Source organism: Oryctolagus cuniculus, chromosome 13 (genome assembly GCF_051225735.1).
Source record: "Oryctolagus cuniculus isolate XC-2025 breed Fujian yellow rabbit chromosome 13, ASM5122573v1, whole genome shotgun sequence".
NCBI classification, from domain to species: domain Eukaryota; kingdom Metazoa; phylum Chordata; class Mammalia; order Lagomorpha; family Leporidae; genus Oryctolagus; species Oryctolagus cuniculus.
Genome location: NC_142879.1, coordinates 77,427,230 through 77,490,397, shown reverse-complemented (window position 1 = coordinate 77,490,397; position 63,168 = coordinate 77,427,230). Strand labels below are relative to the sequence as shown.

Here is a 63,168-nt window from a genome sequence, read left to right as displayed (position 1 = left end):
TGCCTTCGGATAGGCACAGTGTGCCGGCCGAAGCGCGCCGGCCGCGGCGGCCATTGGAGGGTGAACCAACGGCAAAAGGAAGACCTTTCTCTCTGTCTCTCTCTCTCACTGTCTACTCTGCCTGTCAAAAAAAAAAAATACTCAAATGTACCCTTGGTGATCATAACTCATTACATGGACCAGGGTATAGTCTCTTCCTGGTGAATGATCCAAGAGATCCTGAAGTAAAAATGCATTCGGTTGGGGTAGGCTCCAAGGCGCAGTAGGTTAATCCTCCGCCTGCGACACCAGCATCCCATATGGGTGCCGGTTCAAGTCCTGGCTGATCCTCTTCCAATCCAGCTTTCTGCTGTGGCCTGGGAAACCAGTAGAAGATGGCTCAAGTGCTTGGGCCCCTGCACCCACATGGGAGACCAGGAAGAAGCTCCTGGCTCTTGGCTTTGGATCTGCACAGCTCCGGCTGTTGTGGCCAATTGGGGAGTGAACCATCAGAAGGAAGACCTTTCTCCCTGTCTCTCCCCCTCACTGTAACTCTACCTCTCAAATAAATAAATATTTATTTGAGAGAGAGAGGGAGGTAGGGAGGGAGAGAGAGAGAGAGAGAGAGAGTGAGAGAGAGAGAGGTCATCCATTCCACTGCTTTCCGAGGTCATAACGAGAACTGGATCAGAAATGAAGCAGTCTGGACTTGAATTGGCACCTATATGGGATGTTGGCACTTCAGCTGGCAACAGTGCTGGCCCCTAATAGGAATCTTATCCATGATGATTTGCTCATCAGCCTAACAAAAATACCACAGAGGGAAAAATTGCCTATTTTACCTGTGTTCTTTCACCCAACACCACAGATTTGATTGCTGAATGAATAACAGAAAGTACCTCTTCTCCAAGATTTGATAGTTTTAATTTCCAAATAATGCTAATTTCCAAAAGTAGGAACAAATTTGTGCTTATTTTAAAAAAAGATACACTTCTTTGAAAGGCAGAGTAGCAGAAAAAGAGTGGAAGGTGCAGGGGGGAGTGAGGGATGGAAGGAGAAAGAGAGAGAGAGAGAGAGAAGAGAGAGAGAGAGAGAGAGTTTTTATTTGTGGGTTCATTCCCCCAAATGCCTGCAGTAGTTGCTCTGAGCCAGGCTGAAGTCAGAAGCCAGGAATTTTATCTTCGTCTCCCATGTGATTTGCAGACCCAAGCACCTATATCATTTTCTGCTGCTTTCTCAGGCAAAGTAACAGAGAGTTGAATAGGAAGTGAGGTAACTTGTTTTCCAACAGGTACACAGATGAGGGATGCTAGTGTCAAAAGCAGTTACTTCACCTGCTGTGCCATAAAATGGGCCTCAAACTCTTGCTGTTTGAACACTTCTCCTCTGCAACAAACACACACTTAGTTTGGAAGGTAGCAATCATGCCAGGTGCTGGATACACAGTGTGAACATGACATGTGTTTTCCCCTCCTCGGGACATACAACACAAGAGGGTAGCATCCTAAACAAGGCCGCATAGTGTTGTGCTGTGTGCTGACCCTAGAACCCAGAGCTGAGAACTGCTCCACAATTTCCCAGAGTGGAGTCTTGGGAAAGGTACCATCTTTTTCTCTGCCTCAGCTTCTCCATCATGGCCTATGATGAAGAAGAATGTCTATCTTATGCCAGGGATGTGATGCAGCAGATTAAGCCCCTGCTTGGAACCTGCCATACCACCGTCCTGGCTGCTCTGTTTCCAAATAAGCTCACTGCTAATGTGCCTTGGGAGTAGGTTTAGATGACCAAAATGCTTTGTCCCCTGATGTTCCTGGGTGACACAGATGGGATTCCTGGTTCCTGGCTTCAGCCTGGTTGTTATTACCATTTATCGCCATATTCTCTCTCTCTCTCTCTTTTAAAGATTTATTTTATTTATTTGAAAGACAGAGTTACAGAGAGAGGTAGAGACAGAGAGAGAGGTCTTCCATCCGCTGGTTCACTCCCCAGATGGCCACAACGGCTGGAGCTGCGCCAATCCAAAGCCAGGAGCCAGGAGCTTCGTCCAGGTCTCCCACATGGGTGCAGGGGCCCAAGGACTTGGGCCATCTTCTACTGTTTTCCCAGGCCATAGCAGGGAGCTGAATCAGAAGAGGATCAGCCAGGACTTGAACCGGCACCCATATGGGATGCCGGTGCTTCAGGCCAGGGCGTTAATCCACTGTGCCACAGTGCCGGCCCCTTTCTTTCTTTCTTTTTTCTCTCTGCAGACCAGATAGATAGATAGATAAAATTATAAAAAGGAATACCTATGTTCTGAGCTAGAAGTAAGAACTGGTTGAATTACTACTTAGAACAGTTGACTTCTAGATGGTTTACGTAGCTATTATTATTAACATAAAAAACACTTGCATGACTATTTAATAGATCTGCACACATACCCTGAAACTGGCTGCGTTGAGCTCTCCTATATGGAGTGAGCTGAAGTTCTTCTCCCTCCCAAGACTGGATCAGAAACAAAGTAGTGGCCCCTGTTATGGTCCCAGCTGCAGTTCTGGCGGCAGGAGGAGTGGCAGTGGCCAAGAAACTCAGCCTCGCGAGGCTCTGGGTGGCCTGCAGGCCCACCACAGACATGCTGGTTGAAATGCAGTGACTGAAGAGCCCCAGCCCAGGTCAGGGAGGCTGTGGGTGATACCTTCTCCTGCCAACGTGGGAAGGCAGGCAGCCAGGATGGAAAAGTCATCAGACAAAATAGTGCAAGCAAAGGGGGAGGGAGGAGCAAAGGGCAAACAGGTGCAGGTAGCTCACGAAGAAACTCAAGATCTGCCTGCAGGAAATGGAGACATTCCAATTGAGGAGAGTCCAGCTCTGATGAAACAGAAGCCAAAGAAGCCAAGTCTGACTCATCGAACATCGTGTCTCAGCAGAGCTCCCTGTCTCCCTTCTTGGACAATCCAGAGGAATATTTTTATCAACTCTTTTGTAAATGCAATTTCTTTTAGTAGTTCTTGAGACATTTTTAAGGAGGAAGGAAGCCCACCTCATCCCATTTTTTAAGTGTTCATGATTTTTTAAGAGATGAAATCATTTTCTGCTAGTTTATTTTTGGGGCAACCAGAAAATAGCAGGATATTGAATTATGGGAGGCTATGACTGTCTTGTGTATCAGCTTGGCATTCCATAGCTGGAGGTGCTTTTTTTTTTAAGATATATTTATTTTATTTGAAAGTCAGGATTACAGAGAGTGGGTTAGAGAGAGAGAGATGTTTCATCCACTGATTCACTCCCCAAATGGCCACAGCAGCCAGGGCTGTGCCAGGCTGAAGCCAGGAGCCAGGTGAGTCATCCAGGTCTCCCAGGTGAGTGCAGGGGCCCAAGGGCCTGGGCCAGTCTCCACTGCTTTCCCAGGTGCATGAGCAGGGAGTTGGATCTGACGTGGGGCAGCAGGGTCTCTAATCAATGCCATTTGGGATGCTGGCTTCACCTGCTGCTCCACAACGCAGGCCACAGGGGATGGTTTTTATATCCTACATCACATACTAAATGGCAATTTGGAGTCACAATTGGACATTTAATCTGTCTCAAGTATTTCTATGACTTCCTGCATGTTGTTTAGTGGAGCTGTTTCCTACAAAAAAAACCAGTGCTTGCTGATCGCTGTGTGCTCATAACATCTTTGGTTGTGGGAGTCCAGTCCTCCTAGTAATGTGGAAGATTGAAAAGTTGAGTATGTCATGTATATGATATGAAATGGTGAATTGGTGGGGTTTATTTAACAGCAACCTTTGCAGATACTGGTACTTATTAGTCTCTTCAGGAAGAGACACCTCCAAATTTGAAGCTGGAAAGTCACAGGAATAACTTTAAATAAAAGAAGGACAAGCCATGGTTTTCTAGATTTTAAGTACACATGTGAAGAGTTGTGTACCAACTAAAATGTCTGTGTACTGATTCTCAACGCTGATTAGTCATGGGGAAAGAAAAAAACACAGCAGCAGCACCAGAACCTGTGCCTATATGGGATTCAGCTGTGCTGAACTGGCTGGCCACATCCCTAGTCCACGATGCAAAATTAAATGAGGAAATCAAGTGAGGTGATTTCTCAGAACCTCAAACCTCTAAAATGGGGAAAGTGATTTGCTTCTTGGGTTGTACTCTGTACACTTTAATTGTCTTCATTCTCATACAGCTTTGTCTGTATTTTGAGAGATGGCCACGAGAGGGCAGAAAACTCACGTTTAAAGTTCCTCAATGCATTCAGCAAGATCCTAATCCTATGTTAGAACTGTTTTTCACTGAGATTCAATTTCCTAAATAAACCCTCATCTCAACAGTCATAATACTATCAAAGCTCAAGTAAAGCATGTTCTAAGTAATCTATAATAATCTAGAATAATAATATATAATATATATTATATATGTAATATATAATAATCTATAAAATCAGTGACAAAAACATTTATAAAACAGTGCTTGGGTACAGCACTGTGATATAGTGGGCTAAGCCTCCGCCTACAGAGCCAACATCCCATATAGGTGCCAGTCGTATCCCGGCTACTCCTATTCAGATCCAGCTCTCTGCTATGGCCTGGGAAAGCAGTAGAAGATGGCCCAAGTGCTTGGGCCCCTGCGCCTGCATGGGAGACCTGGAAGAAGCTCCTGGCTCCTGGCTTCAGATCAGCCCTGCTCTAGCCATTGCAACCATTTGGGGAGTAAACCAGTGTATGGAAGACCTTTCTCTCTGTCTCTCCCTCTTTCTGTCTGTAACTCTACCTCTCAAATAATAATTAAAATCTTTAGAAAGAAAAAAAATATCAACCATACATTTTAACATTATCAAGGAAATGTAAAAATTCCCTTTTCCACAACATTTCAATCAATGAACTATTTTAGGGAATTATAAAGTGAAAATGAGTATATGTAAAAGTGGAAGTAAAAGGTAATTTTATGGGGCCGGCACTGTGGCATAGTTGGTTGGGCATCCACCTGTGGAGCCACAATCTCATATGGCCACTGGTTCAAGTTCCAGCTGCTCCATTTCTTATCCAGCTCTCTGCTGATGGCCTGCAAAAGCAGTAGAAGATGGCCCAAGTGCTTAGGCCCCTGCACCCTTGTGGGAGACTGGAAGAAGCTCCTGGCTCCTGGCTTTCGATCAGTGCAGCCCCAGCTGTTGTGCCCATCTGGGGTGTGAACCAACAGATGGAGGACCTCTCTCTCTCTCTGTCTTTCCCTCTCTCTGTGACTATGCCTCTCAAGTAAATAAACAAATCTGTAACAAACAAGATCAGTTTATACTGGTGGAAATATTTTCTTAAACCATGAAAAGTTTGTTCCTACAATGCATTTTCTACAAACTTTTTGAACTCCCCTCATATGTGTGTGTATGTGTTAGACTGTAGGATTGTATAAGTGTGAGCATGTGTCTGCATATGTGTGTTCAGCCCAGTAAGGGCTTCAGCTGTAATAAGCGCCTGGTGTTTCTGTGGGTGTGGTCTTTCTTGTGGTAAATACCCCTGGGCAGAATCTGGAAGGACTTAGGTGCCAGATATATCTTGTTCAGCCAGGCAAATCATTTTTCACTTGATTACTGTAAGAGGGTGTTCAGAAGAGGCTGGCACTGAGGGTAAGGAGGGTCTATTTCTCTCTCCAAATGAAGAATGATTCCTCCTTGACCCTTCTTGTTTCTTCTATAGTTATTACTTCACAATAATCATTGGCAAAGTTGGAAGTAAATTATCCTCATGCCTCTTATGGTTATATGGTTATATATCCTACTAGTGGGTGTTCTTTGAGCTCAAGGAAGTGTGGATTTTTACACAAAATTCATGTTCTTAGAATAAGGAAGAATATTACATTGAAAATACCAGTTAATGTGCCAAAAATTTGTGTCACCCCTATTAGCAAGATCAACTCTGGAGAATATATTCTGTTTGGAAAAGAATGTGACAGACATACAACATAACAAAACAAGGAAAGAGTCCATTAGAGAGGGTTGGGAGAGAAGTATCACTATTCCTAAATCTGTATACATGAAATATATAAATTTGTATACCTTAAATAAAATTTAAAAAAAAATTAAAGTCAAGGTGAAATAAATTTTTTTTTTTTTTTTTTTTGACAGGCAGAGTGGACAGTGAGAGAGAGACAGAGAGAGAAAGGTCTTCCTTTTGCCGCTGGTTCACCCTCCAATGGCCGCCGCTGCAGCCGGCGCGCTGATCCTGGCAGGAGCCAGGAGCCAGGTGCTTTTTCCTGGTCTCCCATGGGGTGCAGGGCCCAAGCACCTGGGCCATCCTCCACTGCACTCCCTGGCCATAGCAGAGAGCTGGCCTGGAAGAGGGGCAACCGGGACAGAATCCGGCGCCCCAACCGGGACTAGAACCCGGTGTGCCGGCGCCGCAAGGTGGAGGATTAGCCTATTGAGCCACGGCGCCGGCTAAGGTGAAATAAATTTAAAGCACATTTGCAATGGTAACAAGCAAGAGAATTCAAATAATTTGGTCCTAAATACTAAAAATGCAAGCAACTATGAAACAAATAAAATACCAAACAGAATATAAAGTATTTTCACTAGTTTCTTTAAATTATAGTTTTAGATAAGAGTGCAGTAGTTTATTACAAATATTTGGTTCATTAGCAATTTCTTCCTCTGTAGTTCACCCTCACCCTTCTCTATGGATTGTATGCTTAATCTCATCCACTTTCTTTTTGTTGCATTTTTTTTATGTATTCCTAAGACAAGCATGCCTTTTTGGAATACATTTACAGGAACAAATTCTTAACCACATGCACTGAGGGCTGCTTGGTACCTGGTCCTTGATCACACGTCAAGAGAGAATTCAGGAGAGAGCTAGAGCATAGCAAATGGTGAGCACCAAGTGTTTTATTGCAAAAGCAGACAGGAACTCCAGAGGGTGGGCCTTCCGCCTTCCTCTCTGCATTTGTTTAACATTAAATGACCTGTTCAATAAAAGGGAAGATTATTCTAAAGAAGAGGAGATGCATTCTAATAAAGGGGAGGAAAAGTCAAGGTTTTTCTGGAAAGTAGGTGGGTGGAGATTTCCTAGAATGCAGTTCCTACCACTGTTGGCTCTTTCTGTGGTCCAGCATTTGCTGTCACGGGGAGCGGTGGGTGTTTCATTTACCATGCTCACTTACTACAGAGTGTTTAGTGAGCTACGCATCAACCTAGATCAGCCTTATCTCCCTAAACTTGTATGAGCTGAGTTCTAGCAGAGGGTCCATTTATCTTCAGATTGTGGGGTGTGGGGAGCAATCCGGACTAGACTAAGTTACTCGAATTAGGACTTATTCTATGCATCTGCTCTCCTCTGTGGGGAGCAGCTCGGACTAGACTAAGTTACTGGAATTAAGACTTATTCTATGCATCTGCTCTCCTACAATATGGCGCTGGGAGAGGAGAAAACAGCTTCTACCCAGCTGCCTCCAGTTCAACCAATAAACTGTAGGACTTGCTCCTGATTGGAGAGCAGCGTACTCGGCGTGTGGGCAGCCGAGTTGGGATTGGCGGAGGAGGACTATAAAGGAGGAGAGAGACGGCATGCACCAGGAACATCTAAGGGGAACATCTGTGCAGCCCCCGAGAAAGCCGGCCGGCGGTGTGCCGCTCCCCTGCGGAAGTGGGGAGTGTGGCCAGGGGGAACTGCCCTTCCACGGAGGTGGAAGGGATAGTAGCCAGCCCGGGAAGAACCAGCAGCAAACCCGGGGAGGGCCGAGCAGACGAAAGAACAGCGCAGGGTCCTGTGTCGTTCCTCCACGAAGAGGGGGAGCGACATAATGGTGCCGTGACTCGGATAGGAAACCTAGGACGGATAGGAAACTTAGGAGGGAAGAAACGGGAAGAAGCAGGAAAATACCGGAGAGAGAGACTAGCAAAGAGCCTAGGTGCCGGAAGAAGCTATTGAAAGCCTAGGCATAGACTCGGATATGGACTGTGGGAAAGAAGTTAGGATTGAAAGCGAAAGTGAAAGCTTTCATAGACTCGGATGCGGACTATGGCGGGGAAGCTAGGAGACTGAAAGCGAAAGTGAAACCTGGAGGAGGCTTGGACTCGGATACGGACTGTGGGGAGAAGCCAGGAGAAATGAGAGGAATATTGTTGGAAGAAAACTTAAGGAAACATACCGGGTAGAGAGAAATGTTAGGGAGGATGAAGCCGCGAGTGCAGGCCAAGCCATCTTGGAATTCTTCAAGTCACCCCGGGGAGCAAGAGGCGAAGATCTGGAACCAGAGGCAGAGACGTGGGCCGCCAGGATTCGCCAGGTTAGTCCGGGGAACTTGGACTGAATGCCGGTGGTGGCGGAAACATTCGCGGAAGCCGCCGCGTGCAGAGAGAGCACGGGGCGTTGGCGCGAGGCCGTGGTGCGGGCGCGAAGTGCGTGGAGACCGCGGAGCGTGCGCGCAGAGCCGGGAACCCGCCGGCGGGGCGAGGCGCCGGGAAGCCTCGCAGAGCCGTGAAGCTGCCGCGGGGCGAGGTGCCGAGAAGCAGCCTCGGGGCGAGCGCCGCCGGGAAGCCGCAGGGATAAGAGAAACAGAAGTTTAGAAGTAAAGTGAGAAAAATAGGAATGCTGGAAGATAGAAGTAAAATGGGAGAAATAGGAATGCCCGGAGATAGAGAAATAGAGAAATAAAAAGGCCTCCCTACAACACTGCAATGTGAGAGCTTGGATTCGGTCTGCCTAATCAAGTGAGGCGATGAGCACCTGCGGGCAGCTAGCAGCTTATGCGCCGCAGGTCACCGAAGACAGGCACGAATTAACATCAGTAAGGCTTCCCCACAATACAACAATATTAAGCTTGGATTCGGTCTGCCTGATTTAAGGCGGTAAGCGCCAGCAAGCAGCTCGACCAGAGTATGAGCTGCAGGTCACCGAAGATAGGCACGAACCAACACTAATAAGTCTCCCCCACAATAAGGCAATGAGAAGGCTTGGATTCGGTTTGCCTGATAGGTCTTGTAAGTCCCCTGCAGGCAGAGCAGAGCATGCGCTGCAGGGCACCGAACACAGGCACGCATCAGCGCCTAAAAACCTCCTCACAACACGGCGAAGAGAGGACCCGGATTCGGTTTTCCTGATTGATAGGACTTGTAAGAGCCTGTAGCAACTCTAGCAAGTAGAGCAGAGTGTGTGCCGCGGGACACCGAAGACAGGCGCGTATCAACGCTAAAAAATAAAAAGAAAGGGGGATCTGTGGGGAGCAATCCGGACTAGACTAAGTTACTCGAATTAGGACTTATTCTATGCATCTGCTCTCCTCTGTGGGGAGCAGCTCGGACTAGACTAAGTTACTGGAATTAAGACTTATTCTATGCATCTGCTCTCCTACAATATGGCGCTGGGAGAGGAGAAAACAGCTTCTACCCAGCTGCCTCCAGTTCAACCAATAAACTGTAGGACTTGCTCCTGATTGGAGAGCAGCGTACTCGGCGTGTGGGCAGCCGAGTTGGGATTGGCGGAGGAGGACTATAAAGGAGGAGAGAGACGGCATGCACCAGGAACATCTAAGGGGAACATCTGTGCAGCCCCCGAGAAAGCCGGCCGGCGGTGTGCCGCTCCCCTGCGGAAGTGGGGAGTGTGGCCAGGGGGAACTGCCCTTCCACGGAGGTGGAAGGGATAGTAGCCAGCCCGGGAAGAACCAGCAGCAAACCCGGGGAGGGCCGAGCAGACGAAAGAACAGCGCAGGGTCCTGTGTCGTTCCTCCACGAAGAGGGGGAGCGACAGTGGGGGAACCAAGCCCATATTCTGAATCTTGAGATAGTAGGAACTTTTATTCCCAGGTGCCTCAACTACTTTCTCTGCCTCCTTGTCTCAATATGTTAAAGCTAAAGGAAAAAAAGCAGCAAGATTATATACAATAATCACAAGATTGTATAAAGTAACAAATCACTTAATCATTATTTGACTCAATAGATGAAGTATTGGAGAGGAACCAGGTAAGTGAGGAACTTCAGAAAATTCATGGAAAATGTGTAGGAGAGCAAGAACCAGGATTAAAACTACCTCTAACTAAAACTTTCCACTACCTGACTCATTCATGTGATGCTAAATAAACTGCTTCTACTACTTGTAGAAGTAAACAAATCAAAAAATAAAAATGTTAAAAACCTGTGTATATGGATTTAATAATTTTTTCACCAAAACGAGCTTATCTTTGATTTCCATTTTCCATGAACTTTCTGAAATTCCCTCATAAGAAAGTACACATTAAAATTTGAGACAAAAAGCTAAAGGAATAGGAAATTAAAGTAGCAAATTGAGGAAAAATAGAATTAGGTGGGCTTTAAAGGGCAAATAGTAAAACAAAGCAACAACAAAAAACTCATACAGTGGGGTGCAAACTGCAGCATCCCCCAGAGTACCTGCCTTGCTAAGCTGATTGGCTCCTGGTACTGTTCACTTGCTCCCTGGGGCTTTTTCTGCTCTTCTCTACTTCATTTGTTTACAATAGATGATAGCTAAAATGGATAACTTCTGAGTAGCAACTATATATCAATATATCATGTAAATATTACTTTAAAGCTTTTATATGTATACTAGGTGTCTCAATATACCCTTAATGTATAACATTTCTTAAAGATTTATTTGTTTTAGAATGGGCTAAGCCTTTACCTTTGGCACCAGCATCCCATATGGTTGCCGGTTCAAGTTCCAGCTTCTCCTCTTCCAGTCCAACTCTCTGCTATGGCCTGGGAAAGCAGTAGAAGTTGGCCCAAGTGCTTGGGTCCCTGTAACCATGTGGAAGACCCAGAAGAAGCTCCTGGCTCCTGGCTTCCAATCTGCTCAGCTCCAGCCATTATGGCCATCTGGGGAGTTGACCAGCTGATGGAAAACCATTCTGTCTCTCTCTTTTTCTGTCTGTAATTATACATCTCAAACAAATAAATATGCTTTTAAAAAATTCATCAACATATATTCTGACACTGTGGTGTAGCTGGTAAAGCTACTGCCTGCAATGCTGTCATCCCCTATGGGTGCCGGTTCAAGTCTGAATGGCTCCATTTCCAATCCAGCTGCCTAATAGTGAGCCTGGAAAGCAGATGAGGATGGCCCAAGTCCTTGGGCCCTTGCACCCATGTGGGAGACCCAGGAGAAGCTCCTGGCTCCTGGATCTGGACCAGTCTGGCTTCTACTGGTGCAGCCATTGAAAATTGAAGCTATCAGAGGGCTTCTAATTTTCCCTAATCTGGAAAAAAGGAATTACTTTATAATATGGCTCTTAAAGGAATGAAAAAAATGTTAAAAAAAAAAAAAAACCAGTACACTGGGATAAACTCAGGACCTTAAGGAAAATCCAGCTCTCTTCTAAGGACAATGGATTGAAACCTTTAGAAAATAAGCCAAAATCAGGGCCAGCATTGTGATACAGTGAATTGTTGCTGCCTACAATTCTGGCATCCCATGTGAGCACTGATTCAAGTCCGGGCTGCCCATCGTATGGTCTGGCTCTCTGCTAGTTTGCCTAGGAAAGCAGCAGAAGATGACTCAAGTGCTTCGGCCCTTGCCATCCTTATGGGAGACCCAGATGGAGTTCCAGGCTCCTGCTTCAGTCTGGCCCAGCATTGGCTATTGCGGCCATTGAGGGTATAAACCAGCAAAAAAGATCTCTCCCTCTTTGTAACTTTCTCTTTCTCTGTGTCTTTTTCTTCCTTTAACTCTGCCTTCAAAATAATCAATCCTAAAAAAAAAAAAAAAAACAAAAAACAACAACAACAAAAAAAACCAAACAAAAAAAAAAAACACTTAGAAAAAAAAAACAACATAGACCCAAGTCTCAGGCTTGAAAAGTACTACGGGGCACTCACTCAAAGCCAGTCAGCTTCTGATATTAGGAGGAAACTATGAAAGCTGCCTGCTGGTCCCTAACTTGTAATTATAGCCTTTGGAGCCTTTAATAACAGAGACAAGACTGAGAAGAAAGGCTGGCGCCGCGGCTCACTAGGCTAATCCTCCGCCTTGCGGCGCCGGCACACCCACCGGGTTCTAGTCCTGGTCAGGGCACCGGATTCTGTCCCGGTTGCCCCTCTTCCAGGCCAGCTCTCTGCTGTGGCCAGGGAGTGCAGTGGAGGATGGCCCAAGTGCTTGGGCCCTGCACCCCATGGGAGACCAGGAGAAGCACCTGGCTCCTGCCATCGGATCAGCGCGGTGCAATGGCCGCAGTGCACTGGCCGCGGCGGCCATTGGAGGGTGAACCAACGGCAAAAGGAAGACCTTTCTCTCTGTCTCTCTCTCTCACTGTCCACTCTGCCTGTCCAAAAAAAAAAAAAAAAAAAAGACTGAGAAGAAAAATTGGACTCAGGGAGACACAAGTCCAGACTTCTTGCACTGGTCGTATCTTCACTGCTATCCTGGGGACACCTAGGCCAAGAAATGTTCAGAGGGACAGGACAAGTCAGGTAAGAGCCACCATCCTATGCAGTGTTCCCATTGTAAACCTCAAGGCTATTGGGAAAAGGACTGTTCTTACATGTGGGGAAGAAGGAAGCCCATTGGGTCTTGCCCCTTATGTGCCAGTGTAATGGCCACTGGAGGCAAAGCTACCCAGAGTCCCAAAGCAGGCCCTGAGTAACTGGAACCATGTGGTCAAGACTGCTTAGAACTAAAGAGGGCCGGCACCATGGCTGACTAGGCTAATCCTCCACCTGCGGCACCGGCACTCCAGGTTCTAGTCCCAGTTGGGGTGCTGGTTCTGTCCCGATTGCTCCTCTTCCAGTCCACCTCTCTGCTGTGGCCTGGGAAGGCAGTGGAGGATGGCCCAAGCACTTGGGCTCCTGCACCCACGTGGGAGACCAGGAGGAAGCACCTGGCTCCTGGCTTTGGATTGGTGCAGCGCGCCAGCCATGGCGGCCACTTGGGGAGTGAACCAACGGAAGGAAGACCTTTCTCACTGTCTAACTCTGCCTGTAAAAAAAAAAAAAAAAAAAAAAAAAAACCAACTAAAGGGGAATCAGACTCCACTGGTGCCCTACAGAATACCTGGTCAGCTTCATTTTCTGCCGTTTTCTTTTTTTCACTTCTAGGACTCTGATGACATGTATATTAGGAATTTTGTTGTAGTTCCACAGGTTTTCAAGGCTCTATTCTTTCTTTTTCCTTCTATGTATTTTCTTTCTGTTGTTCCACTGGGTAATTCATAATGTTTTGTTTTCCATTTTATTGATTGTGTACTCTTTCTTCCAATCTTTAATTGAGTCTATCAAATGGAAATTAAATTTTGATCATTGCATCTTTCAGTTTTAAAATTCCCATTTGTTATTCTTCATATCTTTTATTCCTCTGTTAAGGATTTCTCCCTCTTTTTAAAAACTTACTTCACCTGTTGAAAATGTATTTTTAATTTCTTGTTAAAATTTTTTGATGGTTGCCTTAAAATGTTGGGAAGATAATTATAACATTGGTTATCTGTATATGAATATCTGTTGCTTGTCTTTTCATCCAAGATTTTCTTTGCTCATGTTTATAAAAAATAATTTTAATTGACCTCTGGACATTTGGGGTACCATGTATTAATGAAATTTCAAATTCACTTAAAAAGTCTAATATATGTGTATTATGGAAAAAGCAATGGAAAAACAAAAATACAGAAGAAAAACAAAACTTACAGACAATATCTAGGCTTTGACAATTTGCTGCCAAACCAAAGATTAACAATTTTCAAGAAATTAGTATCTCCTGTTGTCATGTGCAGGTACCTCAGCATTACATTCTCAGTGAAACAGATGGGGAGGAGGAGAAGCAAACACCAAAGCTATAGCAGTTTAGGTTGTTTAGAATGTGTCTTTATTTTCTGAGTTGCAAGACTTTTATTCCCTGATGCAGAGATTTGGATCAACTTGTGACTGAGCATTCTAAGTGACATGCAATAAACCAGATATGTTTTTTTATTACTCAGGTCTTCCCTATTAGTCAATCAAATCAAAGAATCCTGGGACAACCACAGCATTTGCTCTCAATAGTCATCAAAATTTGGAGAATTTTAATGAGAAAAAATCTAAAAGACAAAGGATAAGTTTGGGTTAATGAATATTTTTTCTGATTGAAGTTTCTGTTAAACTGACACAGGCATGAAAATTAAGATAATTTTCTCTTAGAAATAGGCATAAACCCAAATAGTTTTATAATCATCCACTAATGCATCAGACTGTCATAAACACATTTGGAAAATAAATACATCTACATGAACATTGACACACACACACAAACTGCTGCACTCTATTTTTGTACGTAGTCATTTTACTAGCTGAAGTGACAAATATTTGTGTTAGTGTTTTGAACTCTTGGAGGGGCAGAGGAAAAATGAATTTTGTCTCATTACAGACAATGCCCAGTCTAGTTACTATTTAAAGTTAATAGATATGTTAAGGTAATTGTGACAAAAATAATAAAAATGATCATTTAATTTCTTTCATGTAGTCAGAAATCATATATATATATATATATGACTTTTTAAGGGAAAATCATAGATAAGGCCTAGAAATGGATATGGCAATTGTCAGATAAAGTCACCTCAATGAGGTCAGCAACTATTTTAGCAAAAGAGTTTAATTCTTTCCATATATAAAGTGATTATTTTCAGATATAAAATTCTAAGCCATTGAATATTTATCATTGACTAACATTACCAATATTTATTGTTAGAACTTACTGCCTATGTCTCCTACTTCACTTTTATCTCTTTACTTCTATTATATTATTCACTCAATCAATATTTACTGAGTCACCAGTGAAATATCAGTTTATAAACAAAAACTATGCTTTCAAAATCCAACACTCAGGGCCAGCGCTGTGGCATAATGGGTAAAGCTGCCACCTGCAGTGCCAGGACCCTGGCTGCTACACTTCCTTTCCAGCTCCCTGATAATGTGCCTGGGAAAGGAGCAGAAGATGGCTCAAGTGCTTGGGTCCTGACTCCACGTGAGAGACCCAGAAGAAGCTCCTAGCTCCTGGTTTCCTCCTTGCTTAGTCCTAACCATTGCGACCATTCAGGGAGTGAGCCAGTGGATGGAGGATCTCTCTCTTTCTCTCTCTCTCTCTCTTTCTCTGCCTCTCCTTCTCTGTAACTCTGACATTCAAATAAATAAATATGTTTTTGAAAATCCAACATAAAGTTACACAGAAATAGTTCAATGAATAGGAAATTCAGAATTAGCTTTTATTTATATGAGAAGATGCAACTCAAAGGGTATTACAATTCAGTGGGAATAAAAGTAGTTGATAAGTAATGCTAGAAAAATGTTTATCTATCTCAGAGAAAATAGGATTGAACTTCTCTCTCTGACGTTGTGTATATAAATATGTTCCAGATATATAAATAATATAAGGTATAAAAAGAAATGGAAAAAAATACAGGAGACTCCCAGGCACAATCTTAGGCAAAAGAAATACTTATTAGATAACTGAAAAAGGATTAAATTTTATGAAAGAAGACGCAAATATATATAATTATATAAAAAATGAAAAGTGGCAAAGTTTGCTATTAACATTTTAAAAAGCAAACAACAGAGTTGGAAAGAAAGTAAAGCTAGATAAAAGAAATCTGTTGTTTATAACTTAAGTGAGCACCTTACAATTGATAAGAAAAAGAAAATAATTTATTAAAAATTGAATAAAGTTATAAGGAGATTTCTCCCAAAATAGATCCAAGTGACCCTAAGTAAGGTAAAAGATGCCTACCTGTGCTGGTAGTTAGGGGAAAGCAAATTAAAGCAACAGTTCCCACTTTATAGCCACTCGACCTGACTAAAATGTTAATGCTCATGTGATCTAATACTGCAAGAGTAAGGATAAGAGCATACTCTCATATCTTGTATATGAGCAGAGAGAAAACCTCTAAAGTGCATACTAAATTTTTAGCAAGGTTTATTGTGAAGGGTTGCTGTAAAGAGTGAAGTAGAAGAGAGAAGGTATAGGAGACCCCATCAAAAAAAAAAAATATGTTCCCATAACAGACATGCATGTGATTGCGGGTATGCATTTAATTTAAGTTTTGCATTCATTATAATTCATTTCTTTAAATGTAAAGAAATTATATTCATAAAGTAGTACAAATTATACAGAGAGCCTATGACAAAGTACTTAATATAATCACTTAAAAGACCAAAAGAAATGTACTATATTTTACATCTGAGTAACTGAGAATGATCCCATATTGACATGAGAATTTTTGACAACAGACAATCATTTCCCACATGTAAAAATTTTAGTGCTTACCTTTTAGTAGATATCTAGGGTATATACAAACACAAATAGGAAAATGTTGAACTTCACAGGAATAAAAGCAGGCTCATTGCCCAGTAGACACTGAAAAGTTTTTATATTCTGATCCACCTTTCAATCTTCCATTGTGAAACTTGAAAGCTAGTTTGATACTGATTGACAACCAAACTTGTATTTTTGAACCTATCTTCTATACTGCAGTTGAAATCATAGAACCAACCATGTTTCATAATGCTTTTAGAATCTTTAACATGATTAGAAGAGATACACACAAATTGCTTACAAGCCTTACATGCCATGCCTGGAAGCCACACACACAACAATCAAAAGTGCAAATACAGAGAGAGACAGAGAAGGAGGGAATTGAACACCGCTTTTACCTGGATCCTGGGTCTGGAGTGTTATACAAGTGGGTTTCCTATAAGGAGTTTTTTTTTTTTTTTTAAGATTTATTTATTTATTTTGAAAGTCAGAGTTACAGAGAGATTGTGAGAGACAGAAGATGTTTCATTTGTTGGTTCACTCCCCAGATGACTGCAACAGACCTAAGCCAGGAACCCAGAGGTTCATCCAGGACTTCCGCATGGGTATATGGGACAAAGCACTTGATCCATCTTCTTCTGCTTTTCCCAGGCCATTAGCAGGGAGCTGGAGCAGAAGTGGAACAGCCAGACACAAACTGGTACCCAGATGGGATGCTGGTGATGCAGGCAGCCACAATGCCAGCCCTGCTTATGAGGAGTTTCATTGAGGGGATTTAGAGCAAATAGTCAGATTTCCATGTGATTACTCATATTTGCACAGCCAATTATGAGGGTCAGTGGGCCCATCAACCAGGCTGCTTCAAGCTGAGCCATGGAAAATCAGGCAAATTCTGGATTGACCACACTGAGGAACTGGGAGGGGGGTATAGCTCAAGATACTGTTAAAGGTGACTGAATCCACAGAAGTGCTGTATTTTGATAGGTTGGAACTTAAAAATGTTAAACAGAGGGGCTGGTGCTATGGAATAGTGGGTAAAGCCACCATCTGTGATCCTGGCATCCCAGATGAGCAACAGTTGGATTTAAAGTGTTCAAGCTTTGTTTTTCAAGTAGTTACTTTGCCAAGAAGAAGTTGCTGGGGCGGTAGTTCCAAGACTTCCTTGCAATGCAACACTCTCCTGAGTTTGGCCAGGTTTTGCTGGTTGGGCTGAAGCACAGATAAGGTCACAGGCATGATGATTCATAGTGTTTTAACTGAAGTACTATCTTCTCCCCACACTTGATTGCACTACATAAGAAGATTGGAATACCTGCTGGTGGTGAATATTTTTACCTCAGTGGCCTGGTTTGAATCTGAGGTACTAAAGCTTCCCTCTTTCCTATTATTCAGCCCTCTCAATATCACTTGTCTTTTATTCTGCCATAAAAGAGTAACTAAGGCTGTTTCCAGTGTTACAAACTTATGCTGCCTGAGATATGGTGAGGTCAGACACAAGCCAAGAGAGAGAGAGACTGAAGGTTTGAGTCCTGTGTCCCACCATGGAGTGTCTAGGTTCAGTACCTGGCTCTGTTTCCTGACTCCAGCTTCCTGCTAATGCAGACCCTAAGAAGCAGTAATGATGGCTCAAGTAATTGGGCCCCTGCCATTCATATGGCAGGTTTGGATTGACCTCCCAGCTCTCAGTTTCAGTTTGGCCAAACTTTGTTCACTATGGGGATTGAGGGACTACAATAGTAGATGGAGTTCTCTCTCTCTCTCTCTCTCTCTCTCTCTCAATTCCATCTGCTTCTTCAGTCCTCCTTTGGAACAGGTAATGTCTTCCATAGCAAGGAATATGCATAGAGTATATATACAGCTTACGGTGTGTTGGCAGAACTCTGGGGGAACTCTAGGGGTGTCTTTAATGAGACTAGGCAATCCTTTGGTACCAGGAAAGCAGCTGATTAAGAGTACATCTGTGAGAAGAGGCATTGCAGTGTAGATGGGGTATCAAGGGAGTGAAGTCAAGGTATCCACCATAAAGTACAACCTGACAGCCCCATCTCTGATGCATGAGGAAGGGTGAATGTAAGTGACAGGGAGTGAGTCATGAGTTCCAAGGAAATAACAGGCAGATGAGGTGGTTTAGATATGGGACATGTATAATTAGTGCTGTTCCCTAGTAGGGTTTTTGACCATTACCCTTAGTGAGAACTATTTGTGAACATTAAGCAGTCATCAGGATGAAGTGAGAGGAATAGCTGGTGAAATGTGATGCAGGTGACTAGGGTGTTCATAGCTTAGTATATACCATTATTGATCTAGATGGTGGCTGGGTAGATGAATAGATAGGGGCTGGTGCCGCGGTGCACTGGGTTAATCCTCTGCCTGCAGCACCAGCATCCCATATGGGCTTCAGTTCTAGTCCCGGTTGCTCCTCTTCCAGTCCACCTCTCTGCTGTGGCCTGGGATAGCAGTGGGGGTGGCCCAAGAAATTGGGCCCCTGCACCCACATGAGAGACCAGGAGGAAGCACCTGGCTCCTGGTTTTGGATCGGTGCAGCTCCAGCCATCGCAGCCATTTGGGGAGTGAAGCAGCAGAGGGAGACCTTTCTGTCTCTCTGTCTCTGTCTGTAACTCTGTCAAATGAATAAATAAAATCTTTAAAAAAAAGATGAATAGATGAATGGATGCCAAGTTTGGTAAAAAGGGTGATGTGTCAAGTCCCAACTGTCTTTGTTTAATCATAACTATCTCGTGGTTGTGATTTCAGCAAGCAGGATATGTACATTGGTGGTACCTATTTGGTAGTAGGGGAGGACAGTGGTGGCAGGGGAAAAGGTTAAGCTGGAATGGCATCATGTTACGTCAAGTTGGTAAGACAGGTATTCCCTAGTGCTGGATGGAGAGTCAGGATTTTGGGACCTTTGTGTTGGGACGAACACTTCCTAGTGCTAGAGAGAGAGAAGGTGTTAGTGAGGACCTCACTGAGGTGGGGTGGGCATCAACAAAAATCTCCGTATTTTGTAGGGTCATCCAGGATGAGGGAGCTTCTAGGGAACCATGCATGTAAGAATGGTGGCAATGTTTGTGGGCACTTTGCATAAGCCTTGCACTGGGACCCACAACTACTGAACTCGAGTTATTGTGAAACCACAATCCTGAGGGACACAACTCATGGTTATGCAGGTATCCTCGTGTGAAGCAATATCAGAGGCCAACAAATCAGAGTGTTTGAAAACCAGTCATGGTAGCTGGGTCCCCACTGTTTGTAGTGGCACTGAAGCTAGTCTGTTGTTCACATGGTGTTAAGCTTGCCCTGGCAAGGTGGATCTTCTGTGGAGGTCCTAGGGAATAGGAGGGTGGCACTGGAGAGTCTGAGATGCTGTCATTCCAGTGGCAAGCTCTTGGACTGAGGTGACACGATCGCTGCAGACCCTGGATTGTCTTCCTAAGTTGCCGCTATTCAGGTGTTTGGATTTTTAAGATCTCTGAGATTAAAATGAGTCTCGGCCATGTGGGGGATGTGCCAGTTTTGATGACACTGTGATATACTGAGACATCTGTGATGTCTCAGGGCTTATCAGTGAATCATAAATGAAGTTCTGACCTGCTTGCACAATATGTTCCAGTCTGCTGCATGTCCCTGATCATTTTTATCCTCTGGGTCTATACTAACTACACTCCTGGTGGTGCTGAGAGGCCCAGTTCATAGGCAACTGTCTGTGCTCATAGCTGGCTTACAGGACATCCCAGTTGACAATGAGGATGAGATTTTTGGTGCACACAGATCCACTCATACTGGATTGAAAAACACTGATCCACAGGTATGTCAGCCTTTGGAAGGTCAGATTTAGACTTGAATTTGGAGAAGCAGAAAGAAAATAGTTTTGAATCCCACCTATTTCCAGTCTCTGGTAGAAATAAATAAAAGCCCTATTAATAAATGAAATCAACCAATAAGCTCCAATGTTTTAGATGAAACTTTTAGAGCCTGACAGACAAAGTTCCATTGCAGGCTCCTGGCTTCAGCCTGGACCAAGCCACAGCTGTTCATCTGGGGAATGAACCAGTGGATGGAAGATTCTCTCTCTCTCAAATCAATCAATACATTTTTTACAAAAGCAACATCTGTGTATGTTTTGGTGTGAGAGAGAGAGAGAGAGAGAGGAGACAACAAAAATAAGCAAAGATTTTTTTTAAGGAATTGGTTCCTGCGATTATGTGACTGATAAATATGAAATTCAGTTGATTAGCTGGAAGCTCAGGCAAGTGCTGAAGTCCCAGTGTAAGGCCCCAAATCCAGAGGGTAAGTAAACAATCTAGAAGAAACTCACACAGGATTTCTATGTTACACTTTGGAGTGAGAACCTTGTAAGCAAGGTTCTGTAGTCAGGTTCAAAAATGATTGTGCAAGCAGGTCCGAACTTTGTGTATGATTCACTCTTACTTGGGGAAACATTAGTTTTTACTCTTAAGGCCTTAAACAGTTTGGATGAGGGTGATATCCCTTACTTGAAATCAACTGATTGTAAATGTTACACATTCATATGATACTGAGAGACAATTGTATTTAAGACTACTGTCTTAGCTCTTGGGAAACTCATGCTGAAGTGAAGGGTGATGCTTATAATTTATTTTCACATCGCCATGCACACAAAACAAGGAGAAAGAAAATAAAATTATGAAACCAAGTGAATTATCATTTACTATACTATGCCAGAGAGACTGAATCAAAGGATTGAGTTGGTTCAGTCCAAATTATCCTGATTTAGCATTCTGTTATGAAATAGAAATGTGGACTCCTGGAGGAGTGCAAGCTAAATAGTCCTAATGAGTCAAAAGAAAACAAAACATTCCAGTAGTAGAAACTGTAGCAAATGGAAAAACAATTTATATTATTTTCCATCACATGAGAAGATGCAGTGCCTTTGCTTTCTGATACAGTCTTAGCTCTCTGTGAGTTGGTAAGCAGCTTGGATTTATCAGAAGAGAGGGGTCCAATCACCAGCATTTAAGACGTCTCTCACATCATGATCCACAAGCAGGAGCTGCTGGTAGAAGCTATGATGCAGTCCTCCATGTTAGTATTCATCAGAAAATGGGTAATTAGGGTGGCCATCAAAACTAAAATGAGAAAGAATAATGTATAATCAATTTGATGACTCCCTAGAAGAAGTGATTTTTATGAAGCTTCTTATTTTCATAAGCATGACTTTTAATGAAATTTTAAAATAATAATTAAAATATTCAATTTATATTTCTTTTCCTGGCTTTCAACACAGAACACCTAAAGTCAAATACTCAAACTTATTATCCTTAGACACATCTGTGAAAAGAAAAACCAAAGAGATATTCATAGTTTTTTATTGCAATTCTTAATGAAAGAAGAAACTGTTTCATCCTTGTTTTGCATAGGAATAAATAACAGCTACATTCTCAGCACTAATCAATACTTTTACCGAATCAGGTTACTGATAGCAATTTCACTTCTATCGTAATTCACTAATTACTTTATAACTGCCCACTACATGGAATTTAACAAGTGAGATTCAGAAATAGAAACAGTGTCATCTAAGGTAGAAAAGAATCCACATCCAAGAAGCTTATTTGACAGCAAGAACATAATTAGATAGCTGTAATTACATAAAATATAAAATGATAAAAAACTATTTCATACTATTAAATATTTATTGGTTTTGAGAATCATTGGTAGCTTGCCACTCTCTTTTTTTATTTACTCCACATTAATAAAATATTATGGCTATAATTATATATCTACCAATTTTTGAGTATAAAATGTTAAAATATCTCTATTTAAGTTAAGGTCTCCACTGGGGCAGTAATAAGTATTCATCTTTTTCTCCTCAGGTGTAATTAATATTCTTTCTCATAACTCTGTAACTTCAGAGCATGAATAAATAGTGAAGAACTTCTGTTGGTTTTAAATTGTCTCCACCAACAAGATTTTGGTTTTGCCTCCATATGCTTCCTTTGGTTTTAAATCTCTTTAATGAAATTTTTGTATTTCTTGCATTGAAGTATCTGTATTTCATAACATCAAAATTAAAACTTCTCTTGTACTCCATGAAAACTAGCATTTCTGTGTTTGAATCCTGTACAAACATGCAGTGAAATGAAAAGGCAGATTTTAAACTATTAAGTACATTTAAGTGACAGAATCCAGTGCACAATTGCATATAGAAGGGATGAGAATTTCTGATATGAGTCACAGGGTTGAGGTGCCTTTCAGCTACTTGGGTAATAACTACAGCGTATGTCCACTAGATGGCAATATATAAATCTCCCCACGTGGGAGATATATCAGTTGCTCTTAAGTGCCCATAAAATAATGTAAAGGTGCATGTGAAGAAGTCCACATTGCCCCTGGACCCATTCACACTGCTCCTGTTCCAGATATCAAAGCTCTGGAGAGCATATAGGAAGAAAATTCCACAGAGCTGTTTCATCTCTCTGTATTCCTAGTATTGAAATAACTTTTAACACGTGTACTACATTCCTCCTCAGGAATATACTGAGGCCACATATTAACCAGCGACTTACAAAGGGGTGGCATCATAGCGAAAATTTCTGTTCAGCCCATCAAGAGTTTTCATGTCCTCTGAAGTTAGCTGAAATTCAAAAACCTAGGACAAAAGTAATTTTTTTATTATTACTTTTAGGCTGCATAATTGGCAATCTTGAAAATCCAAGTGCATCAGACTTATCAGTACATATGCAATGTATAAAAATATAAGTTGTCTCCAAAGTTATTACATATACCAAGAAAATATTCAAAAGGTTAAAATATTAGTCAAAAAAAATAAAGCCATTTCTGTATATATAAGTACTAAACTGAAACAGTGCAACGCTTTAGGCAAAATGACATCTCAAAGGAAGAGAGATGAAACAAAAATGGTATTTTCAAAAATGATAAAATATCAAGATAATTTTGTAATATTTCTGGATTCAAACAAATCCCTAAATCCCAGATATGAGCATGAAGAAGGTGAAAAAATATTGTAACCATAATTTAATTGAGAAATTATCTAAAGACTAGTAAATTATGTTCAAAGTACACAAGAACTGTCTCAAAGAGGAATTTGTAGTGTAAATCTGGGATATTTAAGCATAAAATTATTGCTAATAGTAATTGCTAATACACTGCACCAAATATATCTGTTAAAACACAGTAATATCCAGAGAAAAAGAGAAAGACCAGAAGGCAAAGTATGAACAGTTATCAATCTGGGAACAAAGCACATTATTCTTTGAACTTTCCTGCATGTTTGAAAAATTTTAAAAGAAAACGTTGAGAAAAGTTATCAAAAGTGTATTGGGGCCAACATTGTGGCACAGGAGGTAAAGTCACCACCTGCAATGCAGTCATCCCATATGGATACTGGTTTGAGTCCTGGCTGCTCTACTTCTGACTTCTGATACAGCTCCCTACTAATGGCCTAGGAAAAGCAGCAGCATGCTGGGGTCCTTTATCACCCACAGGGGAGACCCAGATGAAGCGCCTGACTCTTGGCTTCAACCTGGCCATTGTGGGCCATGCAGCCATCTTCAGAGTGAACTAGCAGATGGAAGTTATTTCTTTCACTCTCTCTCTTTGTAGCTCTGCCTTCTAATAAGTAAATAAATAAATAGTACCAAAGTTATTCTCTATGAATTAATCTAACAAAATACATAATTTCTAAATGAAGTTATAAAATGTAATTAAATACACCCTAAGTAATTGTAAATTTACATAATAATTATGCAACTCTTAATATTATCAATAATTTCATTCTTCCAAATTAATTGACAACCTCATTACAGTATTAAAGAAACATTTGAAAACTTACTTTCTTGTGGGAACTGATATGATTATAAATTATATATAAAAGAAAACATAGTCACAGATATAAAAATATTCTAATATAAAGGAGTGAATATTGCCTTATGGATAGCCAGACTTATTTTCATACAAAATTAAGGTACTATGTCAAAGTAAATAAATATACTGAATACAGGAGAGATGTCAGGAAGATAATTACATATATTTGATGCATGGTAGAGATGACAATCAAGATATTGTTACCGGGACATTTAAACTGCCATTCAAAAATCCTCCTACTTTTGAATAGTTATTGTATAATCTTAAGAGTATAAAGTAAACCAAAAATACATCTTTGTAAAAATGAAGAGTGGGAAATGGAGAGAGAGGAGAAAAAGCATGGGAGCACAGGTGGGAGGGAAGGCAGGGTGGGAAGAATTACCATGTTCCTAAATCTGTATTTGTGAAAATCATGTACCTTAGATAACATTTTAAAAACACATATGGTATATGTATCTCCCATATTTAACTTAATAATAATTACATTTACAGATCAAATTTAGAAGGAAAAAAGCATAAGAATTGTGAAGAATTTAGTGTAGAATATTGTTATATTCCCAATGTATGAAAAAGCAAAGACTCATCAATCACAAAGAAAAGGCATGAGAAATTTGACCCCAGTAAGAGTAGGAACTTTGTTCAAGAAAATATTCTTGTTGTTGTCATAAAGAGAATGAAATCACAAGTAAAATTTGGGAGATGATATGTTAACAATTTGAGTAAAAACTATATTCAGATATCAGTGGTGACATAAAGTATGAGTGGACCATGACACGTGCATTAATTTTTCATTATTGGATAAACCAGAGACTCAAATATTTCTTTAATTTATTATATTTCATATAGATTAGACATACAGCATTAGAGGTTTAATTTTGGCCTGTGCTATAACAATCCATTTTGAGTATACTCTAAATGTAAATTCTGAATGAATTAGTGTTTATTCTAATCTTAAAAAATTACATGTTTTTGGTGGTCCATGATTATACTTTCATGTGTGTTTGACAAAGGGGTTTAACAATATAATCCTTGAAGTAAAAGACAATTCAGTATGCTGTAAATCTATGGATAAAACTTCCACCGAGGAACACTTTTCAAAAGCCATTGGATCCCTTTGAGAAAGATAATTTTTTAAAAAGATTTATTTATTTATTTGGAATCAGAGTTACAGAGAAAGTGAGAGAGGGAGAGATCTTCCATCTCCTGGTTCACTCCCCAGATGGCCTCAACAGCAGCACTTGGCCAGACCTAAGCCAGGAGCCAGGAGCCAGGAGCCAGGAGCCAGGAGCTTCATTTGGGTTTCCCCAGTGAGTGGCAGGGGCCCAAACATTTGAACCATCTTCCGCTGTTTTGCCCAGACCACTAGTGGGGAGCTGGTCCAGAAGTAGAACAACCAGGACTCAAACCCATGCCAATATGGGATGACAACTTTGCAAGTGGTGGCTTTACATGCTTGCCACAATGCCAGCCCAAAGAAAGCCAATTTGCTTTTGTGTCCTTTAATAGCTTTCTAGTCTAAAACACCAGTCCACGTTCCATGTATTTACTTATAGTTTGTTAATTTCTACTTCTTTATTTTATTTGCTGGTAATTTCCTTGAAAGCCACTAACATACTCCTGTTCCTTCTAAATTCATGAGACTTCCACCTTAATAATTAAGAGATAGCTAGTAGCCACTGTAATCAAACAACATGAATTATTTCTGGTCAATTGTATAATTTTGAAGGTCATATATATTTATCAGTCCTGTCCAAAAAACAATGAATTGTAACAAACATCTCTTCTATTCACTTGTTGTATAAGAGCTAATAAAAATAAAATACAATACAATGTTGCATATGCATATATGCATCTTGAGACAAAAGTAAGTAAAATACATATGGCATAGTAGGTTAAGCCTCCACCTGCAGTATGGGGTCCCATATGGGTGCTGATTCAAGACACAGTTGCTCCTCTTCTAATCTAGCTCTCTGTTAATGGCCTGGAAAAGCAAGGGAAGTTGGCCCAAGTGTTTTGGCCCCGGACCCACATGGGAGACCCAGAAAAAGATTCTGGATCCAGGTGTCAGATCAGCCCAGCTCTAGCCATTGTGGCCATTTGAGGAGTGAGGAGTGAACCAGTAACGGAAGACCTCTCTCTGCCTCTCTGTATGTCTGTAACTCCACCTCTCAAATAAACAAATAAATCTTTAAAAAATGACAATAAATCAATAAAAACATATTTAACATAACAAATATATGATCATTGTTTATAAAAGTGATCCTAATATTTCAGATCTCCCTGTCTCCAGACCCCTTGTTATTTAAATTAGCACTTCAATTTCTTAAGAAATGATGTTTATTTTCACACTCCTTAACTCTGTCTGGCTAAGGGAAGTTGGGATAAGCAATGGTGTGACAGTTCTGAATCTAGACATGTGGACACTTCTCAAGTATCCACACGCTGCCTTATGATCATGTCTTGTGATGGAGTGAAGCCTGGGAAACTTGGCAGGAAGAAGAAAAACTGTAAGGAAGAAAGCTGAAGCACTGGAGACTCCAATCAACATCCTGAACTACAGTGCCTGCAAATGCATAGAAAGTTGAGTAAAATAAACAACAGAGTTCAGGCAAAAATGAAAAAAAAAATTCAGCTGAGCACAGGCAAAGTGTTAATCATGAGCTGTATAAATGGTTCTGCTGTTAAATCTCCATGTGGTAGGTGGTTTGATATTCATGTTCAAGTTACGGTGTAGTAAGAATTTGGGGAACCCATGTTATGGTGCAGCAGGTTAAACTGCTGCTTCCAATGCTAACATCCCACATCAGAGTGCTGGTTCAGTCCAGGTCACTCTGCATCTGACCAAGCTTCATACTAATGTGTCTGGGAATGTAGCAGAAGTTTGCCCGAGTGCTTATGTTACTGCAACCCACATTAGAGATGTGAACGGAATTCCTGGGCCCTGGCTGTGGCCTGACCCAGATCTAGCTGTTGCAGCAATTTGGAGATTGAACCAGCAGAAAGAAGATCTCTTTTTTTTTTTTTCACAGGCAGTGTGGACAGTGAGAGAGAGAGAGACAGAGAGAAAGGTCTTCCTTTGCCGTTGGTTCACCCTCCAGTGGCCGCTGCGGCCGGCGCGCTGTGGCCGGTGCACCGCGCTGATCCGAAGGCAGGAGCCAGGTGCTTCTCCTGGTCGCCCATGGGGTGCAGGGCCCAAGCACTTGGGCCATCCTCCACTGCACTCCCTGGACACAGCAGAGAGCTGGCCTGGAAGAGGGGCAACCGGGACAGAATCCGGCGCCCCAACCGGGACTAGAACCTGGTGTGCTGGCGCCGCAAGGCGAAGGATTAGCCTATTGAGCCGCGGTGCTGGCAAGAAGATCTCTTTCTCTCTGTTGATTTGGTTTTCAAATTAATTAATTAATTAAAAAATTATGATCTCCTATACACAAATAAAAAAAGACAATCTAATAAATATGGACAAAACTCTGAATAGACAGTGCATAAAACAGGAAAGTCAAAATACATAAGTGTGTAAGCAATAAACTGTGTGACTGTTGAGGGAAATTAAAAATAAAGCTATAGGCCGGCGCCGCGGCTCACTAGGCTAATCCTCCGCCTAGTGGCGCCGGCACACCGGGTTCTAGTCCCGGTCGGGGCACCGGATTCTGTCCCGGTTGCCCCTCTTCCAGGCCAGCCCTCTGCTGTGGTCAGGGAGTGCAGTGGAGGATGGCCCAGGTGCTTGGGCCCTGCACCCCATGGGAGACCAGGAAAAGCACCTGGCTCCTGGCTCCTGCCATCGGATCAGCGCGGTGCGCCGGCCGCAGCGCGCCGACCGCGGCGGCCATTGGAGGGTGAACCAACGGCAAAGGAAGACCTTTCTCTCTGTCTCTCTCTCTCACTGTCCACTCTGCCTGTCAAAAAAAAAAAAAAAAAATAAAGCTATAACAATTTCTAGACTGAAAATCATTTACTCCAAGGATTCATTACAGAAATTGAAAAAAATGAGATGCATCTTGCATTGGGCTACAGAGTAAGTTCTCAACCTAAAACTGAAACTCAAATTTATTCTCTCATCAATCATAATTTTATGTAGCCATAATTTTGACCATCCTATTGCCATTATGGGAGGAAAAAATGATGCAAATCTCCATGAATTCTGTACAGTTATGCCAGAGAAATAGACTTGGCCCAAAGATGTCCCAACAGCCTACAGATGAACACAGGACACAGATGTTCTGATGCCACAGCCCCACTCATCACCTGCAAATTTTCTTTGATTCGCTTCTCACTGAAACTCTTGGCCAGGACCACAACCCCACGCTGCAGCTGGTAGCGAAGGGCAATCAGGGCTGGACTTCGCTCGTGCTTTTTTGCCAGGGCACAGATGACTGGATCTTCCAGGAGAACTGGAGAGCTCTGGTCCACCCTGGAAGGAAAAGTAGGAAATCCAACTCTTAAAGCTGAGCATTCAGTTTGTTAGGAGGTTCCCCAAACAGACTAAGGTGTCTACTGCAAAGATCCCTCTCAAACAGCTTCCCTGGACTCACAGCATCAGCTTCACCTGGGATGTTGCTATGAAAAGCAATTTCTGTCCTCCCCCTGAGCCACTTGAGAGTTAACTCCAGAAAACTGGTATGATTTTTTTATATAAAAATTATTTATTTGAAAAACAAAGTGACACAGAAAGGGAAGGTAAAGGGAGAGATCTTTCATCTGTTGGTTCATAACAAATGGCCCAAAATGGCCCCAACAGCCAGGGCTGGGACAAAACCAGGATTTAAGAACATTATCCAGCTGTCCCATGTGGCTGGCAGGGACTGAAGTACTTAAACCATCATCTACTGCCTCCCAAGTGCATTAGTAAGAAGCCAGATTGGAAGAAGAAGCAGAAGTCATCCCAGCCACTTTGATGTGGGATTCAGGTGTCCAAGGTCCACAATGTCTGCCCTACAATATGATAGAAAATATTACATAAAATATGGTGATTTAAGTAGACTGCCTGTTATCCTTGTTACCATATTTTATCTCTTTGGGCTCCCAGGGCACTAAAGGCCACCAGAACAATGTCTTTCGACTTGCAGAAATCCAGCAGCTTACTCTGGTTGAGATAGGGATGACATTCCACCTGTGCATGGAAAAGATAAAATAGTATCAGATTATTGCAATGTTATTACTAATGTGGAAGGAAAATTTGAAAAGTAGAAGAACTGAACTTAAAGTGTGTAACATCAAAATTAAACTGAAAAATATGAACGTTAAATAATAAACTCATTTTTAAAAATAGATTTTATATTTCTGTCTCCTGAATGAGTTAAATTTTTAAAAATATTTTATTTATTTGAGAGACATAATTACAGAGAGAGGTCTTCTATCTGCTGGTTCACTCCCCAAATGGCCACAAGGGCCAGAGTTGGGCCAGGAGCCAGGAGCTTGTTCTGGGTCTCCCTCATAGTTGCAAGGGCCTAAGAACTTGAGCCACCTTTCACTGCCTTCCAAGGCCATTATCAGAGAGCTGTATCAAAAGTGGAGTAATTGGGACAAGAATCTTGACCCATATGGGAAGACAGCACCGCAGGTGGAGGTTTAGCCTACTACACCACAGCACCTGCCCTGGTTAAAAATTTTTTAAAAAGATGCCATTGAGAATAATCAACCTTACAAACCACTTCTTGATTCTTACATCTTTGTTCACTACAAGGGCACATGGTGACTTCCAGATTGGGGAAAAGGGATAGACATTGTAGCATATTTATTGTCAAATTGTTTCCTTCTGCCTCTACCTCTCTGTAACTCTCCCTTTCAAATAAATCAATAAATCTTAAAAAAAAAACTGCTTGCCCTGATGTATGCTGAATGTTATAGTAATTGTTTCATGTGACTTTGATTGTTGTAGGGAACAGATTAAGAGTTTAACATGTCTTATAGAAATAATTTACTTTCTTGTGATTTGATGAGGGCCTTTTAGGGCAAAATATTATTTGAGAAAAATGAGAGTGATTAAAAATGAAAATAATTACTTACAAACTTCAATGAGATAGAAGAAGCAGGCAAAAATCATTGATGAATATTCAAATATTACATAAAACTTATTTGGGGATACTATTTATCCTAGGATATTAGTCATTCAATAGACTACCAGTAATTGTCAAAAAGAAACATATTTATAAAAAAAAGAGATCTGGCTACCATTAACTCAGCCAACCGAAGAATACTGTCATCACCAACAGTGGGACAACCTGTCACTACGTGCTTCCTACCGACAAAATGTGAGGGTTAAAACATTCTAAGAACATTTTCTTACCAAAAATGCTTAGTTTTAATAAATTTTTCAGAAGCACCTTCTGATTTATAGAAAACTGGAATATAGAAACAAGCTAATCAACACCACAAGATAGCAACCTGGTAAAATTAAAATATTTGGCGAAAACCTGGCTTAGTATCATGTTGAAAAGGGTTGGATGATCATTCTCATGGGGGAAAAAGCTTAAGAAACAGGACTAAAGCAATGTGAGAACCAGAGAAGACCTACAAAAGACACGTCAGAAAAAATTGTTGACAATTGGACTACAAACGAGATGATAGACTTGGTATTAGATGATGTGAGGCAATGATTGTTCATTTCCTTATGTTTCATAACAGAAGGTGTTACTGTGTGGGAGAATGTATTTATTCTAATGACCTGCTTTCTGAGCTGTAGAGGTGAACTGTCATGTCCACAATTTTCTTTGAAGAGATTTTTTAAAATGTTGCACATATTTGTACAGATATACCCAGCACATACACACACACAAACACATATACATACATGTATGATGTATGTGTGTGCATCTTATGTACTTCACAATGTGGCAAATGTCAAAAGTTTCATAGGTACAATATAAAATACATATGTTCTGTATCATTGTTTCAAATATTTTAAAACTTGAAAATTTTCACAATTTATGAGAAATTATTCTCAAATTATGAGAAAATTATGTCCAGAATAATGTCAATTTCTAATATTTATATTTGAGAATCATGATGTTTTATCATTGTATACCAAATTCAGGAATTTTGTAAGTTGCATTTTCCAATTGAGGACTCTTGCTTCTATAACCTAAGTTAGAGCACAGAACCAGACACAGAATGGATGTGTTTAAACAGTTGACTTGGTGGCAGAAGCTAGGGAGGAGATGCAGACTCTGATGTATTTAGGTACAGGGTCAGGTCTATGTTTTACTACAAGCTCTTGAGTGCTGATTTCATCCATCGCTAGTATCTCTGTAAGCAGATAACTCCCTACCTCTAATGTGTATGAATTTCATAACTTATAGATAACTTTTTCTCCATTTGTACCTCTGTATAAAACACATGAAATCAGAAATACTGGTCTTTTCTTATTTTCACTCCACTTACTGCCCATCTCATGCTTTATGGCCTTCTTTCCTGGACACAGTTCCTTCCACATAACCTTCACCCATCCGATCTCTGTTCCTTTTTCATAGCTCAGGGATCGATCCACCTTCCCTCTGAAGTCTGATTAGCAAGTGCTGCCTCCTTCATTGTCTTTACCTCCCTATATTACACAATTAGGAATTAAGGTCTTTACACCTTCCCACTGAGACTTTCCTAAGAAGAAACACAATAGTTGGTCCTCCACACTTTCCAAGACAAAAATGCTATGCTTGTAGATCTTCCATTCCTCAAATGTAAGACCAATGGAAGCAGAGGATCAACGGATTCTGGGAGTAGTACATAGGAAGAAAGGAAGGAAGAACAGGAAAGGAAACACAGTGTGCTGACCTGGTTACAGACTGGCTTGTACTTGAGCCCTGGCTTATTCAGAATCATCTCCAGCTGCCTGCGGTTGAAGTTGGACACCCCGATGGACTTGGTCAATCCTGCATCCTTACACTTCTCCATTGCCTGTGGAGGAAAACATTGTGAAGAATCATTTGCACAGCTGTCCGAGCCAATATGAATGCAGAAATCCCAGTGAAGCTAGCAGGCTCTGGTTCTTCCCTATCACTCAGGATGATTTCCCTTGCAAAAGCTATAGATTTCTATCTCCATGAGTGGGTGCATATGCCATTCTCCCAGGTGAAAGTGTGACAGAACCTCCTCTCCAGGCTTCTCCTTACTCTCCCTCCACATACTCACCTCCCACGTGGCACAAAAATCCACTGTATCAAATAGTACTTTTCCATGGTCATCTTTAGGAATAAGTTCTCCCCCTGGCTGTAACAGAAGCAGTCATCACAACGATGTCACCCAACACAAATCTCCAGCCAAGGCAATGCTCCTATACTTGGGCACCAAACCTCCAGGAAGCAGTTGGAAATACTTTACAAATATATATATATATGTGTGTGTGTGTGTGTGTGTATGTATTTAAAAAAAGATTGCATGTGCAACTATATGGAATTTCTCTATTCTCTTACACCTATTCTATGTATTAGTAGATACACTTTTCCCACATCCATTATTACTTTTCCTTCCTCTATATATTTCTCTGAAGAAACACCTCTGTTTTACTTGGAAAACCAATAATTACATAACCTTGAACTGTAGCAGTGATAGAGTGCAGCCTTGACCCAAGCTAAACAGTTTTCTTTATCTACCCCAATATTGTTTGTTCCAAGTGAAGTCACATTACCTGTATATAAGGTTCCTTTCAAAATTAATTTTAATACTGGAAGATGCAGAGACTCTATCAAGTGTTAATGACCATGAGCCTTGAATTGCTCCAAGACCATATTTTACACCATTGGGAGAAAGTTCAACAAAAATCAAGTAACCTTCAGTGATACAGAGGATGCAAGATCAATATCAATGCACATATCTTAAGACTACTTAAAATATGTACATCTATTTGTGGCTTGGACTCCCCAGTTACATAATAATAATAATCCAATAAATTCTTTTTCATAGCTAACTTCAGTAGTTTCTATAAAGTACACAGATTGAATTTATATAAATTATATACATGTGTCATTCAACAATTCATAAAAATTGTGGTTATATTGGCAACTGATATAAGCTTTATGATACAAATCACCTACCTTCAGAGACACTGGATAATGAATAATATAGAGGTCAACATAGTCCAGTTGAAGTTTTTTCAATGACTCTTCCAAGCTTGGTCGAACCAGCTCTGGTCTATGGAAAGTGGACCAAAGCTGAAGAAGTTAACGAATGAATATTGTGTTGGAGGAATACATTAACCAAATTTTGTTGGTATATTTTTATATATACCAGTCAGGTTAGAAACTGATGACTACAAGGAAAAAGCACTTCCTTCCATTTTGGGGGTTTCCTGTGATCTTATATCTATATGACCTGTAGTATATGTTTGGTTGTTGTTAATCTAGTGAACCATGGCACCAGAGATAAAAATGCTATCAAGTAACAGCAGAGTTTTTATAAAATTTAATGATATAATTCTGACATCTGCTTAATTCAATAGGGAAGAGCTAGTATCCCTTTTACTGGCAAAACTGAAGGGAAATATTTTGAAAATTTTAATGTGTTACACATATTAAATATGTTTATATATATTTAATGTCTAATGAGAACTCTTAAATTGTTCTGTCTTATTGATAAAGGTGACGACTGATAATGAAAATAACGTGAAAATTTTAAAAGTCACGGGGAAATGAGGAAAACCGTAACCTGATGACAGTGCTGTCTATCTCCACAGCCATGCTACATCACAGTGCTTTGAGAGAGACTCAGAAAGGTAAAGGGACTTTACTTAAAATATAGATTTGAATATAAAACATACATTTGAAGAAATAAATGTTACATGCAAATGTATCTGAATAAAATTTGTAGCACTAAAAACAGTACACCAACAACTATGAATCCAATCATATAATTATCAGTTCGACTCATAACATTGCATTACTTTGTACACCTGTGCACCATAAGACAGTACCTTTGAAGTGTAAAATATGTCTTGTCTCTTCACAACGCCATCTGCAATCTTACTTCTGATGGCCAGTCCTACCTCCTCTTCATTTTTGTACAAATATGCAGAGTCAATATGGCGAAATCCAGCATCTATAGCTAATTTGGTGGCCTCCAAAGCCTCACTTTTAGGAACCTAGAGGAGCAACCAAAAGCAGCATTTGGAAATTCATGTGACAAGAGCTAGTTCAGGTAAAAGCATTGACCTTGACAAGAATCAACTGTTCCTCTTGTTTTGGGTTAGTTCTGCAGTTGGAGTCATGAACTCATCCCAGTTTGCCTGGCTCTTTCCTTTTTGAAAAAATAAAGTTGGGCATCCCAGGTACACGTTCAGTCCCAGCAATCACAAATATCATAAGTCACTAGGAACATCATCCAGGTTCAATGATTAGCTGGAAAGACTAATATCCAGAGTTACACTCATAGTTATTCATGCAGTAAGGTCAAAAAGTTAGGTTCAAAGAGGGAAAATATGCATGGAATGAAGCATAAAAAAACACAGAGCAAGCATTATTCATTCCTCTCAGAAAATCACACAGAAAAGTCTGAATTCCTCCAGCACTGATTTTTTTAGAGGAAAGGATGAGAGTTAAAAGTTTAATAAAGAACTTACAAATACCTGTTGAAAAGAAAAACCTTTGATTGTTGATTAAATGATGTGTTGTGGAGTCTTATTATTACAGTTAACTGTTTTCCAAACCATGAACTCCATAATAAAGTATTTTTTCATGTTTTCTTTTTTAGACTGACATATAATTGCTTCTCAGCCTTTTGGCTAAGATCAAGTGTAGACTAACATATAACAATTAAACACATTTATGGGGTAAAGAATGAACATATACTTGAAGTAACGTACTATAATTCATTACATTTTAAGATGGAACATTATAATTAAGATAATTATCATTTTTGTATCCTTATCATTTCTTTAATTAGAAAATTTCAAAATTTTTGGTCACTTATAATACATACAATAAGTGGTGATTCATGGCCACTCTACTATGCTGTAGAATATGAGAATTTACTCCTTCTGCAATAGAACTTAATCATCCTAGCTATATTTTGGGACCTTTTCCCTGGGTATTGAACTTTGTCAATAAATGAGAAATATAATATGCAAAGAAGTTAGAGATGCAATTTCTAACATTTTCACTAGAAGTTGTGCTTATATCACACTGTACATCAAAATTATTGATATTGTGAGGGTACGAAGTAGAATTAACACAGGAAAAATGTGCATGAGACTAAGTACTCTCTGAATTTCAATGAGTTTTATCCCAGTGAAGTCATGCAGAGCACAAGAAATTCCCCCACCATTGAGTTAGGCCAACATGTGGGAAATGTTGTCAGGAAAGCTACTGAAGCTCAGTTTCTCAGATCTGCACTGAAAACTGGGTGCCTGCACTCCTTCTACTAGCACATAGCAAACTTTCAGTCTCCTAAAGCAAGCAGGTTTACTTGGTTTACTTAAACCTCACTGCTTGGAAAATCCATTTCGGTACATCTTCCATCCTTCTCAATTAGGGAATGGTGAGAAATTTAGGTTCCTGGATGTCAGCCGAACTGATCAGAAATGTACTAATTTTGGCTAAATGGTTTGACTCTCTGACAGCTTAAATTCTATACCGAGTCTTCCAACTTTGGGCTTCCAGTCAGATCCCTGGAACTCTCAAAGGATGAGACTCTAAATTTGTTAAAGTAACAGCTGCTTGAGTCAATTCAGATTATGTGAAGTGTATTAAAATGTTGTAAATGGTGTCAGACCTATGCTGTATTCATGTTTTTACTTTCCAGCTAGAGTGGTCTTATGAAAATGAGAGTAAATTCTGTGTATACAAGCCTTTATGTTAACTAAAGTAAACCAATGCAGATTGGTTCAGAGAATTGAGGTAATGCAAACACTCTTCGGTTTGCAAGGTGGCTCACTTGCTCAGTTTTACATGTCTTTGATATGCTTTAAACTTGTTTCTCTTAATGATGAAGATCTTTTCAAAGTTGTAAACATGCACTAGTGTCCCTGTTGCTGCTCAGGTGTTATCCTTAGGTTACTTAAAAGCATGGGAAATGTAATTTTGACTTTTAATTCAGATAATGGTGTGGTATTCATTAATAACTCAGTGTCTTAAGTTATCTAGGCATCAGTGCTAAGTAAAACTTGGGGAAATGTATTATGTGTACTTTTAACATCTCAGATTCGGTAAGAGAGACTATTTGAGTTTGTTAGCATGTATTCTCATAGGTTGTCCATACATGACAATTCAAGACTATGTAAAAGTAACTATGGGTGTAAAGTTTCAGAAGGTGTGAGCAAGTCATGAAAAGTTTTAAAAGGTTTACAATTTTAAAGTTGTTTACAGAGTTTTCTTTAAGTTGAGTGCTAACGCCAAAATTACACTGACCTAAAGTTGAAGTCTGATCTTCTGTTATAACAATGGGGTTTTTAAAAAATGTGTACTAATGTTAGTAAATGGTCTCAATCATAAATCTTGGAATCTGTTTTTGCAAAAACTGTAACGTCTCTTTTTAACAGTGTCTGCTTCATCAGTTACTCTGCCATTTCTAAAGTTAGGTCCTGTAAGCTCTTTTTGACTCTGTTAAATAATTCTGAGTTATGTGATGATTTTGTGTGCTAACTCTAATGTTCAAGGTTTTTATTTCTGGCTTACTTGACAACAAGAGACATAAAATTCATGTTCTGCCAAAGTAATCTATTGTGTACTCTACTGTCTCTGTGATTAGATCTGGTCTAAAAGTGTTAAAATCACCCTGACTAATGAATGGCTATCATTTCAGGATGTTAAGGAATTCTATTTTGACCAGATACTCTAAGTTCTCTTGGCACCTTTAACAGACTTTCTGAAAATCAAAGTTCTAAATTCTCTGGACTTTTGGTATCTCCAGAGGGCCCCTGGAGATGTCAAAAGATATATCTCTCATCTTGCAGAGATATAACCAATCGGGCTGTTTAGATTAAAAGTGGTGCCAAGATGTGAAATGATGCTAAACTTCAGTTATAAACATGTTTCTTTCTAGCTGCTCCAGTTTCTGGCTCAGAAGACAGATCCTTTAAAGAGGGACTGACATAGTCTCCATCCAGCTAATGCTGAACAACCAGGCATTGCTAGTTCAAATGTATTGCTAGTTCAAATGTGGATCAAAGGGGAGGTCTAGCCAAAAGGGAGAAAGTGTTCCAAAAGAGACTTAGAGACGACGGGAGATGGTTATGTGCCAGATGCTAGAGAACTGGGTTCCAGGAGCCCAAGAAAGCTCTAGTGTCCACAGGCTACACGGTGGAAGCCCAGAAGCCCCAAAACCTAAACTTATGGGTTACACGGTAATACTAGTTAAACCCGGAAACCCAGGCCCATAACCCACTGGCTACACGGTAAATATCCAGAAGCCAAAGGATGGCAGAGACCTCTGCCACAATTTCTCCTCTAAGTCAGGCTGTGCAGTAAGCACTGGTTAAACCGCCAGTTAAATCTGAAAGCCCAGGAAGTCAGGCTAGAGACCCGACTCGCTGCCTCACTTCTCCTCTTTTCTCTTCCAGAAGGGAAGTTACTACCATTCTGCAGGACTCTCCACTGTGATGTACGGTTTGATCCCCAGACCTTATGTAAGGGATGACTGACCTTTTCTGTAATAATGCCTGGCCACAGTATAGAGGACCAAACAGCATAGCCAGAATAAGAGGTTAAAATGTGACAGCTAAATTGATTTTTCAGTGTACGCGGTAAATGGGCAGAACTCTCCTTTTAACCAAACTGAGGGATAGATAGGAAATTGCACTGATGACCTCAAAGTATACAAAAGCAGGTTACCACAGTTGATCTTACCTAAAAGGTCATAGTTCTCCTCATGGGCACGGTTTTAACTCGCAGGAAAATACTAAGTGTCAGAATTTGCCCATGACCATAGTTTTCTGTGTCACCCTGATGATATTAAAGAAATCACCAAAAATCAGGGTTGGGTTGAGCACCCCCTTGACTGACATCATAGAGGCTGCCTCCTTGGTCTACCTTATTAGAGACCAGGAGAACGAGGAGCAAGCAAGCAGCAGAGGATGGGCAACAGGCCAATCAATGGCTGCTTTACATGGTGATCTGCCGTCAAGGAGACCCAGCAAGGCCAGTGCACCCCAAACAGCACCTGTTGCTGATATAAGGAGCCAGGGCATTGGGCAAGCAGCTGTTGTGACAGAAACTGCCTTCTGTCAGCTCTGCCAAGAGCAAGGCCACTGGACACGGAACTGCCCTGGGTGTCGAAGGACTCCTGGTTCAGAACCACAGACTTTGTGGCCCCAAGCTAAAAAGCCTTTGGCTCTGCCCAGCCTCTGCCCAGCTTCCAGCTCCAGCCACTGTTATTGAGGGGATGGCCTAGGGTCAGTGAAACATAAGTTGCCTATTTCTATCAGCCTCCTATTCAGCTCTCCTCCTAGTCCAGCCATGTAATGCAAGTCAACAGGGTGCCTCCCTTAAAGGAGATTTTCATCTCTTGCAATTCTCTTCCAGCACCCCATGGATAGGTCTGGGCCTCACACACCCAGCCAGGCCTTAAAAGTCTATCCAATAGCATTAAGCTTAGAAAGCCCTCCCTGCCAGTTCCTAAAAACAGGGCTTTCAGTAACAGCTAACTCAAATAGTCCTGCACCTATTTGGACAGGTCCTCACTGAGGACTTAAAGGGCCTATCTCTTGAGGGGGGTGCACAATAGTCCATAATGTAGATGGTTAAATGTAAATAATTTGTTAGTCTGTCTCTTTTCCCAGCCTGAGACTCTAGTCTTGTACATTGGCTTAACTTCCTAGCAAAACTAGCTATTAGGTATCCAGAGGAAAACAAAGCATTGCTAGTCCATTAGAGTGTTAATTATTTAACCCTAATCCTCACCCCTGGGGAGAGAAAACCTGCCCCAGAGAGGATATGGGCCATGCAGCAAATGCCTACTTCTGCAAACTTCAGGCAGTCCCCGTTTTCTCTATCAGGTTCCTAGATACAGGGAAACAGCACAGTTCCTAAACCAGGCTCTCGACAGGCAGCCAAAGCAGAGCCCCCTCCTTTGGGGGAAAGAGCAAACCACAGCCTTTGCTCAGCTAAAGGATGCTATGACTAAAGCCCTGTGCTAGGACTGCCAAATCCAGGGAGATCCTCCCAGCTGCACATCACTGGGAGGCAGGGAGTCACCTTAGGAGGGTTAACTCAGGATCTGGGACCTGTTAAGCAACCTGTGGGCTACTTTTCTAAACCCTTAGACATGGTTGCACAAGGATGGCCTCACTGCCTAAGGATGATAGTGGCAGCTGCCTTGCTGACAGATGAGGTATCTAGCATTACATTGGGGCAAAATATCGCCCGTTATACCCCACATCAAATAAATTCTCTATTAGAGCAAAAGGGCTCTCACTGGCTTACAGATAGTAGAATACTAAAATATCAAGTCCTCCTCCTAGAAAACCCTCAGGTAAAAATAAGGCATTGCTCTACTCTAACCCTGGGGGAACGTGGTCCCCTCCACTCCTGTACTGAGACTATAGACTTGATCTATGCCAGCAGAAGGGACCTAAAAGACAGCCCCCTGACTAACACAGATGAAGTTTGGTTCATAGATGGAAGCAGCTTTGTCAGACGGGACCTGCTTCTCAGGGTATACAGCAGTCACAGCATGGCACGTTACTGAAGCGTGCTCTGCCCCCAGGAACTTTTACTCAGTTAGCAGAACTGATCACTCAACTAGAGCTCTAGAACTAGGTAAGGACAAGAGAAAATAACTCCCGGGGTCTATACAGCAAAAGGGAACTTACCCCAAGGAAGGCTGGCAAACAGATTTTACACAGCCTCTGTCAATGCTATAGGTACCTACCTGCTTGTACTTATAGGCACCTTTACTGGATGGGTAGAAGCCTTCCCAACCAGAACTAAAAGAGCTCAGGAAGTGACCAAAACTCTCCTAAAGGAAGTTATCCAACGCTTTGGTCTTGCAAAATCTTTACAAAGCGACAATGGGTCTTCCCTCATCTCCCAGGTTACACAAGGGATTTGTAAGGCCCTAGGAATAACCTGGCACCTTCACTCTGCATGGAGACCTCAGTCTCCCAGTAAGGTAGAAAGAGCCAACCAGACTATGGAAAACACCACAGGTATAAAAATGTGTTCTTGGTAATGAAGATTAGAAGGAAAGAGTTTTTTTTAATAAGGAAAGGACATGGTTTGTAAGAATGACTTTATCCTGATGGCTAGTTTACTGTAGACTGGAATGGAAATGATGGAATGTTTCAAGTAAGTTGAAGAGGGTGTGCGGAAGTCACAAAAGGCTATGAAAGAAAGAAATATTGGACATGCTAACTGCTGCTCCAGGAGGTGTCTGTGCCATGTTCCAGGAAGAATGTTGTCTCTGGGTCAATCAGACTGGACAGGTACAAACCCAAATTTGTACTTTTCCTGCACAAAACCAAACAGCTCCAGGACCAGGCCAAGCAGGGCTGGGATTTCTGGCCTGACATCTGGTCATGGAAATCCTGGCTATTTCCTTTCCGTGGCCCAATAACGTCTGTAATCTTGTTACTTCTCTGGATCCCCATTCTCTAGGGGGTCCTGCTCACCCTTCCTCTGAACCCAGGATGGCGCCAGCTAGGCTTCCTCCTGCCTGATACCTTCAAGGAAAAACTCAGATAGGAGCTTCTTAGTATTTACAGCCATAAAATCCTTTGTTTCAGGAGGAAATGTGTGAAGACAGAGACCCATCTCCTTAAAAACCCCCAGCCTCAACAGACTCGGCGCTCAGCCCTCTGCCTCTCTGCTGAGCCGCCCGCCTGGCCTGGTCAGGTGTAATCTCTCTACTCAATCATGTAACCTCGCTCCTTCCCGCCCCTCCGCCCCAGTCTCTCAGGCTCTGTCTGGAGGGGTGCCCATCCATCCTTACAGATGTCCCATCCCTAATAAACCTTGCTATTTTACCTCCCACTACTCTCTGTCTCACGCCTGAATTCTTTCTTGCGCGAAGACAAGAACCCTGCAATTTCTCCGGTAACAATTGTATGTTCTGTAACTTTATATATAGAATGCTTGCCTGTTTTCTGATCTTATTCAACTTTATTCATAAGAGCACAAACTGGACAAATTTAAACTACAAATTTCTGATAGTTGGGTAAACTTCAGTGCATTGACAGAATATTTTGAACAACTAAAATGGAATATTTGAAATCCATATTAATAGAAAAAATTTACATATAAGACTATGGGCATTTGATGTGTTCAGTGAAAAGTGGAGAGTATGTACTGTAATCAGTAATTTCATTCAATACACTTCATAAATAGTGCAAAACAGAAAAATGTAAATCATAATTTCTGAACAACTATGGGTGGTTTCAAAATTTCCTATCTGTGATTTTCAGCCTTCTGAAATTAAAGTTTACCACTTTTGAAACTTGTCAAAGTGCTTACTAATAAAAGAGGGAAAGATCTGTACTCAACAGCCTGAAGAGAGTGGAATATCCTCACAGATACCCAGTACTCTAAACTGTATATCAAACTGCTTTTACTCAATGCTTCCTATTTCATCTCATGTCCTTCAGTCTTTGCTATTTTTCCACTGCTAACCAAGCTGCTACCAATCCCTTCCAATGACATATACAAAATAGATTCTACTATCTCTGACTTTACTTGGCTGGCATTTCCTGAACATTATCACCATCTATGATCTCCCTTGAGATCGGATTTTTGTGGTTAGTCTTGGGATTTAAGCCTTGCAATAATCCTGGTCTCCCAACTGGTTTATTTGGACATGATAGGGCATATCTAAGTCACTATCTCAATGTCCTAAACATAAGGTAAGAACTGCTTTGCTTCACACAGACCTAGCCTCATAATTCAGTGTACTTTCTCAACAATCCTCCAAAGTGAATTCTGCTTCTCTTCTTTTACTTATTTGAATTTGAGACAGTGTTTCTTTTAACCTTTTCTTTCAGAAACAACCATCAAAGATAATTCCTCTTTGTAACCTGCATCCCCTTCAATTTGCACCAGAAACAAACGTGCATGTCCTTGGGAACTGGGGGAGTCCTTTCTGAGTCCTGAAGCCCTGATGCTGTGATTGTTGGTACTACAATCCCTGGGGCAACTCTTACTCACAGGTGGGAACTGGAGGGCCTTACCTGCATCTCTGTTTTAGCTGGTCTTTGCCTATTCAGAATTGCAGGTATAACCTGAACTTGCACTGTAAGACCTGGGTAAGGACCATGGTGCATCCTACAGCTCTGAGTCTGTGACTTTGATGTATGTCCCAGGACACCTGTGATCACTCATGGGGACTGGGGAAGGCCTTATCTGCACCCCGCAGTTCCAGGCTTGCATTTGCTAATACAATCTCTAGAGTAATCTGTGATCAACCTGGCCTCTCCACTTCTGATCCTGCTCTCTACTGACAATCTGGGAGCTAGATGCTTGGGCCACCGCCAACCAAATGAAAGACCCAGATAAGTGACTCAGATGGAGTTCCAATATCCCAGCTTCAGCTCGTCTCAGGCCTGGCTGTTGTGGCCATTTAGGGAGTGACCAGCAATTGGCAGATTCTCTCTCTCTCTCTAATTCTGCCTTTCAAATAAAATAAATAAATCTTTTAAAAGATGGAGTCATGGGCCGGCGCCCCAGCTCACTAGGCTAATCCTCCACCTGTGGCGTTGGCACCCTGGGTTCTAGTCCTGGTTGGGGCACCGGATTCTGTCCCGGTTGCTCCTCTTCCAGTCCAGCTCTCTGCTATGGCCTGGGAAGGCAGTGGGGGATGGCCCAAATGCTTGGGCCCCTGCACCCGCATGGGAGACCAGGAGGAAGACCACTTGGCTCCTGGCTTCCGATAGGCGCAGCATGCTGGCCGTAGCAGCCACTTGGGAGGTGAACCAGTGGAAGGAAGACCTTTCTCTCTGTCTCTCTCTCTCACTGTCTAACTCTGCCTGGCAATAAATAAATAAATAAAACATGGAGTCATTAGGTCTAATCTGAATGCATTGTTTCTAAGTAAAATGTCATGGCAAGATTGAATCTGTACTATAACAAGCCAGGAAACCACCAGAAGCTTGTCAGAGCCCTAGAACAGACCCTTCCTCAGGACCTTGAGAGGGAGTATGGGCCTCCTCTCAGCTCTCCTTCAAGTTGCTAGATGTTAAGAGTCCTGGAACAAGAAGCCTCTGTTGTTCTAAAGCACCCAGCGTATGTGAATGGTGTAAGCTAATTTAGTCTTTAGCCTGGGGAAATCCAGTCTGACAATAATAGTCTAACTGGCAGGGTTTAAAAACTTTTTTAAAGATTTATTTATTTTTAAGGTAAAAATTACAAAGAGCGGCCGGCGCCGCGGCTCACTAGGCTAATCCTCCGCCTAGCGGCGCCGGCACACCGGGTTCTAGTCCCGGTCGGGGTGCCGGATTCTGTCCCGGTTGCCCCTCTTCCAGGCCAGCCCTCTGCTGTGGCCGGGGAGTGCAGTGGAGGATGGCCCAGGTGCTTGGGCCCTGCACCCCATGGGAGACCAGGAAAAAGCACCTGGCTCCTGGCTCCTGCCATCGGATCAGCGCGGTGCGCCGGCCGCAGCGCGCCGGCCGCGGCGGCCATTGGAGGGTGAACCAACGGCAAAGGAAGACCTTTCTCTCTGTCTCTCTCTCTCACTATCCACTCTGCCTGTCAAAAAAAAAAAAAAAAAAAAAAAAAAAAAAAAAAAAATTACAAAGAGCGAGGGAGAGACAGGGACAGAGAGAGAGAGAAATATTTCATCTGATGATTCACTCCTCCGATGGTTGCAGTGCCAACATTCATCCTGGATGAATCCAGGAGCCAAGATCTTCATGCAGGTCTCCCACGTGGATTGCATGAGCCAAGTACTTGGGCCATCTGCTGATGCTTTTCCCAGGCCATTTTCAGGCAACTGAATCAGAAGTGTAATTAACAGTACACAAAATGGTGCCCATAGGGGTATCGCAGGTGGTGGCAGAGCATGCTACCCCAGACAGTCATGCACCAGAAAGTTAATAAAAACTAGGAAAGTTTTATCTGTGCAAGATTCCTTATCTGCTCTACCCAGACATTATTTCATTAATAATACACTTTTAGAAGCCGGCCTTGTGGAGTATAGTAGGCTAAGCCTCTACTCATGTTGCGCAATTTCAAAGACTATAGTTTCCTTGCTTTTTCATTTCAAAGAAACCTCAGTAAAATGTAGATTTTCATCTGAAACACATGTGATGCAAATAATTTTCTAAGTATGCTTTATGTATTTTGTTATTTGTCCTGAAACTTATAAAATATTTTATATCTAGATAAGTCTTTAATACATTATGATCTGATATTATCACATGGGTAAATGACTATTTATGCAACTAAAAGAAATGAAACCTTGATATTTTTATTGGATTCATGAAAAACTGATAAACTGTTAAAACCTCACAATTTGTTGAAAGAAGTAACTCCTCCTGTTTAAGAACACGCAGTCATCAACATTTTCATCTAAGAGCCTTCAAAAACATTAATACACAGATGGACAGTGATGCTGGATTTTACTCTAATTTTAGTGATAAATTCGGTAAATTCTCTCCTTATGCACTTTACTACTCTACTTACAACAATACGGTTTTGAATTCATGCACACTAAAGATGAAGGCTGTACAGAATTCACTAAGTGTGATAGACACTTTGAGATGCAATGACTTTGAACAGCCCTGTCTCGACTGTTGTAGAACAGGTTTTTTGTTTTGTTTTCATATGATTTGTTGAGCTCTTTACTTAGTATAGAGTTAATTGTTTGCGAATTACGTTAATTGAAGATAGCTCCTAATAAAATATAAGGATGTGAACAGGACAGGGAAGAGGAGGAGTGGTGGGAGGGCGGCTAGGGTGGGAAGAATCACTATGTCCCTAGAGCTGTACTTAGGAAGTTTGTACATCTTAAGTAAAAGGTTTTGGGGGGCGGGGAAGAGAGGGAGAGATCAGAACCCAGGTGAGGTTGTTTTTTGATTGCTCTATTCAGGAAGACGCTGACGCACAGGGGTCGCTGTCTGGTGCTGAGGCCCACGGAAGGCAGCAAGGCGGGCATCCGCCAGCACAGGAGAGCCCGGGAGGGAGCACTTCGCCCGCCCTCGCCGCCCACTCCCAGGCCCCTTACCTGTTCTTCCCGTCGCGGTCATTCACGCTGCTTTTCTTCAGCAAGAGGAGGTGCTGGACCCTGGCTCCATCTCCGTCGCTGGCGGCCTTTTGGAGCTTCCAGAGATCCTTGTGTCCGATGCGGTAGCCGAATTTGGCTTCAATACCATTCTCGCACCCGATGGAGGACCTCTTTGAAGCCCACCAGACAATTTTCCTCATCCTCGAGGCTACTAGTGGCGTTTCGCTGCTTCTGGAACACAAAAACACGGCAATCAACTGGTCGGACCACCACGGTGCCACAGCGCGGCTCCGCAGTCTGCAGTCTCTCAGCTCAGAAAGAACAGCCGTTGCCAAGCAACGCTGCTGTACACATTCCGCAGCGTGTGCCTGAGAGGGTGGAGGCGACACGCATGCGCACAAAGGCCTTGTGGGCACAGGGCATCAGTGCTCAAGTGTCAAGTCGTGGTCTCTCACATAGGAGCCACTCCAAAAGTCAAAGGCGGTGGAGACCCTTATCCACAGCGAGATAAGCCCCATATGGGACAGCAATTACCACGTGTGTTGCCCATGTGTAGAAATCAGCTTTTACTCATGTTTCATTTCCTATATTTCACACATACACACACACACACGGATCTTCACTGTGAATTTTACTAAATTGTACAAAAAAAATCATTGTTAAAATTATATTTGCTGCTTTCAAAAATACTGTGTGGAGTAAGCAAATGCCTCTTGTTGGTTAATGTGTTTATAATTTAAACGTGGCTATCTAAAGTCTTTTGTCATCAACAGTTTTGTATCTCAGATGTGTGACTCATAAAACTAAAACATTGTTGGTTATGTGTTTAACTGTCCTACTAGGCTCTGAGGGATTTTGTATTCAGTACTTTGGGATGACTCTGTAAGCAGATGAAACCAATAATGCACTACAGGTTCCAAATGGGAGAAGGTATGGTTAATCAAGGTTACTAAGAGCAGCAGGTGATTCTAATCTATTGGTAATAAAAACAGATTTTTAAGAAGTTACTATTGAAACAAAAACAAAACAAAACAAAACAAAATGACATTTGCATATAAAATCGGAGACAAGTTTACCACAGCGCCAGCTCCACATTAATGCATTTTCATTCCTCCTGGATTATGAGCACTGATTTCTCTTAACAGGTTTGCACTGGAGAACACACTTCCATCATCTTTGAAATCACAGTCACAGCCTGTTGTCCGTGCATCTGCTAAATTCCACTGGCGACAGGCTGGAACACCAAGAGCTGTGGAAGGGTAATAAACTGAGACGTAAAGACTTCTAGTCAAAATATGGGGGGAGGTGGCACTGTGGCATAGCAGGAAAAGCCGCCACCTGAAGTGCTACCGGCATCCCTTATGGGCGCTGGTTCTAGTCGGGGCTGCTCCACTTCCGATCCAGCTCTCTGCTTTAGCCTGGGAAAGCGGAAGATGGCCCAAGTCCTTGGGCCCCTGCATCCACCTGGGAGACCCGGAAGAAACTCCTGGCTCCTGGCTTTGTATCGGCACAGCTCTGGCCATTGCAGCCAATGGGGGATTGAACCATCAGATGGAAGACCTCTCTCTCTCTCTCTGCCTCTCTGTAACTCTGCCTTTCAAATAAATAATTTTTTTTTAAAAAAAGGAAGTGTGTTGGGTAGTTTTCTGAGGTAGGAAACTTCAACTTCTTGAGGTTCCATGCTACTCAGGCCCCAGTTGTATGCATAGATTCCACCCTACAGGCAGAGGGAACTTTCTTTCCCTAAATGGTGCAATACTCAGTCAAGTGTCAGTGATTTTGTTTCTTCAATTTTTTGGATTAGCATGAAATCCCTTATATTTTATGGAGTATTGTGCAATATTCCAACAGTTACGTGTAGCATAAAACTGGCTATAGTTACCCTACTCTTCTGTGGAACACCAGGGCCCATTACCTCGACTCAGATGCATTGTGCTGCTCATTACCAGACCTCCTGCCATGCTCCATATTTCACAGGCACAATTTATAACTCTTAATGCTAAAACTGAGTGAAATAGGAATAAATATGGTTGACATTGGAAAAATCATTTACTGTGTGATAGAAGCACCAAAACCATTTGTAAATTCAATCTGTATGAGCTGGAATTGAAGGACTAGTGCATGAGGGCTGTTATGTTTTACAAAAACATCCAACACACGTTATCAAGTTTGAATCCTGGCATGCTATCTATGTCTACAAACACATTAACTATTCTGTTTTTAAAAAGAAAGTATGAAACATCTGATATATACAGAATCAATTGCTTATCTCCACTTAAAAACAAATTCTCAGTTTTCCCAAATCTGTATTACTTCCATGGGCCTTTTACTCACAACTGGGATTGCCAGAAATTCCCAGATTTCATGACTGACATGAATAATAAGCCCCATGACATGAAATTTGGGAAATCAGAAGCTGTCATTTGCAATTGTTTCCATAATGAAAGCAAGGTTTGGTTGCAGTGAGATTTTTCTACCACTTTGAGTAAGTTCCCACATGTGAACAGCAACAATCATATTTTAGTACTTTGGCTGTTTTCTATCAAAAGACTGTTGTAATGCTCTTAATTCAACCTTGGAAATACTATTCACAAAGCACCCATGGTGACCTGTGTGTACACAATTATCATTTCTATTCCTACCACTCCTCATGAATCTGGCCACAACAATGACTCTGGTCTGCTCATCCTCCTTGATGGTAAGTCTCTCTAAAGGCAAAAAATGTGGTGCAGAGTCCGGCAGTTGGCGGCTTGAGTTGGCCCTGGCGTCAGCTTCAGGTAGGCATTTCAAATTAACAGCTTGGGGAGGAAAACTTGGCATAATAGTCATAATCTGCTAAATGAAGGGAAAGGAAGATAGGCAGTCAATTGCAAGGGAGTTTTTTGCTAAGACCTTATTGATGAATTCCTTATATGCTTTCCTTATATTTAGTCACATCCTTAATCATATTTGCTAGTTGAAAGAAGGAATCTGGTCGGCAATGCGACTCAATAGGCTAATACACCCCAGGGTTCTAGTCCCGGTCAGGGCGCCGGATTCTGTCCCAGTTGCCCCTCTTCCAGGCCAGCTCTCTGCTGTGGCCCGGGAGTGCAGTGGAGGATGGCCCAAGTGCTTGGGCCCTGCACCCCATGGGAGACCAGGAGAAGCACCAGGCTTCTGGCTTCGGATCAGAGCGGTGTGCCAGCCGCAGCAGCCATTGGAGGGTGAACCAATGGAAAAGGAAGACCTTTCTCTCTGTCTCTCTCACTGTCCACTCTGCCTGTCAAAAAACAAAACAAAACAAAACAAAACACGAAAGAAAGAAGGAATGTTGCCTGTTTTATTTGTTGTATCTCTAGAGTAGAGGAATATCTGGTACATAACAAACATGCATGGAATTTATGTTCAGTGAATGAAAGAATTTATATTTCTTAAGAAAGAAGAATTTGTACTTTAAAAATAAGTCAAGTCGTTTTGGCACTTTTAGGTACGTCACAAACTTCCTTGTGTTTACTTTATTTGGGATCGTCTTCTTTGTATTGTTCTACTTGGGCTCTTATAACTGGTGATCATCCTTTCATGGTTTCACTTTGTTGTGAGGTATAACTATGTTCTGTGACTTCACTGACAGAAACTATAATTTCAGAAATCTTTGATTTCAACTTCTCTTGAAGTGTAGTATTGCTTCATTCTTTTAAAAAAATTTTTTTTTTTTTTTGGACAGGCAGTGTGGACGGTGAGAGAGAGAGACAGAGAAAAAGGTCTTCCTTTTGCCGTTGGTTCGCCCTCCAAAGGCCGCTGCGGCCGGTGCGCTGCAGCCGGCGCACTGCAGCCGGCGCATCACACTGATCCGAAGCCAGGAGCCAGGTACTTATCCTGGTCTCCCATGGGGTGCAGGGCCCAAGCACTTGGGCCATCCTCCACTGCACTCCCTGGCCACAGCAGAGAGCTGGCCTGGAAGAGGGGCAACTGGGACAGAATCCGGCGCCCCGACCGGGACTAGAACCTGGTGTGCTGGCGCCGCAAGGCGGAGAATTAGCCTATTGAGCCACAGCGCCGGCCTGCTTCATTCTTTAAATTAAAAAAAAAAATTATTAAAAAGAGAGACGGGGCCAAAGAGACGGAGCTTTCTATTTACTTGTTCACTTCCTAAATGCCTGCAATAGCCATTGCTGGGCCACGCTAAAGCTAGGAGCCTGGAAATCAAACTGACTTTCCCACGTGAGTGATGGGGACCCAAGTGCTTGAGCTATCACCTGCTGCCTCCCAGGGTATACATTAGCAGGAAGCCAGAATTGGAAGCAGGACTGGGGCTTCAGCTCAGGACCGTGATTTGGAGATGTCTTGTGCCAAACTCCTGCTCCTATTCTTTAATCTTGGCTTTGTCATTTCTAGGAATATATGACATCATTTAAAAACCTTTTGCTACTTAGCCTCCCACTATATTATTGTAAGTGTTATATTATATTTAGTATTATTTTAATATCAGCTTTGCTATTATACATTTTTGTATAGTTTTGAATAAATTATTGTACAGATCATAAGTATTTAAAAATAAATGATAAATTGAGCTATATGTTACCTATGCCTATTTGTAATATTCTTCACTGTTTGCTCTAGAGATTATGGGGTATATCCTAATTTATATAGTGTCCATTGGATTAATATAATACTACTTCACATAAAATGAGAAAATCCATTTATTTGTGACAAGTATACTAATATGGCTAATAATAGGGAAAGTGGATGATGGGTATATGGGAACTCATAATTTTTTTAGAAATTTTAAACTATAAAGTAAACATTTTGAAACTAAGATACTTATAATAATTCTATTTACTTCCCCCTCATTGTGTAGTGGTTGTCGTATGATGCTTAATGACACCTATTAGCTATTTTTATTTTAGACAATTATCTTTTTTGAAAATCTTTTTTTTTTTTTTTAATTTGAAAGGCAGAGAGAGAGAGTGATATCTTCTATCTGCTGGTTCATTCTGCAAATGGCAACAGTAACCAGGTCCTGGCCGGACCAAAGCCAGGAGCTAGGAGCTCCGTCCTGGTCTCCCACATGTCAGGGGCCCAAGCACGGGGGTCCTCTTCTGTTGCCTTTCCACTTGCATTAGCAGGCAGCTGAATCAGGAGCAGAATAGCCTGGGTTCCAACTGCAACTTGGATTTGGGATACCAGCATCTCAAGCGGTAGCTAATCCTCTGTGTCACAAAACCCCAAACAGTTACTTCTTCAAGAAATTGAAAGAAGAAAAAAAAGAAAAAAGGCCTTTATGTTTTCTTAAAAATTCACCAGAGTTCTCTCTTTGTCTAAATTTTACCTCAAAGTAGTGTGTCTCTTGTGTGAACTCTCATAGCACATATTCTGGACCATTTATTTGTTCTCTATGACTGTACAGTTAGTATTGTTCCATGTATATGTCAAACTTCACCAGTTCTTGGTTATTTTTTGAGAAGGATCACCATTTATACATTTTTAAATACTTTAAACATAGTGCCTTATACAAAATGAACAACTGTACTTGTTTAAAGCATATAAAATTTACTGAAATTTTGTTCTTTTATCTGAGAATTTGAATAATCTTCAGGTTTGAGTTGTATTATTGCAGTTCACCATTAGATGTCACCTTTAGAACATTTTATATTTTGGCAACAATTTCCTTATTATAAGGTTTGTCTAATTCTGACGACTAGCACTCCTGAGAAGTTTCTGTACATGTTAAAAATGTTCATAAATTGTGATTGTAATTTTTAAATCTTAGTAGTACGTCTAAGTGCATATGGAACTACTGATTTTCCTTAAGTCTTTTTTTTTAACTTATTTATTGTATTTGAAAGTCAAAGTTACAGAGAGGGAGAGGCAGAGGTAGAGAAAGAGAGAAGTGTACCCTCTGCTGGTTTATTCTCCAAATGGCTGCAATGGCCAGTGCTGGGCCAGGCTGAAGCCAGGAGCTTCATCCAGGTATCCTACATGGGTGCAGGGGCCTAAAGATTTGGGCCATCTTCCAGTGCTTTCCTAAGGCACATTAGCAGGAAGCTGGGTCAGAAGTGGAGCAGCCAGGACTGGAACTGGCGCCTCTATGGGAAGCTGGTGCTGCAAACAGTGGCTTTACTGCTATGCCACATCCTAGGACCCTAAGCCCTCTTTTTTTTTTTTTTTTAAAGATGTATCTATCTATTTGAAAGGCAGAGTTAGAGAGGGAGACACAGAGAGAGAGAGAGAGAGAGAGAGAGACAGACAGACAGAGACAGAGCGATTCAGTCAGAGAAATCTTCCCTTCACTGGTTCACTCCCCAGATTGCTGGCTCTGCAGGTGGTGACTTAACCCATTGTGCCACAAGGCTGGACCCTCAAGTCCTCTTAAAATGTAAATACTGGCATTATTATTTTATTTTTCTTTACACATTTATTCATTTATTTGAAACAAATAGAGCTAGGGTGACAAACACCACATGGGGAAAGAGAGAGAGAGAGATCTTCTATCTGTTGGTTCGTTCCCCAAATGTCTGCAAAGGCCTGCCTTTGGGCCAGGCCAAAGCCTGGAGCCTGGAACTCCATCTGGGTCTCCCATATATATATATATTTTTAAAGTAATTCTCCTGAGCAAGGTTTGTAGTGATTAGAAGTAATGATGGGAGGGCCAGCACCCTGGCTCACTTGGCTAATCCTCTGCCTGCAGTGCCAGAATCCGATATAGGCACCGGTTTCTAGTCCCGGTTGCTCCTCTTCCAGTTCAGCTCTCTGCTGTGGCCCAGGAAGGCAGTGGAGGATGGCCCAAGTGTTTGGGTGCCTGCACCCTCGTGGTAGACCAAGAAGAGACTTCTGGCTCCTGGCTTCAGATCGACGTAGCTTTGGCTGTAGTGGCCATTTGGGGGTGAACCAATGGAAGGAAGACCTTTCTCTTTCTCTCTCTCTCTCTCACTGTCTAATTCTACCTGTCAAAAAAATTAAAAATTAAAAATAAAAAAAGAAGTAATGATGGGAAAAAAATAGGATACTCAAGAGTACCTTTACAAAATATTACATCCTGTGACCAGTGTCATTCTGAAAAGCATCTATTCTAGGAGCTGACTGAGACCAGACTCACCAAACATCTGCCTTCTCCACATAAGCTTTGAGGACCATCGCAGGTTTTGCTTAAGGCTACCAGAGGAAGAGGGAAAACTGAGAGGACTGTGCAAAGAATTGCAGAGAGAACAGAGATTCATGTAAGTCTCTCAGCAAATTTTGGAACAAAGAATGAGTTTCCATTGCTCCGTCTCTTTCCTTAGAAGATAGGAAAGGAGAGGTCAAGGAGATTTCCGCAAACTGAGACGGTTTCATGTTCACTTTATAGTTAAGGGCCTAGATTTTAAACTCAACATCATAAGCTGTGTGATTTAAGAGATTATATGTTGCATTGGTTCATCAATGCCAAGATTCATGATTAAAGACGAAGTCCATGGTGAAGATTTAATAGACCTACAGCATTCCTAATAGACAGAATCCATGCTCTTCCCATAATACCATCTGTAGTCAGACAGGGGCTGAAATCCCCTGTAATTTTCATCAGTCTTGCCACGAGACAGCTGGAAAATTAGATGTAGATGTGGTGGCTATTTTTTTTTAGTTCACCCAGAATATTGAAATTTGAATAGAATACCAATGTTGTTGCCTAACCTTGAAACACTTAATCCAAGAAACTGATTATTCCTGATCATCTAGTGTACTATCCCCAGCCTTTCACGCCTCATCTGAGAAGTAAATGTCAGAAGTAACTGTTTTATTTTTTGAAATGTTTTTATTTATAAACTCAAATCTATCAATCATTTCATTTCTCATGCCATGACTGTAATACTCTGAAGTACTGAGGACATACACATTCTATTTTGTATTGGTCAAATTACATTTTTTTTAAATTAAAGCTTATCATGCAATATTTCTATCCTTTAGCATAAAACTTAGAAAGATATCTACATATTTATACTGGTAGAAGGTTGCCACTTGTCTTTCTTGGGAAGACCTCTTTTTTAACTTTATGGTTGTTAGCATGTCATTCTTTACAAAGTAATGGAATAATGATAATTTTTATCAAATAACTGGTGAAATCAATGGTCAGCAATAAAAAGTTGGCAGTACTGCAGCCTGCATTAGTACAGTTAATAGTCAAGAGAAGCTGAAAATGTTACTATGTTGCCAATTCATCTTGTAATCCATGTTCTTTTCCTCGTGGTTTTTTTTTCACTACAGCTAAAGACGTAAACCGTGGGGAGCAACTCGGACTAGACTAAGTTACTGGAATTAAGACTTATTCTATGCATCTGCTCTCCCACAATATGGCGCTGAAAGGGAGTAAACAACTTCTACGCAGCTGCCTCATCAGTTTGACTGATAAGCTGCAGGAGCTGATCCTGCTCCTGATTGGAGGAGAGCAGCGTGCTCGGCATGTGGGTAGCAGAGTTGGGATTGGTAGAAGAGGACTATAAAGGAGGAGAGAGACAACATGCACCAGGAACATCTAAGGGGAACATCTGAGGGGAACACCTGTGCAGCCCCTGAGAGAGCCGGCCGGCGGTGTGCCGCTCCCCCGCGGAAGTGGGGAAAGTGGCAGGGGGAGCCGCCCCTCCACGGAGGTGGAGGGATCGGCAGCCAACCCAGGAAGGACCAGCAGCAAACCCGGGAAGGGCCGAGCAGACAAAAGAACAGCACAGGATTTAGTGTCGTTCCTCCACGAAGAGGGGGAGCGACAGTAAACAGGTCATGGCACACTTAACAAAATGACAACAGGCAGATACAAAAGCTATCCAGCAGCTTTGGGCAGCCATTAAGATCATACGGAACAAGAAGCAAATCGCCAACATTGACCATATTACAAAGTAAGTAAAGCAAAAATATCCTGTAACATTTCTTGTAAGGCTCTCCAAAATGCCTGTCTTATCTGGAAGCCTACATGTGTTAGAAAGAGCTGATGTCACTTTTTTGTCTTGTAGAAATACACTGTTGTTCAGAAAACAAACACAGCAACATACATAAGTAACCTGTATTTATTCATAATTTTTATAATAATACTATAAATGAAACATAAATATGTACTATTTATAATTGCTTATTAGCTATCAAGAATTTTTTTTTGACAGGCAGAGTGGACAGTGAGAGAGAGAGAGAGAGAGAAAGGTCTTCCTTTGCTGTTGGTTCACCCTCCAATGGCCGCCTCGGCTGGTGCGCTGCGGCTGGTGCACTGCGCTGATCTGATGGCAGGAGCCAGGTACTTATCCTGGTCTCCCATGGGGTGCAGGGCTCAAGGACTTGGGCCATCCTCCACTGCACTCCCTGGCTACAGCAGAGAGCTGGCCTGGAAGAGGGGCAACCGGGACAGAATCCGGCGCCCCGACCGGGACTAGAACCCGGTGTGCAAGGAGGATTAGCCTAGTGAGCCACGGCGCTGGCCTGCTATCAAGAATTTTTAACACTTGGAAACATTAAGTCTCTTTTAAAAAGATTTTGGTTAATCAGTTGCTATTTTTGTAATGAAACTAAAGAATTAATTGTTCATTACCTTTCTAGAGATTTATTTGTTTCAAAGGCAGAGAGATAAAGAGATAAAGAGATAAAGATTTATTTGTTTCAAAGGCAGAGAGAGAGAGAGAGATCTTCCACCTGTTTGTTCACTCCACAAATGGCTACAACAGCCAGGTCTGAGCCAGGCCGAAGCCAGGAATCTGCAGTTGTGCCTATGTCTCCCATGTGTGTGGCAGGGGATCAAGTGCTTGGGCCACCATCTGGTGCTTTCCCATGCTTATCAGCAGGGAGGTGGATTGGAAGCAGAGCAGAGCAGGACTTGAACCCATGCTCCAGTAGGGGGTACAGGTGTCACAGGCGGTAGTCCAACCTGCTTTGTCACAACACCAGCTCCTCATTACTTGATTTAATGTGGGATTAGTGTGGCATGTGTATTAAACACTATGCCACTAGTTCATAGCCCTCTGAAGAAAATTGTTTAACAATTTCATCCTAAATTTTTGAAACTCTATCAAGTAAACATTCAGTTTAAAAGAAGGAAAAATTACTTTTGTCTCTAGTTTCTGATGCTATTTATTTTCATAGACAAATTCAGAATAGGGCCAGCACCACGGCTCACTAGGCTAATCCTCTGCCTGTGGTGCTGGCACCCCAGATTCTAGTCCCGGTTGCTCCTTTTCCAGTCCAGCTCTCTGCTGTGGCCCGGGAAGGCAGTGGAGGATGGCCCAAGTGCTTGGGCACCTGCACCTGCATGGGAGACCAGGAGGAAGCACCAGGCTCCTGGCTTTGGATCGGTGCAGCACGCTGGCCATAGCGGCCATTTGGGGGGTGAACCAATGGAAGGAAGACCTTTCTCTCTGTCTCTCTCTCTCTCTCACTGTCTAACTCTGCCTGTAAAAAAAAAATAAGAATAGAACAACATCAAATTGCTTGATGAATCCTTGGTTTACATGCTGTATACTAGTCACGAGGGAGTATTCAGTTATGAAATTGCCTTTCATTATGTGTGTTTCTCTGGGGATTTTTTAAAAAGATTTATTTATTTACTTGAAAGTCTGAGTTAGAGAGAGAGAGAGAGAGAGAGAGAGAGAGGTCTTCCATCTGCTGGTTCACTTACCAGTTAGCCACAACGGCCAGAGTTGTGCCAATTGGAAGCCAGGAGCCAGAATCTTCTTCAGAGTCTCCCATGTGGGTACAGGGGCTCAAGGACTTAGGCCTTCTTCCACTAATTTCCTAGGCCATAGCAGAGAGCTGGATCAGAAGTGGAGCAGCCGGGACTTGAAAGGGTGCCCATATGGGATGGCGGCACTGCAGGTCAATGGCTTTACCCACTATTCCACAGTGCCAGCCCGATCTCTGGAGATTTTAAAATAATTGATTTTGTTTGTTTGTTTGTTTGAGAGAAAGTGTTCCTATCTTTGGTTCATTCCCCAGTGCCTGCAATGGCTAGGACTAGGCCAGGAAGAGCCAGGACCCAGGAACTCAATCCATCTTCTGTATGGGTGGCATGGACCCAACACCTTGAACCACACTCGGGTGGCATTAGCAGGAAGATGGAATCAGGAGTAGGGCTGGGACTTGACCCTGGGACTTGATGCTGGGCACTCTGAGGACATGGGTATCACAGCCAGCACCTTAGCTTCCCTTCTCTGTATGTTTTTATTTTTACTTTTAAAGGATTTGTTTGAGAGGCAGAGTGACAGAGAGAAAGAGAGAGATCTTCCATCCATAGGTTCACTCCCTAAATGACTGCAGTAGCTGGGGCAGGGTGAGCCTGAAGCCAGGAGCTAGGAGCTGTCTCAAGTGGGTAGCAGGAGCTGAAGTTAATTGGCCATTACCCACTGCTTCTCAAGTGCATCAGCAGGGGGCTGGACCAGAACTGGAGTAGCTGGCACTTAAACCGGCATTCTGAGATGTGACATGGGCATCACATGTGGCCACCTAGCCAGTTGTGCCACAAAGCTGGCCACTCTGTGTATTTTTAAAAAAGTAAACATTTTATCCTTTTTTAAAGTGGATGATTTTTTTGTTGTTAATTTAGACAGATTTCTTTATACATCTTCCTTCTACATTCTTTAGATGTTTCTGTAAAAGTAGAGGACAGATAATGTATAAAAGCCCATTACTTAAATGCCTTTGGTTTTGGCTTTTAAAAACAAGTAACACAATTTAGTTTCCTATGTTTCTGTCTCTTCCTTGTTTCGTTGTGAAGATGATAAAGGTAACTTAAGAGCAAAGGAACAGCAGATAGAGAAATGAATGAGGCTAAAAGCTGTCCTTTTTTTTTTAAATTATTTATTTATTTGAAAGTTACACAGAGAGAAGGAGAGGCAGAGAGAGAGAGAGAGAGAGAGGTCTTCCATCCACTGGTTTATTCTCCAGTTGGCCACAATGGCCAGAGCTGCACCGATCCAAAGCCAGGAACCAGGAGCTTCTTCCAGGTCTCCCACGTGGGTGCAGGGGCCCAAGGACTTGGGTCATCTTCTACTGTTTTCCCAGGCCATAGCAGAGAGCTGGAATGGAAGTGGAGTGACCAGGACTCAAACAGGTGCCCGTATGGCTTGCCGTTGCTGCCAGCGGTGGCTTTACCCACTACACTACAGCGCCAGCCCCCAAGCTGTTCTAACTGTATTTTCATCCTTTGTATACTTTTAAGTTGGCTAAGTACAACTCTAAATCCCATCGATTAATATGGAAAACAAAACAAAATAGATAAAAAATAAATATCACTGTGTGGAATGTAAGAATGATCAGTATATTACCTTAATTATGTTTTTAAATAAAGCAAATAATTTGAAGCATAGTAACTAAATACATATAAATTATAAGGTGATTATTAGAAACTTTTCATAAAAGCTCAAAGAATAAATGGCATTAAGTATTTTCTCAAGGGTGAGACTCTTTTAAAAAAGTTTTTATGTATCAAAATTATTTACAGGAGAGTGTTGAGTAAGATAGTGTTCTTTGCATGTGATTTTTAAGATCAAAATCCTGTGAGCTTTACTGAACTATTTCACTTCTTCAGACTATTGTGTCTTTCTAATGTGACATCTTTCTTAGAAGCTTTAGGTAAATTCTCTAGGAAGCCATCAGAATCTTCCAGTGTGAGAAGATTAGGTCATAACCATCTGCTACTGTGGGACTAAGAGGTTAACTTCTCCAGTAATGGTGCAGGTTTCCGCTGGATTATCGTAATGGCTGTGTGTATGCATGTACACATATTTTCAACTGTAGTAAAAGACAGAGGTTAAGATGATTGCATTTCTCTTCTCATTTTATATTAAAGATTGTTGATAAACATTCATTTTTCTCCTTTCTTCATCATTGTAACCTTAAAAAGTGTCAAGGTATATTTTCTTCAGGTCTTAAGATCCATAGTTTTTGTTTTGTTTTTGTTTTTATTCGACAGGTAGAGTTATAGACAGTGAGAGAGAGAGAGACAGAGAGAAAGGTCTTCCTTCCGTTGGTTCACTCCCTAAATGGCTGCTACGGACAGTGCCACGCTGATCCAAAGCCAGGAGCCAGGTGTCTCCTCCCAGTCTCCCATGCGGGTGCAGGAGCCCAAGCACTTGGGCCATCCTCCACTGTCCTTCTGGGTCACAGCAGAGAGCTGGACTGGAAGAGGGGCAACCAGTACTAGAACCCGGTGCCCATATGGGATGCCAGCGCTGCAGGCAGAAGATTAACCAAGTGAGCCAAGGCACCGGCCCCTATTTATTATTCTTGATTTTATTAGCTTCATCTGAAGATGGAAAGAAAGGAAGGAAAGGAGGAGGGCGGTAGAGAAGGAAGAGGGCAAAGAAAGAAGTTGGGAGGTGAGGGTGAGAGAGAGACAGAAAGAGGGAGAAAGAATCAGAGGTTAAGTACTTAAGATGAATTTCCATTGTTTCATCTGCGTCGTCATCTCATTGGAGAGTTACTCCATATTCCTGTTACTCACAGTGGCTCACTTGAGAGAATCCTATATGTTTTCATAACATAATCACATTTGTATTTATTTCCCTGCTAGAAAGTTAGCTCCAAATGGAACTGTCTAGAGAATTGTCTAACTAGTGTCTTTGGTCCTTGGTGAATGTTAATTCCCTGGCTTGTTAACCTTGCCTGAGGTAAGGAAGTAGCAGTAGACCATGATAGAAAGTCACATTGTTAGCTCTACAGCAGAATATTCTTGTTCTGCACTCCTTGTAGGTAAATACTTTTCAAGCCTTACATTAATTTGAAATCTGGTTTCTTGCTTAATTTCAGTTAAGTCTGAATATAGAGGCATCTTTTAAATTTTAAAAGTTAAAAACTTAAGTTACTGAAGTCTGTAATAGAACTATTGTCAAGAATGCACATGTATACTAAACTGATCTTCTGTATATAAAGAGAATTGAAAATGAATCTTGATGTGAATGGAAGGGGAGAGGAAGTGGGAGAGGGGAGGGTTGCGGGTAGGAGGGAAGTTATGGGGGGAAGCCATTGTAATCCATAAGCTGTACTTTGGAAATTTATATTCATTAAATAAAAGTTAAAAATAAATAAATAAATAAATAAATAATGCACATGTAATCATTAAGTTTCATTTGGTATTTTTCCTTTGAGTGGCTACATTCTAAAAAAAAAAATGATAAAAGCTACACAGTTTGTCCTGCATGAAAAGTTTGGATTCTTAGCTTAGTATATCCTAAACACTCTAACTGACTTCTCTATATGGCTTGATTCTGCTTGTTTTTGTTTTTCTACAGTCTTCTCAGTCATCTTTTCTTGTTGTTCATTTTCTTTGAGATTTATTTATTGAAGAAACCGGGTCATTTGTTTCGGTGGTTTCCTGTAGCCTGCCTTTGCTAATCACAGCCCTGTAAGTTTAATTTAACTTACTACTGGCTCCTCTGTATTGCATGGGAAGTAATAGTTGCATAAAAAGGCTTAGCATTGGCAGCCAGGTTATTTCATAGGTGATAGTATACTTATCCAGAGGCACATAATATTGATTGTATATTATTATTATAAGAAACAAGATGCAAAATGGTAATTATTCTATCTATTTAAAACTGGAATATTTCTATAAGGTCATCATCTACTATTTGGTTACTCTGTGGTATTGTTCATATAGGAAAAGTAGAATAAGTGTTTAATTCTTTCTCCTTGTTTACTAGCTTTCTAAACAGCATCCTCTACTGAAGACCAAGTAGTGTTTTAAAAGTATAATTTGGAATTCTATTCTTGCATAGTTGGCAGTCCATAGTTGGCTTGTATGACCCTCATGGTGCTCAAATTTTCCCATTGTTAACAGTTAGATCTTCTGCATCTTGGTCCCTAAAGTTTCTTCCTGCTTTCTCATGACGATATTTTTCAGGCTAATTTTGTACATATCTTGCCCTGGAATTAGAACCACTGATTTCTCTATGGGCTCTGGCTTCTTTTCATTTTGAAATTGCATTTCAGCAGCACTGTATCCATTCAGTGTGTTTATTATTGTTAGGTTGGTCTGTTTTTTATTGAGTGCATAAAGCTAGGCAGTCAACATGCTTTTAAAAGATAAAAATGCCTCATAAATTCATATTGATATTTTACTTTTAAATCTGTGGCTACTGGGCTTTCCTTAACTATTCCAACCTAAAATCTTTATCTATTTTCTGATATAGTGAGAATCGTGATTCTCAAGGTTATCATGAATGATAAAATTTTAGAATAGCATATAGTTACTCTATTATTTTATCTAATATATACAAAAGAATAATAAAAGTTTACTGAAAATGTTATATATATATCACATGTAGTTAATTTTTTATTATTATTTATGTGGGTACTTCAGAAAGTTTGCAGAAAAATGGAATTAAAAATATTTGGGTCTGGTGTTGTGGCACAGCAGGTTAAGCTGCCACTTGCGACACCAGCATCCCATATTGGAGTGCCAATTTAAGTCCCGATTGGTCAGTTGGTCTACTTCCAGTCCAGCTTCCTGATAATGCCCCTGGGGGCAACAGAGCTGGCCCAAGCCGTTGGGCTTCTGGCTCTTGGCTTTGGCCTGGCCCAGACCTGCCTGTTGCGGCCATTTGGAGAATGAACCAGTAGATGGAAGAGACACCTCTCTCCCGCGCGTGCACATTCTCTCACTCTCGCTCTTCCTTTCAAATAAATAAATACATAAATAGCTATAAAAAGGACAATATTCATTTTGCATGAATGTGTGAAAACATCTTGTTTAGTTTTTATTATTTGGGGGCCTCTCTAGTATGTTGGATCTTCTTTTCCTGTCTTTTGTATTTGAAATTTTCTGTTGAACTCTTACCATTTTTCTTTGATAGTTTCCTTCTCTGCAGGTTTGTTTATGACATCGGCTGTGATTCACTCTTGCGTACCTTCCAGTTTAGACCACTTCTAAAGTGACTTTCAAGTGTTTTCTAAGTTTTGAGTTTATCTAATTCTGTCGCGTTTTCATGTCTTCTGTGATTTTTCTTAATGTCTTTTCTGTGTTTTGAAATAGTGGGTTATAATTTTCTTGAGTTCTGTAGGCATACCTTTTTGGCATATTTTCATTGTAAGGAAGCTGTTCTGCTCCCTTAGTCATAGTCTTTTTCCATTTTCATTTCAATGTGAAATAAGTTGTTCTGAACTTGTATTAGGAGAAGGTGGTTCTAAATACTTTTTCTAGATTTTTGCTCTACAGTTCCTTCTTATGCCATTTTTGTTCAAAGTGTCAGATATGACCTCATAAATCTGTACTTTTTTCTACTTTTTTCCCATTTCTGACTGACTCTAATAGTGCTTGAAACCTTACTTCTAGCATTTCTGCACAATATAAGGCTTTATCCTAGAAATGGGCTTTAGCTGCTTAATTTTGAACATTCATAGGACACAATATGCTGTAGCACTATAAGGCTTTACCATGAATTCATGAACCACCATGAGTCATTTACAAATAGGAATGTGTAAAACCCAATGCAGTTTCAATTGCTATTCTCCAGTTGGCCCTTTGTGCTTTACGTTGAGCATATTGGTTATTTTATCCTCCTGCACTCACTTCCAATGGATACGCTCTTGTGTCCCGTTTTCTCCTACAGAGATGTCAGTGCCAGTTGGGATTGTAGCTCTTGGAGATTTGTCCTCACCTCCTCAAATTTTGGGATTCACAGGATTCTGGATCACTCAGTTTTGTTGTATATGTAGTTCTAGAGTGTTTTGTTCCGCAGATTTAAAAACTTGTTACTGATATGATCTTCTAGCTCAAAACAATCTTTGATTTTCTTCTATAAAAAGAGAGAAAAGTACATTTGCTAAAGGCACTATATATTTTCCAAAGTCCAAGCCCAGAGCTAAAAGCAATTTTAAAAATCCTTTCTAGTAGAGGAACTTTTTTGATGTATGTAACACTAGACACCAGAATCAGCAGCAATACCCTCTTCAAACGCAGGGTCCTTAACATAGTAAGACTGCTGAGGTTGTACAAGGGAATTCCACAGGTAGAACTTGCAGCTGATCCTGATAATTAATTATGTTCCTTGGGACTGATAATTTTATTACAAAGATAAGGGCAGTATTAAGTCGAACAAAATGTTGATATTGTCTAACTTCCTAGCATAGTCTTAACCACCAGACAAAACACCTGTGCCTATCAGCTATATTTTATTATCCAATAAAAATGAGTTACATTTATTACTTCCTTTTCTTCATTAATCCAAGCAAATATTCACATCTAGTTTTGATAATTATGATGTGGTATTTGGGCGCTACAATTATTCTAAGTAGTAGTTCTGACATAGTTTAAAGGCATGCTTTTGAAATAAGTATAGATTTATACTAGTCTGCACTAGTGTTATTGGCTGGATGCTGTGATTGGGGGAGGCCAGTTTATTCTTAATCGACTACTGGGAAAAACAACTGAAGTAGTTGTTCTTTTTTTTTTTTCCATGTTGAATAACTTTCATTTTGTGTTTCTGGAGGTGATTCCGTTGTGATTAGCATTGTGATTAGACTACATTGGATTGCTAGACTAGTCCCATTCAAATTAATGTTTCAGATTAGGGCTTTAATTAATTGCATGTATTGCTTATTTTAGGGTCACATCCCAGGTAGAAAATGTGACCTCTGATCTCTTGTGACGTGTTTGGTTTTGAAATTTCTGAGTTCTCCTGGAATTCCCCTTGTTGCTACAGATACATATAGACCTAAACTGTAAGTTCTCTTTGTATGTAGGTTGCCATTGAAGTTACAACTAAGTATGGATTCTTTGTTTGTTTGTTACAACTTAACTTCGTGAAAGCCAATTTTTATCTACTTCAGTATCCAGTTCTTCGTGTTTTGACAATTTCATGCTGTTGTTTTACCACAATCAAGGTACAGAATAATTTGATTACCCTCAGAAATTACCTTGTGCTCTAACAAACTTTGCTGTGTTTTCCTTCCCTGAAGTTTTGCCTTTTCCATGTAAATGGAATCACATCACATACACATGGCCTTTGGAGTCTTGCTTCTTCCTCTTCACCTAGGCATGTAACACTGATTAATTTCTTCCTTTTTACTACTGCTGAATAATATTCCATAGTATGGATGTATTAAGGTTTGTTTATTTCTTTAGCACCTGAAAGCTATTGGG

General features: G+C 41.3%; 1 protein-coding gene, 1 long non-coding RNA gene and 1 pseudogene across 3 annotated transcripts; 1 reads left to right on the top strand and 2 right to left on the bottom strand.

Annotated features, from left to right (window-relative positions):
* Positions 1–20,786: 20,786 nt before the first annotated feature.
* On the bottom strand, positions 20,787–42,207 carry LOC100338765 (prostaglandin-E(2) 9-reductase). Its single transcript, XM_070054989.2, has 11 exons — positions 42,115–42,207; positions 39,825–39,911; positions 38,912–38,953; positions 33,934–34,101; positions 33,059–33,175; positions 32,157–32,234; positions 31,800–31,922; positions 29,033–29,142; positions 28,278–28,443; positions 22,718–22,800; positions 20,787–21,280 (listed from the first exon to the last, which is right to left on the bottom strand). Exons 1-11 carry the CDS (start codon positions 42,205–42,207, stop codon positions 21,238–21,240), a joined length of 1,110 nt encoding a protein of 369 aa, XP_069911090.2. The 3' UTR covers positions 20,787–21,237.
* Positions 34,721–34,854, top strand: LOC138845113 (U2 spliceosomal RNA; annotated as a pseudogene).
* A 1,463-nt stretch (positions 42,208–43,670) lies between the features above and the next one.
* Positions 43,671–46,712, bottom strand: LOC149122682 (uncharacterized). 2 transcript variants are annotated; one of them, XR_016219782.1, is made up of 3 exons: positions 46,181–46,712; positions 45,105–45,335; positions 43,671–43,871 (listed from the first exon to the last, which is right to left on the bottom strand). It is a non-coding gene; the product is annotated as an uncharacterized LOC149122682 (long non-coding RNA). The 2 variants fall into 2 exon arrangements; XR_016219783.1 differs by lacking the exon at positions 43,671–43,871 and having other exon boundaries at positions 44,820–45,335; positions 46,181–46,353; positions 46,443–46,712.
* Positions 46,713–63,168: the final 16,456 nt, after the last annotated feature.

Coding starts and splice junctions, on each gene's coding strand:
- LOC100338765 (XM_070054989.2), bottom strand. CDS start 42,207: ATGCACCATGGTCCTTACCCAGGTCTTACAGTGCAAGTTCAGGTTATA. Junction 28,444..29,032: donor GCCCAAAGAGATAAAATATG/GTAACAAGGATA, acceptor TTTTCCTTCCAG/GGTGGACCAGAGCTCTCCAG. Junction 21,281..22,717: donor CGCTATGATGCCACCCCTTT/GTAAGTCGCTGG, acceptor TTCTCATTTTAG/TTTTGATGGCCACCCTAATT.